At 41.1% G+C, this 72,089-nt stretch overlaps 1 protein-coding gene and 1 long non-coding RNA gene across 3 annotated transcripts; both read left to right on the plus strand.

Moving 5' to 3' along the window:
* The first annotated feature begins 12,964 nt into the window (after positions 1-12,964).
* Positions 12,965-40,123, plus strand: LOC124265099 (protocadherin-11 X-linked-like). Of its 2 annotated transcripts, none has more exons than XM_046699893.1 (4): positions 12,965-16,553; positions 34,387-34,551; positions 35,238-35,409; positions 38,122-40,123. In XM_046699893.1, exons 1-4 carry the CDS (start codon positions 13,851-13,853, stop codon positions 38,607-38,609), a joined length of 3,528 nt encoding a protein of 1,175 aa, XP_046555849.1. In that variant the 5' UTR covers positions 12,965-13,850; the 3' UTR covers positions 38,610-40,123. The 2 variants fall into 2 exon arrangements, with proteins under 2 accessions (XP_046555849.1, XP_046555855.1); XM_046699899.1 differs by having other exon boundaries at positions 35,238-35,382.
* A 12,263-nt stretch (positions 40,124-52,386) lies between these two features.
* On the plus strand, positions 52,387-53,400 carry LOC124265163. The gene is made up of 3 exons (XR_006895359.1): positions 52,387-52,422; positions 53,005-53,178; positions 53,368-53,400. It is a non-coding gene; the product is annotated as an uncharacterized LOC124265163 (long non-coding RNA).
* The last annotated feature ends 18,689 nt before the right edge of the window (positions 53,401-72,089 follow it).

The following is a 72,089-nucleotide window of genomic DNA, read 5'->3' on the forward strand; positions in this document are numbered from 1 at the left end:
CCACATTTGACGCGTTTGCAAGTGTTTATACTAGGTACTCAGAGCCTTTCAAATGAACAAATCATGTTCCTTGGAGCAATGTATAGTGTATAACACTGGTAACGGCTGCTGGGTTCCTGACTGCAATGATGAACATCAGGATGGCACAATCTCGTTTGATTTAACATACTAACTTGCCTTTGCAAGTGTTTTCACCTGCTGTCATCGCTGTTTGACAATGATTCATGGACACATGCTAACGACAGTTTGAATATCTTAGTACAATTTTTTTTATATTTTGTGAAACGGTTTTGCTGCTTTTATACACAAGATCTGACCTGGGTTTTCACATGTTTCCCTTGTTAGTTGGTCTGCGATATGGAAGTGAGGTTTAAATTTATTCACTCTGCTAAATCTCACACTGAGTCAATTACTGTTGAAGAGTGCTACTTAAAACATCTGCTTCAACACTGGAATTTAAAATTTGCGTTTTATTCCACCAACTTGAGACAAGAGTGAGTTAGTTTTTACACTCATTTGACCGGTTATACCATATCCTGTAGATCTGGTACGACAAGCGCTCACGGCCCTGATGCTAACAAACCCAGTATCATCATCGCAGCGAATCGTGATTCCACGACCTGCAGGTCTAGATGGAACGCAGTATTTTAAACGTAGTTCCTCTTATACTACCAAGGCAAAACAATTGTTTGATAGTAGATGTTTCAAGCTGGGGAGTGGGTGAGGAACTCACGTATCATGTGTGCTGACCACGCGTAAATGACCTGCTGAAACAGGAACCACTTTCACTGGAGTATTTTGGCCATACTCAACTGGGAAATGCCTTAGTATAACTGGGTCTTGTAACTAGCGCTATCGGGCATTTATACTTGTATGACCCCTTGCTTTCTGCTAACCCCAGTAAATCGTCAGTACCATTCCGAAACAGAACACATTTCCAGGGGCGGATACAGCTTTTGAGAAGGGGGTGGGGGTGGGGGTGGGTGTGCACACTATTGAGAAAAGGAGGGTGCACACCTTCATTTTCACCCTAGTTTCAATGGTCATTTAACAAACTTTCAGCACAAAGGGGTGGGGTGGGTGCACACCCCTGCACCCCCACCCCCTCTGGATCCGCCTTTGCATTTCCCATAATAAATATAATAAGTAGCTTGATTATCATTTCGGGCTTACAGTTTGGATCAACGAACTTTCACTTTTTATTTAAACAGCAATTCTTTCAAACATGGGCCCATAAAATAGAAATTAATCTTTATTAGTCTGGGAGCAAAACAAGGTATGGAAAGCTACAGTTTCATATATTTCTATCAGCTTCCCAGTATCGGAATATACAGATAATCCTCCATCTTTATAGGTTTGAGATCACTGAGATCATGCAAGTCTAAACCGTATAATGTTCCGTTCATCATAACAAAGGTATCATTTGCATGAGTGAAAAGTTCTGTATTGATGCCAGTCAATAAAACTGTTCATTTTTTCTATATTTTTCATTACTTTACAAATGACATGAAGACTAAATGCTGGGTGGATTCTGATTGGTTCTGATTAAAGTCATTTAGAAATTATATAATCCCGTTATATACACAAACGTATCATTGCTGATTTGATGCCAGTCAATAATAACCGTAATTTTACCATGCCACAGTATGTGAGTTTTTAATTAAATCTTTAGAGGTATAAACGCGGTTATACCTCTGGTAGAATGGAGATAAAAACTATAAACGCGGTCGGTTTTGGAGATAAACACTCAAATTTAGAGCTGAGCTTATATAATTTTGTCGTATACCTCTGATTTTCCAACACAGTATGTTTATCTCCCAATTAAAGAGGAGGTGATGTTAAAGAAAAAGAAGAAGAAGAAGACCTCCGTAGTGTCCTGACCAATGTTGAATAAAATGTCATGGTGTCAAGACAAAGGGAATTCAGGTTTATAACATCCTGTTAGAGAGAATTCAATTTTATGATGTCCCGAATGAGCGAATTCAATTTAATGATATCGGACAGAGCGAATTCATTTCAATTCTCAAAGTTATAAATAATGAATCTATGATTGTATCGCATTAAATGAGAACAGCTTATCTTTGGTTGAACTAGATTACAAAAACGTGTTCAATTACAATTCGCTCCGAAATGTCTCTGCATTAATATTTATATATTATAAAGGGCACTCTGTTATATCTTCTATGATTTCTTCCAAACGTGTTTCCGCGATACTATTTATAATGTAAATGTGTAGGTATCGTGACACTTCATTCTATACACATCACTGACTGATGCCCATATAACAGTTACACAGAGTGTCCCTAGTACGATTCGACTTGATCGTCAGCTGGTGTTCGCGAATCACTATCAAATAGTGATAATATGAGGTGTTTGCGAACTGGTAAGCGGATTCTGATAAACAAACGGGTTTAATTGCATTTAGACTTACAGCTTTAGAAGTCTTAGCAAAAAACAATATGTTTTGTCTTTGACGGTCCATGCAGAAATTCCGGTTCATATGCATAAGAAACAGACCAGCAACAAGAAGAGCCCACATTGGGCTGCCTACGTCCTGCCTGAAGGTCTTACACATTGGGCTGCCTACGTCCTGCCTGAAGGTCTTACACATTGGGCTGCCTACGTCCTGCCTGAAGGTCTTACACATTGGGCTGCCTACGTCCTGCCTGAAGGTCTTACACATTGGGCTGCCTACGTCCTGCCTGAAGGTCTTACACATTGGGCTGCCTACGTCCTGCCTGAAGGTCTTACACATTGGGCTGCCTACGTCCTGCCTGAAGGTCTTACACATTGGGCTGCCTACGTCCTGCCTGAAGGTCTTACACATTGGGCTGCCTACGTCCTGCCTGAAGGTCTTACACATTGGGCTGCCTACGTCCGCCTGCCAGGTCTTACACATTGGGCTGCCTACGTCCTGCCTGAAGGTCTTACACATTGGGCTGCCTACGTCCTGCCTGAAGGTCTTACACATTGGGCTGCCTACGTCCTGCCTGAAGGTCTTACACATTGGGCTGCCTACGTCCTGCCTGAAGGTCTTACACATTGGGCTGAAGGTCTTACACATTGGGCTGCCTACGTCCTGCCTGAAGGTCTTACACATTGGGCTGCCTACGTCCTGCCTGAAGGTCTTACACATTGGGCTGCCTACGTCCTGCCTGAAGGTCTTACACATTGGGCTGCCTACGTCCTGCCTGAAGGTCTTACACATTGGGCTGCCTACGTCCTGCCTGAAGGTCTTACACATTGGGCTGCCTACGTCCTGCTGCCTGAAGGTCTGCCTACGTCCTGCCTTGGGCTGCCTGCGTACGTCCTGCCTGAAGGTATTACACATTGGGCTGCCTACGTCCTGCCTGAAGGTCTTACACATTGGGCTGCCTACGTCCTGCCTGAAGGTCTTACACATTGGGCTGCCTACGTCCTGCCTGAAGGTCGTACACATTGGGCTGCCTACGTCCTGCCTGAAGGTCTTACACATTGGGCTGCCTACGTCCTGCCTGAAGGTCGTACCCTTAAGTGTTATAAAGGTCTAATCCATTAGGTTCAGTTCAGTTTTCTGTGAAAACAACATTGCTTTCATTGCTGACATTTGCTTTCGTTTTTAAGAAATTACCACGAACTCTGGAAGACAGTTATGAAACTGTGTCCACGGCCATTACATTTAGTAAGCAATTTCTCCTTTACGTGGGGGGTAGTAGTGTACAAAGGTTGAAAATAAGATGTGACAGAACTAAACTTCCTTCCTTTTCTGGAATTGCAAAATAAAATCAAGAACATCCTTGGTGTTTTGAAGAATCCACATGATATTAATTCCGCTTGTCACAAGTAGATTTCAGTGAATGTAAGAAATACTTCCTTGATTGTATGAAGGAACAGGATTAAGGGATGAAGAATGCCGTACTTGAAGCGTCTACATCCTTCTGTTGAAGCCATGTAGGTGATCAGCTGGCAGAGAATGTTTTTAATCGATTGCAGTTCATGACTTGTCCATTTCACTGTTATCAGTAAAATATCATCAAACCTCCAGGTAGTATTAACAATCTGATTCATGGTAGATAAAGGTTATTCTCGAACACATGGTTATATATTCATCCTTCAGTATAATTTTTCAGTTCAACATTTAGATTAGCAATTGATTACAAAGTATGATTTTTATCTTACTCCGTTGTCTATTAAGCCTGATCATAAAGGTCTTCTAAACTAACGAGCAAAAATGAGTACATACTTAAACATTGGTTTCGACCAAGATATTACAGCCTTATAGTAAACGTCACTACTACAAACCCAGTCGTCGAAACACGACAAACTGAAGGCAGGAAACACTTCTCACATAACCGCTTCTACTTTGTTTCCTGGTTATCATCATCAAACATGAGGGTATGCTTCCCGGCAACATATACATACTCTCCTGGTTATCCATCATCAAACATGAGGGTATGCTTCCCGGCAACATATACATACTCTCCTGGTTATCCATCATCAAACATGAGGGTATGCTTCCCGGCAACATATACATACTCTCCTGGTTATCCATCATCAAACATGAGGGTATGCTTCCCGGCAACATATACATACTCCTCATCTGTCAATCATACCGATCTTTCAAGCACCTACCTCTTGAATGAAGGGCTATTGTTGTTTTACGCCGCACTGACCAGCAGTACAGCTGTATGTCATAATGATCGAGTCTGACAAACACGACCAACGGTCACTAGAAGGTCACACCGTTCAACCATCCAATTCACATTTTTGATATTACCTGCATGTGGTATCTGGAGCGCATTTTCCACCTATCGTTGTCGCAGAAGTTGTGATGAAAGGATTGATAAATTATAAAAGAAAAAAGGATATGAAACTAACTAAATAAAAAGAAACGTCTGGTGTTTAGTTTAGGTTAAAACCTTCCCATGCTTCCATGTTTTGATGGACATGTGGACAGCTTATTGACATATGGACGTGCAATCTATGTGTTCACTGTGAAGTTGATCACTAATGACCCTTACGAGTGTACTGAATCCGAGTTTGTTGATCGTGATACAGGAGAACAGTTTCTAACAGATAAACAATGAAACAATGCAATAATACATACTGCCACTACCTTAAGAAAGCTTCTGCTAGTATGGAAGTTGCAACTTTGTACCAATCTATTTCATCATCGCATAATATGTTTGAATGTGACAAGCAATTAATCCAAGAATCACATTCAAATACACAGAAGGGTTTAATGCATTTGGACTACAAGTCAACACACAATTACCATAAAAAATATCCCCCAGTTCGTGATTTAGATTCAGTGACGCGAATGGACCTAAGTCTGTTAAAATGTCTAAGTAAAAGTATTCTCACAGCTAAAACGTGTAAATTTTAATCAATCTCCAACCCAAGACTACATAAATCGACTTTATTTAAGTACCGCCACATGTTTATCTCATGTCAGTGAATGAAATCTACATGTATATGCACTTGTATATGTCACTCAATCTTATGTTAATTTCAGTCCCCTCATTTGATGACCGACAAAGGCCCGAGCAAGAAGAATGTCAATTCATTGTAAGCCACAGTCGTTTCTGTGTGATTTACGATCTGATGAAGTCTAGTGGACCCCATAAAGCGGTGTATGACGGGCACACATCAATAGAAGCGATATAGACAACATTGACCATGGATAGGTCGGTAATTGAAATCGCTGACAACTGTTACCTGCGCACAAACAGGGGGTGGGAGGAATTCCAATCTCTGTCCCTGGCTACCTGCGGGCCTTATCACAACACTGTAGCTCATAAAATCCAGCGTCCATTTCAAATTGACACATCAAGCTTGAAATTGACAACTGTGGTTGTAAATTGCACCCGGGATTATGAAATACTTGTACCGCATGGTCCGACAATAACACAGTATTTTTTTGTACATTTCACTACGGGATATCCGAATATTAATTTTTGAGGTGGGATTTATTGATATTGGCTTGAAGACGGCGTCGTTGATCGAAAATAATGGCATTAGTTGTCGATTTCATATCCGAGTTTTGTTGTCGGGTTTGTAAGGTACACTCGGTGCATTGTCAGTGGGTCCGCTATGAAATATAATCTCGCTACAGACAGGCTTCATTTCATACACTGTGTTGATAGCAGACAAATTAGGCTAGGAAATCTAGATTAGAAATAATTTGTCGGATCAGATGTTCATTGTTGTGTCCAGTCTGTTGGCAATCATTCTCTATCAGTGTCATTTGCAGCTTGGTAGTCACAGCAGAATAGCATACAGGCCATAGTTTTATCAAAGGAAACACTTCTCTACCCCATTCAAACCAATCACAACAAACAATGTTCTTCCTCTTTTTTCTCACCCCCTTAAAATAAGCCTAAAACCTACCCCACCCACAGATATTTTATATCATTAAAGGGGCGGTGGGGTAGCCTAATGGTTAAAGCGTTGGCTCGTCACGCCGAAGACCCGGGTTCGAATCCCCACATGGGCACAATGTGTGAAGCCCATTTCTGGTGTCCCCCGACGTGATGTTGTTGGAATATTGCTAAAAGCGGAGTAAAACCAAACTCAGTCAGTTATATCATAAAATATTAAAATAGCACCGGCCTAAAACCGCGAGAGAAAAAACTACATACTTTGAACATACCGACAGAAGTATATAGTAGACACGACCACATAAATACCTTCTGCTGAACGTAACAACAAGCACCGCCATTCCACCCGCTTATCATGAAATAACACAAACCATTAAAAGACAAACATTAAATTTAATGAGAAATAAATCGAAAATGATCTCCCTCATGAACAGTGTCGGCTTTCTTTAATAATGCATTCAAGGTCGTTTTCTACTGCGTCCCTCTAAACATGAATTGTTTTACAGGCTATTTGCAAACAAACCGACTATGTTAACCGGCAGTTAATATTTAAGAAAAGGAATATAACAGCTACCATAGATATCACCAAAACTTAATTTGGTTATAATCCAAAAAAACATCTAAGGAAATGTATGTCATTATGTGACAGTGTTGACATGCCTCCCGATCAGCCCTGTGTAGCACTGCGTATCGCTAGACCTTGTCTAGCTTTAACCTCATCTCTAGACAACCTCTACGATCGCTTAGTGGAACAAGTCCTTGTCTTTGTGTAAACTGTATCAGTAAATGACATTTAAACCAAAACGTTCCCAGGTGAACAAACAGCGGTTGATACACACACAGGTACATTTCAGGAGCTATAAAACCCGTTTATCCATTTCAGAGAGCATGTCTATTTCCCGATTACTGACATCAACACCCCAACTTCGCTTCAGCAACTCCCCTACTGGACCATGTCCCATCCTTTACGCTGCGGCTGGACTTAAGGAGGAAATGACGAGGGGGTGTATGTAGCAATGTGTTAGTCATGTGTCATACCTGTCATTATATGGACTGAAATGTCCAACGGTCGTGCTGGTAATCAGAGGGGCTACATTGTGGAATGTCGACACTGATCTGGCGTGGCTGGTGAAATTGACATGTAACCGACATGACAAGTGTTGTTGTATTGTTGTTAGTGTAGGTAAACTGGCTGTTTTAGTAGAGTATAAAGTAAGTTTGTATACTTGTCAGTTTTCGCATTTGATTTATACATTCTTTAACAGACTTGAGTCCAGTATGTTGTTTTCATTCTTACATTCAGTATATATGCATCTCCTCCACTTCCTGCTTGACAGCGGTACAAGAACCTATATCGAAACGTGGCACTCACCAAATAAAGAAGTTGTTATCCGTAAGTTTGTTCTATATTGTACGTCTCAACTTCTAAAATGCCACTCAAACAAGTGACTTGAGTCTATACCATACTGCAAAAAAAATTCTTACACTGTAGCAAGGAGGAATTCATGTACACTTTAACAGACATTTGTCAATTTATTTATTTCAACTCAGGTCAAGATATAGTGAAGAAATAAATAGATAACCTTGATGGCTGGGATTAAAAAATGCATTTCTTTGTACCAGACAAGTATTTCGATGCCATTGTGCAGTGTCGAGGTGGGTTGAGGGGTGGGTGTGGGTGTAAGTGTGGGGGTAGGTGGGTGTGGAAGCTGTGGCAAGTATGCATGATCTCATTAACAATCATTCACACTTGTTTTCACACATACGGTTGTATCGTAGCCAACAACAGTACCAGTGTTCCATTTATCTGAAACTATGGATCAGATCTGAATTCCAACTGTCCAGAAGCCTCCAAGGAATGACTGCCATATCTGAACTGAGTGTATCTTCACGGTCTTCTCGATAGTCCTTGGACAAGGTTAACACTGTGCAGCATCTGTTGCATGTAAAATTGTTGCTTGCAGAAGAAACAATCACATCATCGCCGCAGCTAATTGGAAACATTTCTTTCAGAAAATACACTTGAACTCATTCGAGAGCTCTTTTATGTTTCAATCTAAAAGATGCACTTTAAAAAATTCCTTATGAACACGACTTAATTCTTACGAAATGAGCGCAAACACTTTAGCGCATTAAACATTGATATCAAAGCTTCATTCCCTACAAGTACAGAGGGGATAAATCACAAGTGGTTCAGGGTTCAAAGGTCTCCTTTGTATAAAAATCAATCGAAGATAAAAAGAATATTTGCGAATTCCTTTTGTTGCCGTAAAGACTAACTGTTTGTGTTTAACATTATCGATTTTTTCTGTCTCAATCAGTAAAATACACAACAAGATGTATCAAATATTCATAGAAACGTACAATGTCGTGCAGCATCCTCAGATGTTGGAGCTGGATGTTGTTGCCAGTACAACTTACGCATTGCTTCAGAGAAATCATTAATCATTATCGGAAAGAAGCCATAAATATTTGTCATTATACTGTTTGCTTCCAGTGACGGAAAAACGAAAGTAATTCAATCTGACCTCAGGCTTTCGTTTCTTAAGAATCCGAAGTGCCGAACTTGCCACCATTCTTTGATATAAGGAATTCTTATTTTCATACACATCGCACCGTCCCCATGGTAACGCTCGTGCGGTGCCACCGTCAGGTTCAAACGGTAGACATGGGTCAACTTGTAAACCAAACCTTCTGATATAGCTCTTGGGGAGTTACACGGTATGCTTGACCGCTAAGATGGACAATTTGTAATGTCTGTGTCTAACTCTAGAGATTTGAAATCACGTATTTGAATATTTAATGTGTGTTTCACGTGCAAAGGGCGAGATCAAACGGAACGGTTTGGGATGTTGAGTGTTTGGGTGAGACTTTATAGACGGCATATGGTCAGATCGATTTAAGGGTTCAAGTGAATTTGTTCTCAACACGTTATTCAGTAAATTTTACCGTGTAATACATGAATTTGATACCTCATGGTATAACACAACGAATTGAAACGTCAATAACAGAGAATCTCGAATATCAGAACCAGAAACTGACTCCATTCTCCATATCGGTCAAAACAATGATGTAACTGACATGAGTCAATCACGGGACATAATCGATAACATCAGGTGTGGAGTGCGCCTTATATCGGGGAAACTCGGCAGTCGTATAGAGTCCCAGATTAATCTAATGTTACGTTGTAACGAACATATGTCGGTGTGTTGAAACAAAAACTTGTACATAGAAGAATATGATATTCCTTCCAGCCAACAGCTGATCGCTGGGAGCTGGTGTTGTGTAAGGACGAAACCTGATCTAGATTGTCTACAAGAAATGACATATTAGTGTTTAGCCTCTAAAAGTGGAGATATTGTAAAGATTGGAAAAGCAAATATGTCATTATTCTGATTAGCCTACAAATATCACGTGACTAGCCCCCACCACCATCATCTGTCCCAGTACACCGGTACAAGAGAAATATTCGTGGTTAGAATGTGTCTGTAGACTCCCTACCCGCACAACTACTTCTTTAATTGATTTTGGAAAAAATGAATTAATTAGAAAGGTATGGCATGTTTGACCCGCACAAAGGTTTTGACACAAAAGCTCTGTTCAAATTTTAATGAATAGCCCTCATAAGTGATGCATTTTAGTATGGCTTCCAGACTGGACGAGAGCTCAGCAGCGCTACACAGTATTATTCCCTCCCCCCCTTCTTTAAATCAGTGTACTCCTGCTGGAACAACCAAAGCTGCATATGAGGCGCCAGGAGGTCACATGACCATATCATCCTACCGGGTACCCGTTCGTAGCTCGGTGAACAGAGGCACACTTCAAACGAAGTACGTGTTTTGAACAGGGCTGATGTTCTGGAAACTCTCCAACTGGGTCAAGGAACAATGGTCATCCTGCCACCTACCCTCCGCCACCAGTGTTACTTATCTGCGCCGGGTTTGTGACGTATATTGTACACTGGGCCACGTGCCACAATGGTGATGGGAATTCGGCCGAGCTTATATCCCAAGTATTCTTTCTTGAAAGATTCTTGAAAGAACTGCTTTCATGATCTGGTGGTCGGTATCTGTGACTTGTTCAACTTTATCGTACCCTGCAATGTGGTCACTATCGTTGTTCATGCTATCGGTCACTGGGGGGTCCGTGCACACTGAATTATTTGGTTGTGATGAGGCTGAAACATTACTGTCTATGGCGTCAACAAAACCTCACTCACCCACTTTCTCAATCGTTTGTCATTGGTAATGTGGACTGCGTGAATAGAGTAAGTGGGTGAGTTTAGTTTTACGCCGCTTTTAGCAATATTCCAGCAATATCACGTCGGGGGACACCAGAAATGGGCTTCACACATTGTACCTACATGGGGAATCAAACCCGGGTCTTCAGCGTGACAACCGAACGCATTAACCACTAGGCTACCCCACTGCCCACTGCGTGAATAGAGAATGGGTTGTACTAGAGCTTACTCTTATTCTGACGCCTCTCCACGTCAGACAGTAAGAACACAAGATATGACTATCGTGGACAATCCTGTATTCAGCGATGTCTCATGCATAGCTTGAATATTGTATGACATTAGTGATAATGACATTAGCCACATGAATATATGACATTCCTATGAAGTTGCAATGCCCATGGTTATAATTCCGAAACTATGTTCGTCTTTCTTTCCACGTGAAATTGTACTGAAGAGAGTGTTTTGTGTTGTTTAAAGGTTAGAAACAGTGTTCATCTCAGTATCAGTGTTAACACTACATAAACATGAGTGGAGGCATTATGTTGAAGGACAGTGATATTGGTAGGAGGCAGACATACGTGTCACCTTGCATCATACGTTATAAATACATAAGTTATAACCTTGCCCCTTTACTCTCACTGGTCAAAGGTGGGCCACTAAATGTTTATACTGAAAACATTGACAAAAGTCAAACTGGGAAACTGAGACGAGGGAAAATTGCGTGCGTTCTTACACACACACACGCGCGCGCGCACGCACACACACATTATGTCAATCGTGTCATGTCCTTGTGCTTGACTTTATTTTTTATTAGGCACTATGCTAGAGCCGACTTCAGTACATGTAACTGCAATAAAGTCTTTTTCTGTATCTTATGTTCAAATGCATATAACTCATGCATATATGTATTCATTGTTATGTGTCAAATGAAATAACAAAACTGTTTGGTATAGCCTTCCTAATTAGGTCCTTTTCTCAAAATAAACCGTTAGAAACGCTTAACACAAAGTATTATTTACTCAGCTAACCTACCAAACTCTGCCAGACTGGCACCAAACTCGTCAAATTCCAGCAGGGAGCCCCCTGTCCATATTCCTCAACAATACGTGATAATTTTCACAGGTAACATCAAAGGCGCTAATTACAGGTACATATTGTAGAGGTAGCTGATATACTGATATACTTTTAACTCGGATCGGTGACACAGCCCGGATTATCCTGGATTTACACAGCATCCCGGAGCGTGATCTGTCCCGACCCACGGGATACATTCCTTGAGGATTTCCCTACCCACTCAACCTAATCCCTCCCGAGCCGTCAATTAATGCATCCCGTGTAGCTAATGTAAACAGCCGTTCTGATGCTGGACAGCTAATAGAGTCGCCAGACTGACCATTGGCCGGCTGAAGCGAGAGGGGAGGGGCTGAGATGGGATTACATGATTACATAAATACATCGTAGACGAACGGGATAATCCCCCCAATTAATTCCCTGGAGTACCTTGACGTGGAGGTAAGTGTATTCGGAGAACTGGATGGGATGGAAATGTTGAAAAATAGCTCCACTACACACGAGTATTGAACATCTAATATTTATGCACTGGGATTTGGCGAAAGACAAACATCATTAAGTCAAGGGGAATGTCACGGGTGGAGCGTCCTTCATTAAGCAGAGTTAATCATTTCTGCAAACACTGACACAAACTTTGATCTTTTTCAGGCGAGGTGGAGAGGCTAACACGAGACTGAAAGTTTCCATGATATTCAACTGAAGCTGTTTGATCAGCAAAGCGAAGGGACCGACTGTAGCACTGTACGCGAGCCGCTCGCTGCTGTCGTCTCTCTATGAAGACGCAAGACAAGCGAGCAGACTTATCCCGACACAGAAACACGCTATCTGCAGATTTAAATGATTTGATCTGATTTGACTTTCTTTTGAAACACTCACCTCAAGGGAACGGAACACCATTAAATAATGACTCACGTGATGTAGGAACGTTATAAATTCGTCCATATATATTAGTCTTTCCAATTATTGAAAAGTAACGTGCATTTGGTGTGATATACTTGTTGGAGCAACTTACAGAACATCTGTATAGTGTGTCAGAGTCGAGAGTCGAGTGTCAAGTGGCTTTAACGTGACACGAAAACAAGCATGATTCTGTGAAGGTAAAAACAAATTCCGACAGATAACTAAATCTCGTTATGAAATGAAGACGGATTAAGTAACCACCGCGAAGCCTGCTACCAGCCTCTGACACGAGTCGTCAAGCGATTTCAGTGTCGATTGTCTTCTCGCTACAGTGCGTGGAGTTTGTGGAAGCTCCGCACCACGTCCCCGTATCGACCTCTACCCTGTGCGGAGACTGAGTCAACGCAATAAGCCGGGGAGGCGGGAGTTAGCTCGAGGGTTTGTCACAGCGCGATGTATCGCGTGGCTTGAGCACGTCTCGAGGAAGGGGCCAGTGCATGTTACGTTAAACTGTTAGACATATCACTCGGGAGTTGGAATTTCTTCACTTTTAAGAAACAAGTGGTTCAAGCACGGACAGTCCATTTATGCAAGAAGAGCCTGCACGAAGCAGTTTTCCAAACACTTGTGAAAATTGGATATCGGTGAAAGTTTGACAGTTATGGCTCTGCTTTCCGACTGTTTATACTAGTGGGATATTCTCACATGACAACACAGGACATCTTTTCCCCAGCCAGTGAAGAGCATACAGAACGATTTGTGCGTGTCGACTTTATGAATGTGCCTATGACCCGAGAGAGGATCTATGTGTAGTTAACGTGTGACGCCTCAATTGTCTGTATGTGTATGCGAGTTTTATGTGGAACAGATAATACATACATTCATGTAATATTGCCTTTGGTGAAAGGACCCGGTCTGTGAACGAGGAGAATCTGGTATTCACAGAAGTGAAAAAAGCCAGCTATTGATAGGGGTACATATTGAATTGAAATACACGCATTCAATATAACCAGATCGACTCTCAACTTGCCACAAAGCGAGGCAAATACGTTTATTCGTGGATTTGCATTACGACAAGGCGTTGACTTTGACAACGGGACATGCTCAGGGACGTAACACTACTCCCCCGTGATACGTCTTCATCGACCAGGACGTTTTTGTTTTAACATGTCTTCACTGAGGAAGTTGGAGTATTCACTCAGGACTTCAGCGCGGAGTTGACTGTCAATGGAACTTCGCGCGTCTTTGCTGTTAGTAGTTTAATAGCGTATATCAGAACGATGCTGTGTGTGACGGCGTTGTGTATCGTGGTCTGTGCGGTCGTGGGGGGTGAGGCACAGGGGGATGTGCTCAACTATACTGTGGAGGAAGAACAACCCCCGGGTACCTTCGTCGGAAACGTTGCAAAGGACTCCAACGTTTCTTCAGCCATTGCAGGAGAAGACCTTGCTTCTGTTCGCTATCGGATATTACGCCCAGGAGAGACCCCCAATTTTTATTTCTTGATCGACAACCGGTCGGGTGTGTTATCAACAGCATCAGTCCTCGACAGGGAAAATATTACAATTTGTGAATTCAAACGGATTTGTAAATTCAGCATATATATAGCACTACAATCGGGACCGTTTTTCAGGACAATTTTGGTTAATATACTCCTTGAGGATATCAACGACGAAATCCCGGAGTTTCCCCATCCGGCAATCAAGTTGGAGATACTGGAGTCAGTGTCTGTCGGATCGTCCTATACCATAGATTCCGCTGAGGACTCGGACGGAGGTGAGAACCATTCTGTTCAGGCGTATGCCATCTTCCCAAGTAATGGGACATTTGCTTTAAGTGTGACCAAAAACGTAGCTGGGAGGGACGTCCTACGAATAGTCGTCAATTCTCCCCTGGACAGTGAAACTCGGGACTTCTACCAGCTGAGGGTCCAGGCAAGAGATGGCGGCAGGCCACCTAATGTGGGGGAGCTGTTAGTTAACATCAGTATAAGTGACGAGAATGACAATCCACCAGTGTTTTCCCACGATGATTATCATGCTAACATTAGCGAGGCACTACCGAATACCTCCACCATCCTGACAGTCCATGCCACGGACCGAGACAGTGGTCATAATGGCAAGGTGTTTTACATGTTGAGTCCACAACAGTCGGCCATTAACAGAGAACTGTTCAAAATCAATCGATTAACAGGGGAGATAACTCCCAGAAAACCGTTATCCTCTCAGCAAGGTAAGACCGTACGTTTGGTAGTCCAGGCGTACGACGGTGGTTCAGATCCCTTTGTGACCCCGTCCATTGTGTTTATTAATGTTCTTGACACTGTGAACAATCCGCCATATATTCAGCTGAATATACTGAACGGCGTAACGTCTGCCGAGGTCATGGAACATTCGTCTTTAGGGTTCGCGGTTGCGCATATGGTGGTGTCCGATGAAGATTCCGGAACTAATGGTCAAGTGAATTGTTCTGTTATGAGTGACCGGTTCCAGTTACAGAGTCTGAAAGTCAACGAATACAAGGTTGTCGTGTCCGGAGTACTGGACAGGGAGACATCACCTCAGTACAATTTGACCATCTTGTGTCAAGACGGTGGTCGGCCAGCGTTAAGAACCACTGCTAGCTTTACGGTCGATCTGGTCGACATTAATGACTACCCACCAACATTCAAACAACAACACTACGTGGCAAACATAACTGAAAACAACGCCATTGGGAAGGTCATCACAAAGGTGAAAGCTGTGGACAGGGACGCCGGCGATAACAGCCGGATTACCTACGTCATTACCTCTGCTTATCCTCGTATTACCAACTTCATCAACATCAACTCTGACAGTGGTGTGGTCACGGCGGTGGACAAGCTGGACAGGGAGGTGTTCGACAGGCTGAACATTACAGTTATTGCGTTTGACCATGGCGACCCTCCAATGTCATCCAACGTTTCTTTGACTATTTTCATTCTGGACGAAAACGACAATGAACCTGAATTCCGAGAAGCCGTTTATTTGTTTAAAATTCTTGAAAATAAACCCATAGATACGCATGTAGGGCAGATACGCGCGTACGATACTGATTTAGATGGGGGAGGGTTTGTGACGTATTCTATAGTGGACATTGGTCAGTATGTGCCTTTCATCTTGACCAGCACGGGGATCTTGCTGTCCAATGACGTTTTCGACCGAGAGCAGAGGGATGAGTACAGTTTCGACGTGGAAGCGAGTGACCACGGGTACCCATCTTTAGCAAACAGGGTTAGGGTGATAGTAGAAATCACCGACGTTAACGATAATACGCCCGTCATTACTTTCCCCAACGAAGTCAACATGACATCTAAAATACCTTTCCAAGATCCACCGGGTACCCAGATAGCGGCTGTGAAGGGGGAGGACCGTGATTCGGGCTTAAACGCTCATCTCCAGTTCTCTATGAGACATGACTCTCCCCAGAAGTCCTTTCTGTTTTCTATTGACGGTTCGTCAGGGATTATCTTTGTGAACAAACATTTACGTGAGGAAAATGTGGGAACATATGTTGTGTTTGTTTCCGCGACGGACGAAGGCACCCCACCTCGGTCCTCGGGTGAGAGGATTTTAGAAATTACCGTGTTTGTCGGAAACAGCACGGCGTTGATGTCAGGCGTGTCCCCCGGTCAGAATGCGCTGATTGTCATCACCCTATTGTGTCTCACTGTCATAATCGCCGCCATTGTCTTAACTGTTCTGCTGAGGATACGGCGTAGGGATAGACAGAAGAAGTCGGATTCTGACGTAACGCTGGAAGACCTCCCCCGGACGTCGGGTCCGGACTACCCCACGGAGCGTGACGGGGGATTCAGTAGCTACAAGGCCGTCCAGGTGGAGGATGAGGACGTCACCAACAGCAGCAGCAACACTTTGCCCAAAGACATCAACAAGCACGAGCTTCTGTTGTTTAAGATGCAGCTGGCGGAACAATACAAACAACGTGAACAGGAAAACCTAGAGGTGAGAATTTTGCTTTATCTCAGGTGTGAGAGCCAGGTGTGTGTTTAGCCATGTATATGCCATCTAACTTTTCTGTGCTCTAAATACCATCACTGAAAACTTAACTAAATAGATTTGTTAAAAATAAATAAGCGTGATGTCTCGTGTGATTCTTGTAACCGAATTATAAACACAAATTAGGTGTTTCATTAGGTTTCAGTTGAAAACTTTAACAAATTAGCCTTTATTTCAAACACCATTCTTTCCCCCCATAGCTAAATCAATTTAATCTAATCAATAAAAGCCAGTTTCACCCAACCTTTAAAATTGAATTAAATCACGCCTCCTCCCAACACCCAGACGCTACCAGCAGGCTTATAAATACTAAAACAAATAGTTTCAGCTCAATTAAAATCTTATTAAGTTTTAAAATGTGTAATTTATCCGGGTCAGTCCTGCATTGCTAGTCGAGTACCGTGAAGGGCGTCAGTTGTACCTGGCCATACACCTGTTAATACTCGGCGTTACAGAAGCCACGCAGGTGTCAAGTGAGATCGATGACCCAATCACGTCCAGTGCTCGGGGATCGATTGAGTTCATCTCGTGACGACGCGCATCCAAGCTGTGTCACTTTTATCCCCATTACACGTGAAGCAGGGTAGATTAGAAATAGCATGACAAACGGTAATTCGCCCTGGAAGATAGATGCGGGTAGATCCATCCTCGAGTTACGTAGCTAATGTAAACTTCCCCGGCACGCGAATTGGTTTTTGGGGGCGATTTGAGATTTTCTGGAAAATCAATGATTGCTTTATTTGGTTATGAATGCCGATGTCGTTTGTTATACGGGATGCTATAAAAATGTTTGACCGTTTGATTGAATTGCGTCACTTAGTTAATTGCGGATCTTCCCGAAAGTGGTTTCATGTCTCTTCATTTACCATATATCGTGCAGTTATATATTTCTGCGATTTGAATTGCATTAGATTGTAATTTCCGGATCCTTTCAAGAGGGAGCTTGATGTCGTATGATTTACTGAATATACATCGTGCAATAATCTAGTTTTGATATTTGGATTGCATAAGACAATAGTTTGCGGATAGTTTTGAGAAACTCTTTGACATTTAACATTTATGACGATGACATTCAGTCTAACAGTACGTAGATAGTTTATATGTCAGTAGGAGTTAGAAAGTTGTATTCTGTGAGGAAAAGAAACGTGGGAGTAATATATATACTCATGCCAATAATGGTTGTCACCCCCTTCAATTTGTTTTATTGGAGAGGGTATGTGGGGTGTGGGTGTGTGGTGTGTGTTGGGTTGGGGTGGGGGGGGGTGACAACCATTATTGGCATGAGTATATTCACATACTATATATATGTAACCATGTTATCGACACCAGAGTTAACATTACAATATTCTCCTTGGAAAATTACATGTGTTAGGGTGTCCTTATTCACAGTGTCAGTAAACCAGGGTGTCCTTATTCACAGTGTCAGTAAACCAGGGTTCCCTTATTCACAGTGTCAGTAAACCAGGGTTCCCTTATTCACAGTGTCAGTAAACCAGGGTTCCCTTATTCATAGTGTCAGTAAACCAGGGTGTCCTTATTCATAGTGTCAGTAAACCAGGGTTCCTTATTCACAGTGTCAGTAAACCAGGGTTCCCTTATTCACAGTGTCAGTATACCAGGGTTCCCTTATTCATAGTGTCAGTAAACCAGGGTGTCCTTATTCATAGTGTCAGTAAACCAGGGTGTCCTTATTCACAGTGTCAGTAAACCAGGGTTCCCTTATTCACAGTGTCAGTAAACAAGGGTTCCCTTATTCACAGTGTCAGTATACCAGGGTTCCCTTATTCACAGTGTCAGTAAACAAGGGTGTCCTTATTCACAGTGTCAGTAAACCAGGGTTCCCTTATTCACAGTGTCAGTAAACCAGGGTCTCCTTATTCACAGTGCCAGTATACCAGGGTTCCCTTATTCACAGTGTCAGTATACCAGGGTTCCCTTATTCACAGTGTCAGTATACCAGGGTGTCCTTATTCACAGTGTCAGTAATCAAGGGTGTCCTTATTCACAGTGTCAGTATACCAGGGTTCCCTTATTCACAGTGTCAGTAAACCAGGGTCTCCTTATTCACAGTGTCAGTAAACCAAGGTGCCCTTATTCACAGTATCAGTAAACCAGGGTGTCCTTATTCACAGTGTCAGTAAACCAGGGTGTCCTTATTCACAGTATCAGTAAACCAGGGTGTCCTTATTCATAGTGTCAGTAAACCAGGGTGTCCTTATTCATAGTGTCAGTAAACCAGGGTGTCCTTATTCACAGTGTCAGTAAACCAGGGTGTCCTTATTCACAGTGTCAGTAAACCAGGGTGTCCTTATTCACAGTGTCAGTAAACCAGGGTGTCCTTATTCATAGTGTCAGTAAACCAGGGTGTCCTTATTCACAGTGTCAGTAAACCAGGGTTCCTTATTCACAGTGTCAGTAAACCAGGGTTCCCTTATTCACAGTGTCAGTATACAAGGGTTCCCTTATTCACAGTGTCAGTAAACCAGGGTCTCCTTATTCACAGTGCCAGTATACCAGGGTTCCCTTATTCACAGTGTCAGTATACCAGGGTTCCCTTATTCACAGTGTCAGTATACCAGGGTGTCCTTATTCACAGTGTCAGTAATCAAGGGTGTCCTTATTCACAGTGTCAGTATACCAGGGTTCCCTTATTCACAGTGTCAGTAAACCAGGGTGTCCTTATTCACAGTGTCAGTAAACCAGGGTGTCCTTATTCACAGTGTCAATAAACCAAGGTGCCCTTATTCACAGTATCAGTAAACCAGGGTGTCCTTATTCACAGTGTCAGTAAACAAGGGTGTCCTTATTCACAGTGTCAGTAAACCAGGGTGTCCTTATTCACAGTGTCAGTAAACCAGGGTGTCTTTATTCACAGTGTCAGTAAACCAGGGTTCCCATATTCACAGTTTCAGTATACCAGGGTTCCCTTATTCACAGTGTCAGTAAACCAGGGTGTCCTTATTCACAGTGCCAGTATACCAGGGTTCCCTTATTCACAGTGTCAGTAAACCAGGGTTCCCTGATTGTCAAATGATTGCTACAGACGCTGGAAACAGTATTCGTCAATTTAGCAGGTTTCCTCACTAAACGGGGTCGTATTATCGAGGTGTCATTTAGAACGACATATAAACGCATGAAGTGAAATAACAAAAGCACAATATGCACGGAACGTATCAACAACGATCAGAGCTACTGTGTCCATGTCAGCGAGACTGCGTGTAACTTACTGTGGCAGTGGGGAAAGTGTTATTTGCATTTCAACCAAAGATCAATAGTCAGCTGTTCCACAGAACGGATACATCAAGCCATAAACCTAAAAACTATATCAAACAGCAAAACCCCAATGGCCTTTCACTGCAGTAAGTTGTAACAATCTACACAAGTGACAGAATCCATAGGTGGATAAAAAGATACAGTCGTCGAAAAACCTATCAGCTGTCACATGGTTTGACGGCCACAGAATGCACACCACAAACACGAAAGGTGAATATCCACTACCGCCGTCTGAAGCAAAACAAGACATTTGATAGAAAGAGTTCATCCAGGTAGTCCAATCTCACACACGGAACCGGACCACGCGGAATGAGAATAGGCGGGTTACATTTCACAGCTATGAAATGAAGAAGTCCTACGGACAATTTGACTGATGGCATAAGTAATTCGATAAAGCGACACACGGTGATGTTGATTACAGCCCCTCACGCAATGTACATGACAGACACGGTGTACATTGCATCGTGTCGTCAGTGGAAGTATCACTGGAAGGCTGCTGTACCGAGAGGATCAGCGTTGTACATTACACCATGTGACATTGACATTGCTCTTCCACGTGTGTGGCAACTGTGGCAGTTTTTCGGAAGACTTAATGTTTTGCGCACGAAAGTTAATTTGGTGTATTTTTTCCAATGAAACAAAACCTTTCCTTGTGGTGTAGATACTTTTGAAACTAATTGGTTCCAATTTCTATTGTTTCGTTAAGACTATAGAAGCACACTGAGTATTTTGTTATAACGACCGACTTTAGCGTCGTCCATGTACGAATATAGTTTAACCTTTTTAACTCGAATTTCTCCTCTCGATGTAACTTGACCGTTCAGGCAGAACCTATATCACTATGGTGTCATTTGAGTAGCACAGTGTTTAAAGTGTTTGCTCGTGACGTCGAAAGTCCGGAGTCGAATCCTGACATGGGTACAGTGTGTGAAGTAAAATTGCTGGAAGTGAACTGACGTTACTGGAAGGGTGCTTATAGCGGCGAATAAACATCTGACGGCTCGAATTCAATCCTTGTTTCGAAGGACTTCGTTGTTTTAGGCATACGAAGTATGTCGAAATGCTACCATTAATCGAACTCGTGTTACTCGAATAATACGCTCGGCGCCGAGTTCATTCAATGTTTAGAACGGATATAGTGTTAGAAAATAAATGACCACAACTCCCAATTCACTTCTAAAATGACATCGTGGTGCCTACTTATCTAAATAGGAATATAGTGTGGTACTGAAAGTATCATGGTTTATTGATGAAGATCTCAAAAATCGATGAACATACACAGAAACCGTATTACTCACATTATAGCGAAGAATAATTTGATCTGTGGCGAGTAGAAGTTCTTTTCGAACCTATTGCTGTCTTGTTAGAAGCGCATAGAATTGCTCGTCATCTGGGGGATATGAAATACGTTTTCGTCACAAAGCCTTTCGTATTTAGCCTATCGTATCTGTCACGATAAGGTTGCGAATGAAATCAAACGGAGCTAAGACCTCTGAGAACAGTAAACCGAACCACGGCCATTGTTCAAGGTTTTGCTATCACCAAAACATGCGTACTCGACGTTGCAATTTTTCAGTTGACATTTTGATACATAAACAAATCCCTTGGCTCTTTTCACTTGTAAACATGACTACAAATCAATGATTATTTGCATAGCGAGTCTCGAGGCGAAACCGTGCATATTGTATATCTCCCTAGATACTGTAAGCGCGCAGGCGTATCCAAGAAAAGATACGTCAATTGATTAAGCTTGTACTCCGGCTGGCTATTGCTCAACGTTCCGAACGCTGTCGTCATAGGGCTATATATAGACTGGCTGGGTGTGGGTGATGGGGGGTCGGGACAGAGACGTGTTAGACGTGGTAACAGATGGGGCGAGTTCAAACCGATAATTACAGACAATTACTTAAAGTTACTTTTTCTTTCGTCTTGGTCATCAATGTTTAAACTATATTCACCAACTCTCTTTGTGAAAGTGAAAACGAATCTAGTCCAGACGCATGTGTGGTCGATAGTCTGAGCAGATCGATGACAGCATGCTACATCCTAACTGGTCGTCTACTAGTTGTCACGCAAGTCCACGTATAGTACAGTAACGCACTTAAAAGCAAGTTCACATGCTAACGCAAGTTCACACACAGTACCGTTAGTTCACGTACACTAACGTAGATTCACGGAAGTACCGCAAGTTCACGTACACTAACGTAGATTCACGGAAGTACCGCAAGTTCACGTACACTAACGTAGATTCACGGACAGTACCGCAAGTTCACGTACACTAACGTAGATTCACGGAAGTACCGCAAGTTCACGTACACTAACGTAGATTCCCGGAAGTACCGCAAGTTCACGTACACTAACGTAGATTCATGGACAGTACCGCCAGTTCACGTACACTAACGTAGATTCACGGAAGTACCGCAAGTTCACGTACACTAACGTAGATTCACGGACAGTACCGCAAGTTCACGTACACTACCGCACGTAGATTCACGGACAGTACCGCAGTTCACGTACACTAACGTAGATTCACGGAAGTATCGCAAGTTCACGTACACTAACGTAGATTCACGGACAGTACCGCAAGTTCACGTACACTAACGTAGATTCACGTACAGTACCGCAAGTTCACGTACACTAACGTAGCTTCATGGACAGTACCGCCAATTCACGTACACTAACGTAGATTCACGGAAGTACCGCAAGTTCACGTACACTAACGTAGATTCACGGACAGTACCGCAAGTTCACGTACACTAACGTAGATTCATGGACAGTACCGCCAGTTCACGTACACTAACGTAGATTCACGGACAGTACCGCAAGTTCACGTACACTAACGGAGTTCTACTGACAGTACCGCAAGTTCACGTACACTAACGTAGATTCACGTACAGTACCGCCAGTTCACGTACACTAACGTAGATTCACGGAAGTACCGCAAGTTCACGTGCACTAACGTAGATTTACGAGGATGAACTCAAATTCATGTCCGGCATCGCGAGTTCAGGTACATTAGCGTATAATAGGTCTTGTGGTCGTACACAAGTAACATAGCGACGAAAACAAGTTGTATCCACGCGGTCCCAACTTCCGGGTGGGTAAACTACACCAGCTGCTGGTCAGTGGACCTTGCTGAAGATACTATGGAGTTTTATACACAACAATATAGGCCTCCCTCGTGTGGTTACGCGTGACTTGCAATCTGCTGCCTACACCTGTGCAATCAATTACACCTGTGTATTGATTGAAAGGATTGTAGGCCACCATGAGCCAGGATCAACGTTCATCTTCGTCACATGTGACCTGACGCACACTGTATTTGATTCTAGGATTCAAACTTTTGATTTTCTCAAGGACGTTCTATAATACATCCATCTAGTGTGGCCGATTAATACAGAATCATCCAGCGAGGTACACGCTTCACCTTAACCTTTATGTGTATTTATGGAAATGTTTTATTTTTCTTTTATGTCTTCAGTGAGACTACATGTATTTCATTTCTTTGATACAGATGTGAGGCATCGGTTGCCATGACGACTTGTGTAGCTGCCCGTTAATGTAGTTCGTAGAGCCCTTGTTAGTGATGATTATAACAAAGCATATATTAATGATAACAATAGAAATGATAATAACTATGACAACAGTGTTGGCGGTGATGACTGCAACAATACTGCAGATAACGACATTGGAATTGTTTGATGATTGCTGTAGTGATGATTAGCGAGTGAAACAGGCCTAGGTTTACATCGAATTGAACCGTATTGACTATTCCGGACTATCACGAAAGGGCAGCTTGATGTAGGAGTGAGTGAGTAAGTTTAGTTTCACGCCGCACACAGCAATATTCCAGCTATATGGCGGCGGTCTGTAAATAATCGAGTCTGGACCAGACAATCCAGTGGTCAACAGCATGATCATCGATCTACGCAATTGGGATACAATGACATGTGTCAACCAAGTCAGCGAGCCTGACCACCCGATCCCTTACGACAAGCATGGGTTACATGATGTATCAGGAAGGTCCAGTGGTGCGGGGGTTATACGTTTACCCCTTTGGTGAGATGATTATGGTGATGATGCTGATGTCGACACTGCTCTACCACGATAAAACGAGGTTGCATCTTGATGGCGTGATACTGTTGAACAATGACAATGACGACGGTGATGATTATGATCTTGATGGTGATGATACTGTTGAACAATGACGACGGTGATGATGGTGATCTTGATGGTGATGATACTGTTGAACAATGACAATGACGACGGCGATGATTATGATCTTGATGGTGATGATACTGTTGAACAATGACACTGACAATCACGATCCCGTTGATGATGACTATGAGGATGAGGATGTGACGGTGAAGACGATGAAGTTGATGATGACGTAGCTAAGCTGTCAGTGTTTTTGGAAACAAATGACCTTTCCACAATGTCTAACAGTGGACATTGATTGAACTGTCTATTACGAGGCAATGTTAACTGCGAACCCCTGTACGTCCACAATACAGCTAAAATACTTACTGTCTGTTGACCTCGAGATAATCACTTGAACAACGAAACTCTATCATCAATAAAAACAAGATTAATCATGGTGTCTAGCCTATCCCAAACACAGACATCCTTACCTTTTCGACTTTACTTTCGACAGCGATGGCCTTTTTCCATAACGCTGAAAGGATTGATTCACTTTTAAACACTATTCACACAAACTCCAGTACGACAGAATATGCTTAAGTTTATGATATTTGAACCCATTGGCATTCTTAACAAGGGATAAGTTCTATCGCAATTTCTCATGTAGGTTTTATATTCCATGGCAGTAAACGTTGTCTCCAGCAGCGGCAGTTCTACAATATATAAGGATAAAGGCAGTGTTTATGACGCGAGAGGGAGACCGCCATGGCTCAAGTCGGTCTAAAGGTCGACTCCGAGGCTGGTAGTTGGAGAGACTACGTTACACAAGTAACGTTAGACGACGGGATTTAATATACACAATGGTTCGAACGTACTGATCTACTCTATCGGAGATGTATTACAGCGTATCGAAGACATTAAGTCTGGAGGAAGTAGTTGGGTCTCGAGTGCATGTAATTCCTTTTGAGAAACACCAGACCGTGTATTGTACAGCTAGGGTCCGCCTGTGAGATGATAGGGTCTGTTCACAACTTGGATTTAAATAAAAAACAAAAAACAAACAGCTGCTGCAGTGGGATATTACTTTAGAGGATGAATTAGTAGAAATGGATGCTTCCGTTTTCGATGATGAAATATATCCGTCACGGGCAGGGTGGGTACACTGAGGCCCTGTTTATCCGAACTGTGCTAATACAATACAAATTTGTCCGGATTAACAAATTTACGGAATAACGAAACAGTGTAGATTGTACGTGATGATATACATGGCTCTATATGTGTATACATACATCCGCCAACCGCCCGACCCAGGGACGTGTTGGGGATATGCTTCCCAGTAGCTGAGAATGGACAGCCGGGTAATTTGGAAAAATCAAATAAATACATAAATAGGACAGATTAAGTAAACTATAAATTAAATAAATAAATATATAAATAAAACAGTTACGTTTTTGGTATAATCAATTACATAATTACAGTGTAACAGATTTTCTTCTACGTAAAGCATGTAGCAATGCAAGGAATAGAGGTAGTAACAAGATTTAACATTTAAATGGAAACATGACCCCAAAAGCGTACAGGAAGTACAAATTGGCTTCTTCATTCATTAAACCGACAATTTACACAAACTTGGACAATATAAATATTTGCTGTATCTCAACATCAAAAATCCGATCAGCGGATTTGTTAAGCAGGCTCGCAGACAACTTGCAGGACCAGCTTCGTTTGGTTTGCATTCAATTAAAACTCTTTACAGGTCATGACCACGGTGGATCGCAGTTACATTCACGCCTATAGTTTAAATAGAGGCATCGGTTGGAATTAATCGCCTTTACGTGTGCGGTGTCCGGAGTTTGCAAATTCGTTTTGTTTGTGATAAATAGAGCGGGTATTTTTTATGCTTTTAGTCACGTTTAAAGCAGTAATTAATGGGGATTGATGTGGTGGTTTCAATTGTACAGCAAATATTTTACCTTGGCGTTTCGATGTCTTAATGTGTTGGATAGTATTTGTGTAAGCTTTCTGGTATATCACTCGCTTTGTGTGACGTCACGTCATATTGACACCGACACGAACATAACAAACCTGGTCATCAATAATGGCGCGAGGAAGTTGATTTTCTCAAAGATAACATTTTTTTGTTTAGATATAAATATTGTGATTAGGAGCATATTCTTGTGAGCTTACAGTTTACACGTGTGAATATGTTGAGAGTCTGATCGCGCAAGGACACATGCACTTAACCTTCGTAGAGACAACACGTCATGCTGAATTCAAATGATGACGTCATACTATTGTTGTAGATGTGTATTCAGGGCCCGGATTGGTCATTCCGAGCATGTTAGTAAATCAAACGGATGAAATTCTAGCTCTTTGATATGTTTTATGTCAACTATAACGTGCTTTAATTCGGATAAACAACTGGAGTTGTGGGATCCCGGAAGTACAATCAACTTGCCCCTTGAATTCTACTTCCGTGTCCCCTGGACAGGTAAAAGGTAAAAGTTATAATTATACACATGCTCATGCATGCACCTGCACCGATCTGCATCAATATCGAAAACGTGCGCAGACAAATCAATATTCCTTGGTGAAACAGTTCCACATTCCCATCAATAATCATCAATCTTTAACAAAACACAGTTTTCCGATATTATAACTGAAAAGTACATGGGGAATAATCCAAAAATAGTCATTTTTAGGTTTATGTTTTTGGAAATAATAAGTACAGTTTTAGGCTACCTTCAGCATTGTGACAGCCCTGGCAGTAGACACCAATCGGCTTGACATCCCATACGATTTGGGAAATCAAACTCGGGTCTTTGCTAGGACGAGCGAAATTGTAGGCTGCAATCCCACAGATACGGACAGGGACAACATTTTATATATTGACAGGATATTTTAATATTGAACAAACCAGCCGATGTTTGAGGTAGTAAGTTTGACTGCGTACGGCGACTCCTACTGTCCTTAAATAGTCGCTCTGTCCGCTCTGCACTAACCGTACCGGATTATATTACAACATACTGAATGCACGCAAACAACCAATACTTATCTATATCACCTAGACATATCACTTGGCGCTACCAATGCATCGCGTATTTAGAAATTTACCTAAATCAGATCACTGAACAAGTTCGCTCAGGAGATGTGATGGCCAAGTCGATAGCCCGATGCTTGTGTTTAATCGAGAGTGGTGTCACGGGATACGTTTGAACTAGACTCGACTTGTCGAAAAGATTAAATCTCTTAAAGCGTTTACGAAGTTTTCTATCGCGTATTGATATAAGTCACAGATCCGTTAATGTATGTGATTAACGGTAAACAGTTTCACAACTCCTACATCCGAATATACCAGGGGATCAGAGGCCATCTTTGTAATCCGATTAGTCACGAGCACGGTCGAAAATAACCGATTGTATTCGGCGGATTAGCTTGAACGACATCTTTACTGTATTATAGTGTAAACGAAGTCGACCGCTGTGTCGAGGCGTGTAAATAAATAGCAAAATACGATCGGGGCTGATCATTGCTCTGTGTGATTGAGGTTTTGATTATTGGGTTCTGTGAACCGTGTTATTGTACATGGGTGTCGACAAAGGAATGGTTGAAATACGAACTAGCCGAGGTGTTAGGGACAAATTATGGCTCTATTTAAACAAGCAAAAGAGTGATTTCCAAGTGATCTGTGGGTTAACCCGCGGGCTGATCATCGTCACTTACATGCCACTGAATGTGTTTATACTTTAGTTTTATAAACGACCACTTTAGGGGAGCAATTTAGTGGTCAGCGAGATCTGGGTTAGTCAAACTAGACCCCCTGTTCGTAAAATTATAACGTTTGGGTATAGATTATTTGGTTGTTCGCTTAAATTGGTAACAATGTCGAAAATAATAGAAAAACGGTATTGTAAAGGTTGAATACCTCGTACGCTCATGTTGATGGAAGAAGTGGAAATTGATGAACCCTCTTCAGACTTTCCTGTTTGACATCCATCTGCTCTTCAAGTAAGTGCAACAACATAAACAACAAAAACAACCACAGCTGCAACAACAACTGCGTCTCTTGGAACCAATAAACCTCAAGCAAATAAACGGGGATGGAATCTGGTGTTAGTGGGTGAATTACTGACTGAGTTTGGTTTTACGCCGCTTTTAGCAATATTCCAGCAATATCACGGCGGGGGACACCAGAAATGGGCTTCACTCATTGTACCCATGTGGGGATTCGAACCCGGGTCTTCGGCGTGACGAGCCAACGCTTTAACCACTAGACTACCCCACCGCCCCAGTGAGTGAATTAGTGAATTAGATTAATGTCGCTTCTAGCACTATTCCAGCAATGTCAGAATACTAAAAATGTGCTTCATACTTTGTTCCCATGTCGGGAATCGATCCCGGGTTGTCGACGTGATGGTGAACACTTTAACCAATGAGCTATCCCACCACCCCTGCAGGTATTGCGCATGTTGAGGTGTCCCTGTTTCAGCTCGTCCCATCCACTCCACACCGCCACATGCATATTCCATTGCGTCAACCGTTCACAGACAATCAATTTTCATTGTGTCCTTAATATAATTTCATAATCCCTAGTGGGGTTTCGGGAGTAGTGCAGGGCCTCTGTGTCTCGTACTTATCGTAAAACATAGCCACCATGGGATCCACTTCGGGCTTGGGCTGTCAGAACTTGTGAACGCTACCTGGGCAGTCAAGTGTCCATGGAGCCGGTCCACCACGTGCCTCTGTCGCATGGTAGCCAGATATCAGGATGCCGGGCGTGTTATTCACTGTAGTCCCCAGTGAAGTATGTTAATAATTCATGTAAATGTTTGAGGCGTTTACACATTAAGATGCATATATGTCAAAATGATTGATTAAAATATCATAACACTTGTAGAACTATTTTCAAATTGCGTATTTATCCATATTTAAGGCTGTTTTGTGGTTCCAAGTGAGATATCAAATCTGGTGTGTAGCACGTGACGTGGGCACCTCGATATGTAGAATTACGGTCTAATTCTTTTCCTGGCTGGTGTTCGTGGACATTATTTCCATAAATATCATAAATATGTAAATCAGTCACTAAATGAAACTGAAAAACTCCAGTTTGTACCGACTGCTCCGGTTTCAGTAAATACACATAAAACTTTTGCAACCACGAAAATAGTCCTGTCACGTGATATGCAAATTACATTGTGAAAGTGGTGCTGCTTCAAGTGGCGTGTTGGTCAGGGGTTATCGCGTGTAGCCGACCACCCTCGACTTATCTGTGAGTGAGTGAGTGTTGTCTTTGTCACTGTACGCATTAGACTTCACATCGTGTACAGACTACAGCCTAGCCCAGACAGACTTGTGATTAGCACAGTCAGCGATCCATGGTATCTAGTGCACACAATGAGTCAAGTCACGCACTGAATCCAACACTTCTTCATCTTAGTCGACTGCGGCATCAGGGACTTTATCCTCCGTCACCGTGCATTACATCTCCTTTTCATTACGATAGTGAGTGGGTATGATTTTATGCCGCTTTTTGCAGTATTCGAGTAGTATGACGGGCACCAGAAATCAGCTTCATATGTAGCCATGTGGGGAATCGAACCCGGGCTTTCGGCGTGAAGAATGTTTTAACCTCAAGGCTATGTTAAATTTCCCTGGAACAATTTGCTATAATAGCTTCATTCCTTAAGTGACATGGACCGCCTCCGTGGTGTAGTGGTTAGAGCGTCCGCCCGGAGAGCGGAAGGTCGCGGATTCGATCCCCGACCGCGTCATACCAAAAGACATTAAAATATGGTACTTGTTGGTCCCTGCCTGGAGCTCGGCATTAATGGGTACAACAAGGACTGGTCGGCTCAGAGTCAGTATAATGTGTCTGAGTGGGGTATTCATGCTTCACTGCGGCATGGTATCTCAGTGGGCTAGCACTATAAAACCAGCTTCAGTCTGGGCTAGTACAAGAGCCGCACATACACATACACACGCATGCACGTCGTCATATGAGCGAAATATTCTCAAGCACGACGTAAAACTCAATTACACCTCACCTCACCTTAAGTGACATCACCATCTCAATTCCTCCAATCAGTGATAACCCAGAGAACTTCTCTCGCAAACAAACGCTGTGTGATTGGACAGCAATATTTCAGCACTATTTCGCCGGCCTGTAGTTAGCCTAGTCGGCAGACCAGATAAACCCGTGACTGACATAATGAGCAGCCTCCGATGCCGTAACATGCGATGACACAAAATCCCCCAAGTCACCGTGCCTCCAATCCCGCGCCATCACATCGCCTCATACGGCACACACAGGTTGCTGGGGACCTATTGTATCTGATACCCCGGGGACACACTGTTACATCTGGTTACCAGGGAGGAGTCACTCACTTACATTCTTGTCAACACTGCTGTATTCCGTTTGAAAGCTTTATCTGTCTTCATTGCTGAAATGCCTAACGGCTCTAGAATGGTATGCATAAGTCAGTAGACTGGATGCCGTGTGAGTTCAGCTGGAACCTGCCGTGGTATGCCGGTTTAACTTGTGGTCAAACACATGCCCGGGGTGGCACAGACCACGCCCTTGGATGTCTGGGGTAGTAATTGACTTCACGATTTCCAGTTTTAGGGGTTTGGGTGTGGATGGGGTCGGGAAAAGGGTCTCATCCTTGGCTTGAGTCGGAAGATGTTTTTAGGGTTAAATAATTATTGTGTCACGGGGAGATGATATCAGTTTAAGATCAGTTGATTTTTGTGCATGAAATGGGCCGAGTTCTATATCATGAAAATGTTAAAGAGTAAGACCATGATGGCTGGTCAGCTTAAGTAGGAAGACCTTTAGTTCCATTTCTCCATAAATGTCCATAAATGTCTGGACCGTATAAAAACGTCTTGATCAGTTTTATCCTTAAAAGTTTCAGAAAAACCCAAGTAATTAGTTTTAACATCATTTTAAGTGGCCATTCGTTACGATGAGGCAAATTTCTAAATTCTAAATGTCTTCCAGTATCTTGCTATTTATTAAAGTAAAAATAATATATCCTTTAGCTCTTTTGTTCGGTTTTTGTTTAGCCGCCGTGAATGCGGATTACAGAGATTCCATAAGGATTTATGTTTATAAAAATACAATTAAGGTGAAACACGTAAAATAACATTCAACCCTCTGACAAACAACTTTCATTGCAACAAAACCAACACAGTCTTGAGGGATCGATCCAAAGTTGGAACCTCCGTCAAAGACTCTGTATTTCTCTCATTAATCATTAAGTTAGTGAAATATTTACAAGAACTCGTTCTAACCTGCTTAAAAATCGACACTCGCGCTTGAACAGACATGAAACAGCCCGCCTTGAAATAATGTATCTATTCTCTTCGGAATAATAGTTTTGTCAAGTGTTCTTTCTTCTTGTTAATTGATTCCCAACTGTTGGGGGATGTATATTTCATGAGTAGATAAAGCTGTTGATCTTACGATGTTTACTTACACGATTTCATCAGCAATTATAGTTATGTTTAGCATGTTATTTGTACAATATTCACTTGACTGGTACCGCTTGATTAGCTGTGTATTGAGTTGATGGCAACTAAGCTGTACACTACAGAACATCTTGATCGCTGCATAGTTCGCTTCACTTAAAAACGTCGATAATAGTTAACTATTTCCCATGATGAACTTTAAAATTACAAAGTTTTACCATCAATCTCCCCCATCAAACGAAATCACTCTGAATCGGATTTGAAGATGCGGAAACTAATCTCGCGATATGAAAAACGTAGCTCTTTACCGATGAAATTAATATGGCGTATTGTTCATTTCAAACAAAGGAATTAGCGACCATTTCTTGAAGCTGGGCTATTTATTTCCTCCAAACCCGCTTCACAATGGACTGTAATTACGGTGTAAAATTACATTATAACATTTGTTACACAATCCTCTATGTTTTTTTTGTCAGCAATTTCATCTCTGGTTGAAAGTCGTAAATCAGTTTTATGTTTTGTTGTGTTTCATTACTTGTTTCTGGGCATTAGTCAGTTTGATTTGGAAATGATAACCGAAACAAACACTATTAACATCTGAGACACTACCGATCCGTTGTCTTCACAACGACCTCACGATGACGTCATTTTGATGCGGAATAACAGACCGAGAATCTTAATTGATCCTCGAGTATGTTCCGATCTCTTCAACATGTATCTCGAGTAAACTCGGATGTTTACGTAAGGATCACGTCGCTTGTGACCGGTAGTTGAGATAACGCGGTACTTGGAAGGTGGCCGACCGTGTTGCACCCACTCAGGAGTATATCCCCATGTCGGGTTATTTACATGGAGTTTATGTACTATCAAGGTAGATATCAGGGTTTGTAATGTACACACGTCAATCAAACAGATCGCCTTGTTACATGCTGGAGAGGGAGTTTACATGGATTCCCCCGGAGCTTGCCTGGCGTGGGAGGTGGTATTAGGATTGTTTGAGTGTTTCAGATTGTACAGGAAGATGGTACTTGTATGTAAACATTATATCATAGGACCGTCATTTGTGACGCGGTAGGATGAGGGTGGGTGGATTGTTTCACATGGTTTCAAATGATCATAGTCCTTTTCAAAGATAAAATCTACCAAAGTTTTTTAGGCATTTGGTGAGAATGTAAGTGAGTGAGAAAGAGAACAAGCTTGTTTGTATTACTTCTTTGAGAGGCATGTTAGAAGTTGTATAGATGAAGGAAAACCAAGTCCTATGGATAGTCAACTTCTTTATTGCAATGAATGCGACGTTTCGGTGTAGGTACTTGCTTGATAACGGTGTTAGTACCTACACCGAAACGTCGCACTCGTTGCAATAAAGAAGTTGACTATCCATAGAACTTGGTTTTCCTTTAAGCTTGTGTTAGTACAAGTACATGTACACATTATTCCAGCAGTATGGCAACAGGGCACCGAGTACAAGGTTCACATATTGTATCCAGCTATATAGAGAATTGAACCTGTGACTTCAGTCTGACTAGTGAACACTTTCACCCACCAACCATTTAACAGAGACAACAAGAGCTACGCCAAACCAGGACGTCTTTAAATGGCATTGAGAGTGATACCCATAAACGGGGGAATTAATAGCTGCAACTTCTGTAATACGAGGAACACCACGATCCGGAGTATATTCTTACTCGTTCATCAGGTGCATGAAGGTGTCAGAATATAATTCAACTGATGAAGGAAAAATGATATACTCAGAGACGTCGTCTTCGACAGAAGTTGATAAACATGAAGTTTCCTCTATATCCTGAACTTCACAGTAGTGTTCAGAAACACTTTTGATCGTGACACCCGATTCGGTGGAAAATATCCAACATACTACGGTACACGTTTTTAAAACACAAAATATAAAACCAAGTCGTTAATTGTTTGGACGGTTTTAAATGGAAACCATTATCATCTTGATAAAAATCTAAACTTATAAAAAAACATAACCGTTTCCGTTAAATATCATACAGCGACACATTAACGTCGTTAGAAACGCAACAATAGTTTCACAGTGTTAAAAAACACCACGATATCAGCAATATTTGTTGAAATTATCATCGAAGTTGTGGATAATATAATATGCATGGATTGATGTGTGGATATTATTTGATAATGAGTAATTATTCAGTTGTAATCTGTGATCTAATACCCACGGGTATCCCCTCATTCCGCCTCATCCGCCGACCGGATCGCTCGTGACATGATTAATGGGTAGAATATCGATTTCCCGTCATTGACGAAGTTGATAATATCAATTAAAGATACTGTTACTCCACGTCTAGTCTGATATTCAACATCAGTGCTATTATGTGGAGAAATAACCGGCGCCCGGGATGGAATAATCAACTATCGATATTCCAGGAGGGTATAATATACTTACAGCTTGTTTCCTAAACTTTGACATTTTTGAAAGTTTGAGGGATAATTACGAGAACGATATTGATGAAAGGCAAGTCATGTGTGTTGGTTTCGCGTTCTGAAGTTACAGACATGTATTGTTCAGTGCAGACAGTTCAGTTATGTGGCTTATTGTCGGCCGGCCCATGTGTAAAGTGTGGGTTTGAAGTCAGAGCTGGGCCGCCATATAACTTCAAGTGGGAATAACGCTTTCTCAGAGGGGGTGGTGGGGTAGCCTAGTGGTTAAACTGTTCGCTCGTCGCGCCGAAGACCCGGGTTCAATTCTCTACATAGGTACAATATGTGAAACCCATTTCTGGTGTCCCCCGACGTGATATTGCTGGAATATTGCTAGAGGCGGCGTAAAACTAAATTCACTCACTAACTTTCCTACAGAATCTGTTTCAGAAACATTTATTTTGAATAAATTTTAATTGATTTTGCTTTCTTTCAGGAAGTAGAATCCTCATCCAAATTAGATCAGCATCCTGTTCAAGAATCACACGTTATCTCGGAGAAGTATGACGTCACAGACCAACAGATGACGCGATTAGCTGCACTTAAATATCAACAGGCGCTAATCAGAGGCTCCAAGAAAGGGCTGAGTCAGCACCATTCGGTAAGTCAAGATGGACACAATGTCGAATTATCTATTATTTAGTGAATGTTCTATACCGCCGCAGGCTGGTTCCAACTGCATCCTGGTGGCTGGTCCTGCGCCTTGTCTATGGAATGTATGTTTTTTAAAACCATTTTTTATTGGAAGCCGAGGCAAGTGCAGAACTAAACCAAGGGCGCTTTCTTTGATTCCACAAAAACAGAGGTAAAAGGTTCTTTGGAAATAAGCCCAAGCAATTATTTCATACAGTCGCGTAGCAAGCCATTTTTTTCGTGTAAGCCCGATAGGTTGCAGAGCTATATATTTAGATAGTATTGAGGGCTTGCCCAAGTTACATAGCAAAAATTGTGTAAGCACGGGCTATTCTATAAATTTTAATGGTAGCTACGCCCCTGTTGAAGAAACGTTTTTCTACACCGCTGCCAGTATATACGAGGACTTGATGGGTTCTGGCATAGATTCCTTGTGTGGTCATCTGATGGCATGTGTTTAGTGAGAAGGTGGGATGGGGTTGGATTGGATGGGATTGGTGTTGCAAACTAGTGGCTGATATTGTGAGCATCATCCGCTCTGGTACAGATGACACACAATCAACAAAGTCACGGTACTTTATATGTACCGCAATGCTGATTTCATCCGACTCCAGTCTTCCATAACTGTAGTAACCAAGGACGGTTTCCTTTCAGCCTCGTTACGGTCCGAAAGGGGAGACAATTACAGACGACATTCTGAGTAACTCATCAGGGGAGACAACTGGCACTGACAGTGGCCGGGGCTACAGTGAGGAGGACAGTCACAGTCAGGGCAGGAGTTCTCTCCCTTCAGAAACAGGTGAAATCCGGATGTGCTGGCATATAGGTTAACACCCTTCTGCTTTTTATCAACGCATATTAGGGCAAACGGAATCACAAATTGAATGTACATTACGTCGGTATAACGAACAACCGACATGACGAACATAGCCTATAATCCAACAGCGTAACCTGCAGTATTGTCTACAATCACGCATAAGATCATATCAGATCTCTCGAAATAGCGGTCGATCTTTACCAATGGCCCAGCATCAACAAGTAATGTCTAGTTGCAGTTTCACCGTTTGTTCTAGAAAGCGATCAATACTTTTTCTGTTGCAGTTTATAATATAACTACAAGTGTAAAGAAAATGCCTATTTGTCACACAGAGAAATGAATAATAATGTAACAGAATATTTTGGTATTAGCTTGTGATAACCGCCAATTGTAGAATGTAATATATTTGTGCAAAACAGACTTCGGTTATTGACGTGACCAAAAGAACCGTTATTTCGGGACGGAGTCAGTTGAAAGAAAACTAATATAGACAAAACCGCAAATTAGTCTCTATATACGACCTCGGTATTCTGTTCGACATATTTTTTACATATCTGGGCGGCACGTTTTATTGATTATCGGATGCAGTTATTACATTACATCCTGTTGCTGTATTTCATTACATTGCACAAAGTGATTCCGTTCGTCCCGAAATGCCCAACAACGCGCATCTCTATTCAAATTACCTATGATGAATACGACAATCATTGATCATATGGTAATTTGTGGTAGACATAGTTATATTGCTGTGCTTGTTTTTCCATCGGCCCACAAAAAATGATTGCGCTGATGTAATTTAGTAGTTTTCTTGCACGTAACCTTTTAAGTGGCTTTGCAAGGTCGATTTTTGTTAACGTTTCCGTACTTTTTAGTAGTTTCTATTGCATTATGCTGCATGTGTGGTGTGATGTCTCGATTTTGACCGGAATTTTCTAAATCTGTCCAGATTACACTTACCTCCCACAACAAGTGAGGGCACAAAGTAAGTTAACACAAGGTCTCTATGCCACTTTTTACATCCTAGAAATGGATTTCTTGCTTTTCTAAGATGTGTTCAAAAGAAGTTTTTAGCTGGAATGCCTTTTCCGAGTGTACGTATTTTTACTTAAATGAAAAATATATTAAATTCCTTGGAAGATGGAATGACACAACACATTTGCGAAAAAATGCAGCATGGACGTTTTTTTCTTCAGAGTGGCAGTCTGGCAAATGTATTTCATAAGTCAGGCATTTTTTAAAAGAAACATATCGACCATAACCTTATACATCCAAGAACTGTCGACGTTTCCTTGCCCTTTAGGAAGGTAATTGAAACACACACAAAAAATCACACACATTTTCAACGATTTTATGTAACATGTATTCCTTCGTGGGGCTTGTTCAGAAACATGTGTTACAACAGTACAGTTGACAATGGGTTGTTGAAGAACCGCGTTACTCCGTGCAGAGTTATGTCCCTTAGGTACCAGGATCCGGTGATCATAGATTGAAATCCGATTAACATTATCTCTGTGTAATGTATAACTGATCCTGAGGTTTCAAGCTTAATAAACGTCAACTACCTTTTCATGTTGGTACTCCATTGAACCGACACGTCCGATACAACTGAAACACTATAACGTCAGCCTCTCCCATACAGGATTTTCCTGTAGGCAAAGACATGGATAGTTATACGATACAACAGACCGAACTGACACTATTATCTGTTGGTTCAACACAAATGAGTTAATGAAAGTCAATAGGAAGCAGCCATGAAGCGCGCACGACCTCAGTGTTGGCGTCGGACAGACAGCGCTGTGGTCGTAACCAAGGCGTCAATGTTAACTTTATGTGCGACTAGTTGTGATGTGACAGTATATCATTGTTGACTGTGTTAGCGTCAATACTGGGAACAAACTACTTCATTACAACTAATTTTAGACATTCCAGTATTTCACCTCGTCACGGATGTGAGACGTTTTATCTGTTCGTTGTTTAATATGAGTTCTTCGGAAACTGTCTCTACTGGGGTTTGCTGCAGGATTGCTGACACTTCCATTTTCCCTACTAACAATACCTCCTGGAATGTTTGTTTGGGCGGTGGGGTAGCCTAATGGTTAAAGCGTCCGCTCGTAACGCCGAAGACACGGGTTCGATTCCCCACATAGGTACAATGTGTGAACCCATTTCTGGTGTCTCCCGCTATGATATCGCTGTAATATTGCTAGAAGCGGCGTAAAACCATACTCACTCACTCCTGGACTGTTTCTAATATATATTAATATATATCTTTATCGCATACCTTCAAATTTCTTTTGACATTATTTTTGACTTTGGAATAGCAATCGATAACAAATGCATGTTTGAGATTTGAAAAACAAGATGGCGCCCAAACGAGTGAAGTGTGTGTACGGTGCGGAAGGACTACTTCATCACTGCATGAAGAGTCAAACTAGTGTTTTAGACTTTATGTCTTTCATCTTAAAAGTACAAGCATTTGACTGTCACTCTTTAAAACAGTGTGAAAGATGTAAGATGTGAGTTGGGTTTAACGCCGTTTGTTGATAAACTCAGGAACATAATCAGCGAGTTTGGGATTCGAACCCACGATCTTAGGTTACCCACGTGTAAGTCGTGACACCCTAGATGACCTGGCCAACCTACTGTTCATGATCCGTATATTACATGGGCTTGATGCACTTGTTTCAGACTGTCCACTAACCTGTAGATCTCTATTTTCAGATGACTCTGGATTTCCAATTGTGAGATTCGACTGCATTCGGGATCAGAAGAAAACAAGTATTATTCCACAAAATAGACAACGGAATAGTATTCCTTTGGTCCGGCAAGGCGATGTGTCCATGTTGCCACCGGCGTTAAAGTCTGACCACAGACAGAGAACTCTAGACTCAGTGACCTTGAAAAACAATAGTTCCAGAAAGAAGCCCTATTCAGTTCACTTCGATCAGGACTCTCAAAGTGATTTCCAAACACACGTACCTCGCTATCTTGGAACATTTGCACCGCAACCACGTCCAAGGTCGAGGAATTCCGACGCTAATCTTACCTTTAAGAAAGGACTTACTGGTTATTCCTTGGATAATCTAAACGACAGCGTGGATGATGATAACACTACCACGACTTCCGGGAGCTACACGATAGACCATGATGACCCGCCAGACGAAATGATAACATTTTCTGGGTTTGGACTTAAGGATGTGTACGTGTAGCCTGGTCCACGTGGTGTGGCAAGGGACGCAACTCTTGTGACCTTGTAGACTGGTACTCAGCCGTCGTTGCGACTGCTCGACTGGACTCTATTCTACTGATGTGTGAATGGATTTGGGGACAATCTCATGAAGTGATTCTGTGTGTTGTGGGAATGTAATTTATGGATGAATATGTATGCGTTTTAGTCACAGAATTCCAACCAGCTTTCATGCCCGTTCATTTAACTGAGCATCATTTCATCTAGTCCAAGCATAGTAAGCATTTCTCGGATGAGATTTCATCCATCGGATTCCATCATGTCAAATCTTCATTCGTCATCACTCGTGTCTTTCCGTGACAAATGGGATTGTCTCGGAATGACACGAGTAGCCGTGAATGGTGAATATAATTTCATGACGAACATCAATTGGTGCATATATAAACGGTTGAAATTAATGATGTGTTCATTGGATTTAGTCCACATTTGACTAATGTCTTGACACTGTATTGTATTAAGATGTAATTGTTTACAGGAATTTGAATATTACCCTCTCAGTGTATAAAATACATTGAACATTGTACGGTGTTTTGTTTCCAAAGATAAGTTATAACCTGAAACAGTACAAATGCAGCAACGTCTTCGTATCTACGCATCTTTTCAAGGCCAAACCTGTGCTTCTTGAATATTGCCCTGATTTAATTTTGTTTTGTAAATGTTGTCTAATTTAAGATATGTTTTCAGCCTCATTTTGTTTAAGAATGTTTTTGGGAAATAAGTTTCAAGTCACCATATTACAAATTGGCAAATTATTATAATTATTCTTTTTGAATGGGTATATTGACCAATTTAAGCCCAAATATTAAATACATATATTGATCTTGCCTGTGGATGGAAGTAATTGTTAGCTTAGTGAACTCAAATTTATAATTCATTTCTTTCAATAATAATTAAGTGGTTCAATGTGGCTGCTTCAAATGTTGATTAGCTTGTAGGGGACGTTTTGATACCACAAGTAACGCCAAACTGTAAGTAGTGTCTCCTTTAATTCACTTGTCAAATACCGACCGTAAATCTTCCTTACTGGGTGCTGAAATTTGCCTGTCGTAATGGTACCATGTCATAAGTGATAATTATACAAAACATTTATTTGTTGTTTAATGCCGGAGCTATATGACGGCGGATTGACATCATGGATCGGTCTACGCATTGTGTGATTAGCACTGATTACTGGTGAGAATTTTGTCCACCAATGTCACCAGTTACGTCGTCGTCCCACAACCCCGTTGGACGTCGCTGACCACTGCAATCACTGTTTTATGTATATACCAGAATCTATCACTCGTAGATATCTACCTACGGTTGAAACGACTAACGCTCGTTCACCTTTTCCAATGGCATGCTGGTTAGCCCTACGACTGTCGCAGATCCATGTTAAAGTGTAGGAGTTACTTAGCGCTACGATCGCTTTGCGGACGACCCTCGCTCTTAGCGCAAGGACTGTCGGATCGATGTTAAAGCTTGGGAGGTACGATCGTCGTACATGCACAAAGCGATCTTAGCTCTGGGACTGTCGTAGATCTGTGTTAAATGTGGATTATGATCATCGTAGTGCTAAAATCGCCTTGTGCAAGGGGCCCCTCGCCTGTAATAAACTATGTTTAAACCAGGCGGCTGTGTAGGCTAGATGTCAGGCTGGTGAAAGGATAAGGTAGCTTTGTTAGCGTTGTTCATGATATCACTCACTGGTCTGTCCGGTCACAGCGGGGGTACAACCCCCTTCCCCCAAACAATATAAGAAACTAACAAGCCAAACGCCCTCCAGTGTTCGATCGTGTGTATGTGGAATTTCTGTAGTGTGAGATATATCAGTTATTCGATGGCTAGGACTTCATGAAATATACCACCTAGTGTCGGGGTGTAACCTCGACTGTCAGTTGGGTTTATCATTACGATGGTCTTCTTTGAACGATTGCAGAACTATTTCAGTGCGCAGCAACCATTCTGGCGTCATAATACCATACGACGTGATGTCATTCCGCCTTTGATAATAATCTTTCTTGGCTATAAATATTGTTTCCTAAATTCTCTATAAACAAAGACAGAGTTGATGGTTCTTGTACAACAAGAATATTTAGTAAATATTTTTGAAGACTAATTTCTATATATGTTTACGACATATATACACTTTTGTGCTCATAGTATTTGATACGGTCTTATCTTAACAATATAATACAATGCTCTGGGTATCCTCCCGTGACTTTATTTCAAAAACCATCGCCTCCGCCTACCATCAGTTTCGGTTTAAAACCCGTCTTACTCCATTATTTGCGGTAATGAAAAGTATTATATTTTCATGTATCGTCATGTTTATGACTTATTTATGAACCATTGTTTTCCATTGTTTGCGATGATTGTGTTATTGTTTATCAATAAAGAAAATAAACAATACAATAATGTGATCGTTTCTGTTTTACAGTTAGTTCGTGTTACCTGAATAGACATACAAGTCAAAACATTGATTACACAACAGTCTCGTTTCCATCTGACTGGGTTCCGTCCTATTGCGCAACTTAGTACAATAACCAGTCCAGAATTTTGTGACCAACTCATTCAACTGGATATATAAATATTAATCAATATTATTTGATACATCTAATCACTTGTATATTGCAACACTACGCTCCTTCTAATCATTACAAACACGCCGTGCAGCGTGCCCTGTCGTACACGGAACCTTTTACCATGTCTGCCTTTTTCGGTGCGTTTGGTCGATATGCTTTTAAATCAGAAAACACACTGATGATGGTAATTTTGTACGACCTCTTCAACTGTTAATCTGGATTGAAAACATGTTAACAAAACGGTACAATCATAAAAAAATCCACCACCTTACACAAAATTTTGCATTTGGTTTTGAAAGCGACGTTTCTTTTTGTGGTTCAGTATCCCAAGTGTGTAACGATCTGTGAATCTTACTCAACACTATAAAGAGACAAATATACTGAACCACAAAAGAAATGTCCGATAGCGGTTTCCTTAAAGCACACACTTTAATTCACTCGTATTAACAATCAAAACGGTGGACTGACAATTATGGTTAATACATTCACACAAACAAAATCACCACCAATGGTACCATTAAGATACCTCAAAGTCAGTATCGTGTGTGGCATCGATGAAAGCATTGCATCGTCTGTACATGCAATGAATTAGCAAGTTGATGAAAGCCATAGGCACTTGGGTCCATACTCTGCGAAATGCCTGATCGGGTCCAGGCGCAGTTGTCGGCCTAGGTTTGAGGCCATACAGTCTTCTTTGAATCTCGTCCCAAAGGTGTTCTATTGGACTTAAATCCGGACTGAGTGCGGTCTATTGTAGGATTTGGATGCCATGTTGTCTTAGGAAGTCCAATGTTGCTCTGGCAGTGTGGGCACGACCGTTGTCTTGCTGGAAGATGTGATTTCTGTAACGTCCAAAATGTGGTACAAAGTGGGGTCTTATGACTTAATCAATATAGCGAGCAGCTGTGACGTCATTTCCGCATCCTGGAGAAAGATTCTGGAACACCACGGTGTCAACTAACTGGTTCAGACTGACTGCACCCCTCACCATGATGCTTGGACCACCCCACGAGTCTCTGTGAAGAATACACTAATTGGAAAACATTTCCCACGCTTTGCCTTACTCTCACTCTGCCATCGACTGTCGAAACACAATATCAGCTTTCATGAGATAAAAGCACAGTTCTCCATTGTCGGTAACGCCAATATCGATGCTAAGTTGACCATTGCAGTCGGTTTTGGCGGTGATGAGCGGCGAGGACAGGACTACGATAGGGTCTGTGACAGCAGAGGTTTCTTCCGTGCAAACGTCGACGCAGTGTATCGGCACTGATGGGTCTGTTGTTAGTCCTAGTAGCATGGCGTGCTGTTTCCGTCGCTCTGGGGAACATGGGGAAGCGATCCTGCAGATGGTGGCGCACTATCTGTCGGTCTTGACGTTGCGATGTTACTGAAGATCGCTCACTGCGTGGACGGTCTTGGATGCTGATAGTGACCTGATACCACTGCTGCAGTCGGTAGATTGTCCTAACATGAACATTAAAATGATTGGCTACCCTCCGTGCAGTCTGGACAACTTGCAATCGTCCCAAGACTTGGTTCTTCTGATCTCTCGTAAGTCGTGGCATGGTGATTGTGTCAAAACAAAAATGATTTCAGGCAAGTTTGGGACTCGCTTTCATTGGTACGGTTGTCACTACATGCACGTGCATATTCATTTTCACGAATGTCATACGGAACCTTTTACCATGTCTGCCTTTTTCGGTGCGTTTTGTCGATATGCTTTTAAATCAGAAAACACACTGATGTTGGTAATAACTGTCAATTTGGATTGAAAAACATGTTAACAAAACGGTACAATCATAAAAAAATCACCACCTTACAAAATTTTGCATTTGGTTTTGAAAAGCGACGTTTCTTTTGTGGTTCAGTAAAGTGTGTAACGAAATCATACACTACTTACACTTTGGTATCTTTAATTCTGAACAATAACGCTGATAAATATCAGGTCTGTTGCTTTATACTTATATCATTTCAGAAATATTTCAATTCACAGAAATTACGTAAATGATCTTGCGCAAGAAACTTAATCATAGTGTATGTATTCTGGGCCGGAGGCCTGTTACTGAAATACACCTGTCTGTCTGGTTCGCCATACGTTATATCACAGAGCATCAGGCTTGAGTCGTCATCGTCGAACATGTATGTCTCGGGGCACACTGTATAGTTAGTCACACACAGACCCCGAAACAAATATATCCAAGAAAGCCCACGCAAGTCTAGAATATGTGGTAAGTCTAGATTTCCACACTTTCAAGACATTTCTGAAAATGAAGAAAGTCTCTGATCTCCTTTTCATTATATTTTATGATTTTTTATGAACATTTTTTTTCTGTAAATATGTTCATTTCAGGGACTAGATGTTAGTCTAACTGTATAGTGTGAAAAAAGAAAAAAATACTATTTACCTTACACCGCATGACAAAATGAATGACGGAATTACTAAGGATGCAGAATGTGAGTTTATGGCCAATGATGCATTGTTGCATCTTTGTACACAGGAAAACATGCAGAACGTAATGTTTATATCACATGTATAAATACAGGAGAAATTAGCTCAGATGAGATGTTTTGTAATCATTTTTGAACCCACAGATCGCTTAGCAACCCTACACATGACAGCACAGTCCGCCGTCAACGTTGCTACATAACTAGCATCATCACACCCGGGTTGACAAACATCGTTAAACTGCAGTAGGACAACAACATAATCATTCTGAAATAGATTTACAAAAGAAGCATCGAGAATGGTGTCTTGTTTCTAACATTCCTATCTGATATCTGATTACATCGTGCGAGGTGTAAGAAGGTGGAATTCATTTTCTGCATCTCCATAGTAACGCTAGTGTCACGTGCTTTCCTTGAGAGATGTGGCCGACAAATATCGACCTGACTCAACCTCCTGTGATGGTTTTCACACTTTTTATATTTTGAAAACTGACAATTATATTATATTTATGGTATACACAGGCTTCGTCTCTGTGTTCCAGTAACGGAGTGCAGAGTTATGCCCCTTGTAATCACCCCGTGCATACCGCCAATATATCATGGCGACTTGTAAAGAACCGAGTCTGGAAAACACAAAGCAGTGGTCTGTAATATATAACGCCGTCGGGAAATGACAACACACCAACGCCGTCACCGTTCCTGAACACTCCAGCATGGACAGGTTTCGTGTTTTAATTGATAATGCGTCAGTCTTGATCTTCTCGGATCAATGCTGTCTGGTGAGTGAGTGAGTGTGTTGGAGGGTGGGTGAGTGAGTGGGTGGGTGTTTGGGTGAAGGAAGTGAGGGAGTGAGTGAGTGAGTGGATGGGTGAGTCAGTGAATTTAGTATAACGCCACTTAGAACAGTATGTAAGTTTTATCAAGGCACAACAAATTCATTAATATACATATTCATAATTTCCTTCTCTTTGAAACTTATGAAACTTGATCCGACATTGCATCGACTGTGGGGGCTGTGCTGTAGCCTAGTGGTTAAAGCGTTCGCTCGTCACGCCGTAGACCCGGGTTGATTCCTCACATGGGTACAATGTGTGAAGTCCATTTCTGGTGTCCCCCGCCGTGATATTGCTGGAATATTGCTAAAAGCGGCGTAAAACCATACTCACTCACTCACATTGACCTTGGTTTAAAACACTTTATTGCTATCGTCCTTAGTAAGTCCCCTATGTTGGGTTACTTCCATTGAGCACATACTGTGTTCTATATATACAGATGAAACAGTGTGTGTGCGTGTGCGTTTGCGTGTGCGTGTGCGTGTGCGTGTGCTTGAGATAGATAGATGGGACATGAGGATGGGTTGTATGTTTCAGATCGGTACGGTTGATGTCATATATGTGTACATATTGTACTAGAGGACCGCCACGTCAAGAAGGCAGTGAGCAGGTCGTGTTTACACCACAACGTTTAAGTAGGGAATCAAACTCGGGATTCAGACTTGAAGAAGGAAAGCTATAACCACTAGGCTACCCCATGCCTTAAATCATGCCTTCGTAAACCCAACAGTTTGAAGCTAATGTGTCAGCTAGCACATACGTGAACGGTTTTTATCTGAACTCACTGTGTGGGCTGAAACGGGTTTAATGCTGTCTTCAAGATTACTACAGCGTCGTCGTGCATGCACGTGTGTGTGGCTGCTTATGTCAGTCGGGGCTTATGCCCATTTCTTATGTGTGAGCCCACCGTGATACCTAACGCTCCTTAACACTATATACACTATTTACAATGTATTCACAGGTTGCAGATACTACAAGAATCTATAGTCCTTGCAATTAATAGAATCGGAGAAGTGAGTCTCTATCTAATATTTGAACGGACAAACACTGATGACCATTTGGTAGAATTCTCCCTTTTTCATTGCAAACACATCGCATAGCTAACTGACCCCATACGTCATGCAGGGCAAACTGGTTATTTTACGAGCGCTTCTCTAAGCGGCGTGACACCAAACCAAACTGTGGTAAAAAGAAACGCTCACATTGTTTCTTTGTTTCTCAACAACAAATCCTAGTGAGCCTGAATCAACACGAAACATACGCCAATTCGTCAGCCATAAAGACAAGCACAAAAAAGTTGTACTTTAAGGTACTTCATGTCGGGATCTTAATCGTAACCTCAACGGAGGTTGTCTCCCTTGATACATAACGTACGCTAGAGATGCACTCATAAACTGTCTCTCAACGTGTGATCTCTTTGAAAGAGTTGCTATATATATATTGATTAGGTACTAAATTTCGAAATTACGACATATTCCTGACCACAACTCAAATCATTATGCAGTGCATCCAACACGCGGCAGTAGCCATGACTAACATATGGTTTCACGTCAGTGTTAAGACAATTACCCTGCCCGTCGGGCCACCTAGCAAGTCAGATCGTAGAAAGCCTCGGTTCCCTCTTATGTAGATACAGAAATCGTTCAATCAACTATTACCTTGGGAATTCAAAGCATTTCGTCCACGTGTCAGTATAAACAATTGGATAACCCTCAGGCACTCTGGTTGTCGAGTGCAGTTAAATAGCATCTTGACGGAACAGTTCTTTACATTTTACAAGTGCTTCAATCCCTAATCGAGTCCCCGCGCTGGGATAGTGTGTCACGTCACGTCACGGAATGATATCTTGAATCAACCTTATTCAGTGTTTGAAATAAAGGCAATGCCAGGCTGCCATCAGAACACACAAACTTGGCCCTGGCACTAGACTCTTCAAGCCTCATATGAAAAACTGCAGCTTATTCTGACAAGTAAATGGACACGTTGTTATGAGGCAGTGCCATAGATCGATCAATGTTTCAACTATAAACATATAGATGGATAGTTAATGAGGGTCATTGGTGTGACTACATACAGTTGAATCAACTGAAATGTGCTACAAGCTGTCATTCCGGAATCATCTGCCTGAGAGAGTTTGCTGGTGTCACACCTGGTTCTTTCACGGACTGGTTCCCGGCAGACGTTTTAGTTTCAGCTTTGGAATCAACAGAAATTGGGAGCTCGTCAGGGAGTGAAACTTGAAACAAAAATAATTTTCAGTAAAACCTTTTGGGATGAAATCTTATTGTTCACTATTGTGTCATCATTAACATAACATAACAGTCCATTTCTAAAGCGCTAGTTCCATGCTCAATGCATGCTCAAAGCGCACAGTTGAGATAAGATTCAGGGAAGAAATGCTTGTCTGAAAAGATGGGTTTTAAGGCTTGTTTTGAAAGTTGATAGAGTTCCTGAGAGACGGATCATCTAAGGAAGGGAGTTCCAACATGACCATAAGTTGTTGTTCTGACTTTAGGCACACAGAGGAGTTGCTTTGATTCAGAGCGCAGAGAACGGCTGGGGACATAGTGGTTGAGTAAGTCCGAGAGATAGGAAGGAGCGTGATTGTTGGGGCACTTGTAGGTTAGACAAACGACCTTAAATGTGATTCTGGAATAGACTGGAAGCCAGTGCATATAACACCCTTAGAATAGGTGTTATATAGGGTGCATATAACACCCTTAGAATGGGTGTTATATAGGGTGCACATAACACCCTTAGAATAGGTGTTATATGGTCTAGTTTCAGACTTTTTGAGATGGTTCTGGAGCTTGTCTGTAAGGGACAGAGGAGCACCAAAGAGGACACTATCACAATAGTCCAGTCTCGTGATGACGAGGGAAAGAACCAATCTTTTGTTGGCGTCTACTGTCAGATATTTCTGACGCTCCCAATGTTCTGGAGCTGAAAGGATGACGTTTTGACAAGATGGTTGACGTGCCCTTCAAGCCGAAGCTCTGGATCGATGATGACCCCAAGACCTCTGACGGATTCTGATAAGGGAATCGTGAGAGAGTTCAAGTTCGTATGTTTCAGTTTTGCTTTGGGTCCAATCAGCAAACATTCAGTTTTAGAGTCGTTCAATTTCAACTTGTTGGACATCCAGTCCTTGACGTCATCAAAGCACTCCGAAAGGCTATCTGCAGTAGAGGTGACACTCAAGGTATCAGGCTGGAACATCTTCATCAGTTCATAATGGAATTTAATGCAGAGAAGTCTGTTTGTCTGCTTTCCATGGAACACGTCTCTATGCTCAAAATGTCTGGACGGGTCGAACTGGCCAAATATTACAAACCCTAACACCACTGTGTGTGTTGTCATTTTGATGTGATTAGAAAGTGTCATGACACTGTACCTACTCGGTGTGCTGCCACTGGTGATCCTGTAGATAATGTATCAGACTGAGATACTGATGGGAATGTCGGATTGAACATTTCTAGAGCTTATTGAGATTCAGGATGTTATGCAACAGACTTAACATGAGTTATGCCTAACTGCATAGCCTGACATACACTTGACATGAACTTGGAGTCTTGGTCTGACTGAATAGTCTTAGGCAAACCATACGTAGCTTTGATAATGCCCTGAGCCATACTTCCCCGTAAAGTAATAGTCCCTGGAAACTTTCTGGAAACGCACATGAAAGTACGCATGTACTGATTATCTGACCTATCTTTCACAAATTTTGTTCAGACCCAAATGATATGCCAAAGGAGTTTTATGTTCCAAACTCAAAAAATGTTTTTGATAGGAATTGGAAGAGCAATTGGATGAAAACCCCTCCATTCATTATCAGCAAGTATATCAGGCAGCCTCCATTTCCTCATCAAAACTCGCCTTGAAGTAATAGCAAACTGGAACAGTGTCCGGTATTTGTAAAGAACGTGCCCTAATGGCAAGAGCTTTGAGTTCTTGATCTCTCCCTTCTACACCCAATACAGACACCAAGTCTTCAAATTCACAAAATGGAGAGGCGCTCTGGTAAAACTACATAAAGCATCTAGCAAAATTTCAAAGTAGGCTGATGACTCCTCAGAAAGTGGCAAAATACCACACAAAATCATAAATTGAAGAGAACCAGTATCCCTAAAAATGGTAATGGGCATGACAGTGGGACTGCCACCTTTGACCTGACACACAATCTTTACAAACGTAAGGTCGGTACTCCACTCCCACAACAACAATCTTTTCTGACTGGTCTACAGAAGCTAATTCCCATTAGCCGAAACACAACAAGGCTGCGAATGATATGCCCTGGTTTACGGCAATATCTACAAGAAGGCCCTGACAGAAATTCCAAAAGTTTCTTTAGAGCCAGCTGGAGTAGCATGTTTGTCTATAAACTAAGAACCAGACTTTAAATTGCTTGAATGAGCAATGCTATCAACTAGTTTTAATTTATATTTGTGATAGTCTAGTTATTATACTGTCCATCGATGTCAGGTTTCTTAATCTTACTGACCCGTGAAGGTCCGGGTTAGATTGAATCTTCAGTAACCTATGCTTGTCGTAAGAGGCGACTGACGGGATCGGGTGGTCAGGCTCGCTAACTTGGTTGACACATGTCGTCGGTTCCCAGTTCCGCAGATCGATGCTTATGCTGTTATCACTGGATTGTCTGGTCCCGCAGACTCGATTATTTACAGACCACTGGAATATTGCTGAGTGCGGCGTAAAACTAAACTCACTCACTCTTATTCTTACTATATTTAGTATTTATATTCAATTTCTCGTCACGAAATGGCTCAAATATTGCCCTTGTGACGTAAGATTTGAGCTCACCCAATTTAACCCACTCAACTATAACCCTGTGAAGTCCTACCTGAAAACCCCTGCTGTAACACTGTGAAATCCTACCTGAAAACTCCTAGCTGTAACCCTGTGAAGTCCTACCTGAAAACCCCTGCTGTAACCCTGTGAAGTCCTACCTGAAAACTCCTAGCTGTAACCTTGTGAAGTCCTACATGAAAACCCCTGCTGTAACCCTGTGAAGTCCTACCTGAAACCCTAGCTGTAACCCTGTGAAGTCCTACCTGAAAACCTCTAGCTGTAACCCTGTGAAGTCCTACCTGAAAACCCTAGCTGTAACCCCGTGAAGTCCTACCTGAAAACCCCTGCTGTAACCCTGTGAAGCCCCTACCTGAAAACTCCCTAGCTGTAACCCTGTGAGAGTCCTGCCTGAAAACCCCTGCTGTAACCCTGTGAAGTCCTACCTGAAAAACTCTAGCTGTAACCCTGTGAAGTCCTACCTGAAAACCCTAGCTGTAACCCCGTGAAGTCCTACCTGAAAACCCCTGCTGTAACCCTGTGAAGTCCTACCTGAAAACTCCTAGCTGTAACCCCGTGAAGTCCTACCTGAAAACCCCTGCTGTAACCCTGTGAAGTCCTACCTGAAAACTCCTTGAAAACTCCTAGCTGTAACCCTGTGAAGTCCTACCTGAAAACTCCTAGCTGTCACCATGCGAATAGTCATCAGCCAAAGTAGCAGCCTGGTGGAAAGATGAACTTTCTGCGTGTCTCCTGAGACACGTTGCTTAAATTCGTCAAGCAAATCCGACAAATCAAACTTTCCACCACCTTTCAAACAAAGTTCCCCTCTCCCAAGCAAACTCAACAAAGTACTACCATCCCTGTTCTCAGCAGACATTATGTTTTGCTTGTAAGGTTTAGGAACCAATTCACAAGTCTTCAAAACTGCAGCCATAACAATCTGATCATCAGGACTCCTATCAATAGATAAGGCAGAATAAACTTCCTGAGCCTTTCCCCTAAATACAACAACATGGTCCATTGATTCTCACGCCATTTCAAATAACTAGCCACCTTTTCGAAATGCATGAAAAAGTCCCAGCAACATGTTCAGAGAAAGGCGGAGCAAGTCTAATCTGTCGCCTGATGAGGTACTTTGAGAGATGACTTGTACTTCCAGTTGTTTCATTCGTCCTCGTCATTCGTCACGACTCGCCCCTTTCCGTAATCTCCAAGAAGACTCGTCCCCGTCTCGATGCTTGTTATGTGCGCAAATACGACAAACCAATCAGAATGAGCGTAATGATTGCCGTGCTTTGATAAAAATAATACCCAGTACTAAGATCGGTTATGGCATCATGTGTTTATTTTAAAAAATCATGAAAAATATATATCGTCATAGTGAAAGCATAAAGAACATAGCTAACAGAACTCTGTTGCCTCACGTAGATTATAGTAAGGATAATGCCATGGACGGTGAGAGATTAAAATACACGCACGTGCGTTTGCTGACATAACGGCTCTCATGGGTCCAATGGAGTGTATTTCTGACGATTTTGCGGACTTGGTTTGGAGATTGTACGTGCGCTTCCAACATTTTTAGGAAATGCTTTATATATCGCTACGAGTTTCAAAACAATAATATTATATCTGTATGTATCTGTATCAACTTTAATCTTTAACATTGGGCTTATATTTCACATCTCTGGGCACATTTTAGTCTGACCTTTTTTTGGTCATTCATATTTTTTCAACGACTTCATTTATTGAGTTGAGTTGAGTTGGGTTTTGCGTCACATCGGCATTATTCCAGCCATATAGTGACGAGAACAAGTTTGCATTAATAAACACTGTAAGAACATACTCGGAATGAGTTTTATTTAAAAAACATATCACATTTAAAGGCAGGCAATTTGTTAGTCACATTTCACAGTTACAATTTATGATAGTTACATTTCACGGTTACAATTTATGGTACAGATCAACTTCCCTCAGGTAGTTCACTATCAGATGAGCGCTCACGCGGGAGAACAGATCTTTTAGGTTTGTTGCATCATAATGTGAGTCCCTTGCAGACGATAAGTCCACGCATTCAAGCAGAATATGCTTGATGGTGAAAACCTCATCGCAAGAGACACACATGGGGGGTCCATCCCCATCCGTTTTCAGCAGATAGTCATGAGTAAATCGACTGTGGCCAATACGACATCGTCGTAAAATTACCTCATCACGTCTTGACTGACAACCCAAGTAGGTATAACCAATTGTTGGTTTCAACTCATACAGTTTATTTCTTCCTACTTGAGTGTCCCATCGTTTTTGCATGAGGTCCCGAGTATAGCTTTTGATAGTGGGTTTGAAATCGCTGTACGGGATCAGCAGTGGAGATAAGGGCTTGTCAAGAGCTGCTTTTGCTGCAGCATCGGCTTTTGTGTTACCTGCTATGCCGACGTGACCCGGCAACCAGCAGAGGACGATGTCACATTGGCCAGTAGAGAGGTCGTTGTAAAGTTCCAAAATGTCCAGAATGATTGGGTGACTTGAAGTAACATTTTGAAGTGCTTGAAGGCAAGATAATGAATCTGTGAAAACGATGAAGTTTTTGGAATGATTCTGCTGTTTAATATAGGTCAAAGCTGAAAAGATAGCTTGACTTCATTTATAATTCCACCAGGGGTATGACAGCAAGGTTACACGAGTATTCAGTTTAGAAATATTTTATAAAGTCATTCTTGAATATCTGCTTTGGGATTTAATGTAACTACATTTTTAAAAACTTTATTTGCATATTCAATAAACAATTGCCGTTTGTGATTATCAAACCCTATTCAGAAATATAATTGGAACAATAAGTTGAACAGCTGATAATAATTACATAGAATTTGTCTTTACCAAATAAGTTTTCTCCTTCTTTTAGTTGTATCAAAGAGGTTTAATTCTTTAAAATAAATATTAAGTAAAAATAGAAACAGCGATACATTGTACGAGTGCTTCGGTGATATTAAGAAACATTGGAATCAAACTGGGATAGAGTTATCGCTCTTCTTTAAAGTAGTTCTGATGTTCATGCATCCTGGTTCCCGGGTCTCTCAGTTATATAGAGGCCCTGGTATTACTGGAGCGATCTAAGATGGCGGACGAGGTAAGTTTACTATGGAACTGACCGATTTCTAATACTTTTAGCTGCGACATTCACACGACACTCGGCTCAATAAAGTAGAATGAAATTAGTACGTGAATCTCGGCAGCAAATAATTTATAGAACAAAGAAGTTTGTCCCAATAACCATGTTTTCCCGAAGCGTAAGCCCCGCCCACTCGCAAATGTAAACACAACTTTCACGTTTTAGGGCCTCACATTACATGTGTAAAAAAAAAACGATGACGGGATGAATATCAAAATATTTATCAATAATCCATATATACCTCATTTCACCTTTTGGCATTGTTGAGTCGCGTTTTCAACTGCAGAAAATAGAAACAACCGTCTCTAATCTTTGCCAAACGTGCGCTGTCCCTACCTGATACCCCAGTAGTAGCACTAGGTATAATTTTTGTTCAAAGTTATTTCAGTTCAAAACCTGGAATTTTCTTACCTTGTTATACTGTTTATTTCAACATATGTGCGTAGATAATAAATTTTGTAATGTTGTCATTTCAGAACTGGAAGTTTTAATTAATTAATTAATTTATTTAACTTTCATTTATGAAGACCGTTTTTTCAGAAAAGTCTCAGCCTTCATAGCTACGCCAAAGATGCTGACAGGAAGCACCAAGAAAATGAAAACAGAATGCCATCATTTCATCTTTGGCATAGCTATGCTGTTTCTATTTACAAAAAGAGAATTCGGTCATTGCCAACAGGGCGTACACCTAATTCAAATGAAAAGAGACTGGCTGTAAGTAAAAATGTAGTATACTAATCCATTCCCAAGGGTATACAGATTGTATACATATGTATTTAACTTACACTATTTTGTTATATAGTTCTCACTAACATTTTTGTATATTCATAATTTGAAAATTGTTTTCTCAACACTGTGTATTTCATATTGGGCCCTTTTTTGATAACGTCCCTATTTTTCTAGCTGGGATCACTGACACAGCAAACAGTAACTGATCAACCTGAAAAACACAAGAAGAAAATGGACAGAAGAGGAAAATACCTTTATCAGAGAACAAGCAGCTAGCTCTTGGTGCACAGCAACATGTCTTGGAATCACTGCCAAAACACTCAGAGAAAAAACTGTCAACTTCACGTTCAGGCAAGTTAGTATACTATAATATTCAGTCTAATGTAAAATATCAGTAACCAGTGAAAGGTTATTTAATGACCCGTGAAAACGGGCGGAAATGAAGTGTGCACCCTCCCTTTCTCAAGAGTGTGCACCCCTTCCCCACCCCCCTTTCTCCAAAGCTGTATCCGCCCCTGAAATACAAATATATAATATATTACAGGAGAATCTTGCAGACTTCGGTACAAAAGGATTCGATCGAGAACTGGTCATTATTTAGCCAAATGCTTCCACTTAAAAGATGTATGCTATGTACCATGTGAACAGTCTGATAGTTAATAAGTAATTTAGTTACATGCATTTTGGAGTGAGTTAATCTTGTAAGAGGAAGCATTTGGCTAAGTAACTGGCACACCAATTTAGGAAAAGGAGTGGACTGCAGATGTAAATACAAAACCTTGTAAGCAAACATTTATCTACTGGCAAATGTATATATGACACAAATTGTCACAGATTTATCACCTGAATGACCAGTTCTCGATCGAATCCTTTTGGCACAGTCTAAAATTATTTGCTGCCGGGATTCTGATACTAATTTCATTCATCATTATTGAGCCGAGTGTCGTGTGAATGTCGCAGCTAGAAGTATTAGAAATCGGTCAGTTCCATAGCAAACTTACCTCGTCCGCCATCTTGGATCTCTCCAGTGAGCGCCGCCATTACGTGGCCAATACTAGGGCCTCTACATAACTAATGAGAGGCCCGGGAACCAGGATGATGTTCATGCACCAATATGAAATCCTTCGAGAGGGGCACGAATCGCTATTCGGCTTGTCCCGGAATAACACGGGTTGGTCACGAATGGTTTTATTTGAATCCGAAATTTTCTCTCTTCTCTTTTCTTTTTTTCAGCTTCCAGTCTCATTTTATTTAGCAAAAGCTTCTGATCTCCTATTTTCTTTCTCGGCTTCAATTTCCAATTGTCACATCTGAATGTATTGTTCCATATCCAATGTTTCTCTTTCTAATTCTAATTTATTTGGAGCCAAAACGTCAGCCATTTTCCTTCAATGAGGGCCAAAACCTCATCGTCCAATATATCTTCTTGAACCAGGAATGTGATCAAACTTTTGTTGACATTGCCCTAAATTATAATCAGATTTCATTATAAAAGAGCCTCATTTTTCTTCCACTAACAATTTATGAGATATATTGATGCTAAATAGTAATGCATAACAACGCACATGTCCCTGTCATCTTGGTTTCCACCCGTGAAGATCCGGGTTAGAATTGCTCTTCAGTAACCCATGCTTGTCGTAAGAGGTCGTAACGGGGTCGGGTGGTCAGGTTCGCTGACTTGGTTGACACATGTCATCGGTTCCCAATTGCGCAGATCGATGCTCATGCTGTTGATCACTGGATTGTCTGGTCCAGACTCGATTGTTTACAGACCGCCTCCATATAGCTGAGTGCGGCGTAAAACTAAGCTCACTCACTCATCTTGGTTTCTGTGCAACTCTTTATCCTAACTGTTCATTTTCTGACGTCATGACTCAGTCTATTCTATATTATCGTTTGCAAGTCGAGTTATGCACATACTCCAATGATATATGCACCGTATCAATACGCTAATAGTTTCATTACACCTCGTGCACATAACAGTATTTTGATGAAAAATTATGTTATGTGGAATCGAAACAACACAAAATATTTCACCATCACATATTTCGCCTGCTACTGTTGCTACTGTATGTGTATGTGTGAACATCGGGGCGTGTCTCGCTTAGAAACAGCGTTAGAAAGACATAGGTATATAGACCCTACCCTATTACTATGTAAAAGGAAAGGGATGTAACGACGAAACCACCCCTCAATCAAAGTAGATTTCATCAGGTAAAATACAACCGCCTCCATGGTGTAGTGGTTAGAGCGTCCGCCCGGAGAGCGGAAGGTCGCGGGTTCGATCCCCGTCCGCGTCATACCAAAAGACGTTAAAATATGGTACTTGTTGGTCCCTGCCTGGCGCTCGGCATTAATTGGTACAAGGACTGGTCGGCTCGGAGTCAGTATAATGTGTCTGAGTGGGGTATTCATGCTTCACTGCGGCGTGGTATCTCAGTGGGCAAGCACTATAAAACCAGCTTAAGTCTGGGCTAGTACAAGCAGCCGCACATACACATACACACGCATGCTCAGGGTCGTGTCACGCTTAGAAACACCTTTAGGAAGACATATAGGTATACAGACCCTACCCTAGTACTATATAAAAGGAAAGGGATGTAACGACGGAACCACCCCCTCCTCAATCTAAGTTAGATTTCCCCACGTAAACTATTTTTAAGGCCCCGTCGAGGCCTACGGATCAAAAGCGAGATGATTTCCCTACAAAATGAGCTATAAATGGTCACAATCGGATCATTATTTCAAAAGTTATACGCCACGACTCACCGAAAACAGCAACCTCAGCAATTCCAAGCCAAAATTATGGATCACCCAAAGACAGCGAAAACTCACCTTTTAAATTCGTTTATTAATTCCAGCCACGTTGACAGCACCTATGTAGGGCTAGATGCGATCGGCAGCGCCATTCCACGGGTCTAAAAAAATATTGCAACATCTACAAATCATTTCCTCGACAGTAAGCAGACATTATATCCAAAACCATCGGCAATCATACTCACTTGTCGGCCATAGATGGCTTTGACTTTCAATTTCACATCCACCTCACCTCAGGTAAAATACTTGTGTAAAAATACGCTCCTATGTGTGGGTACAACTCAGAAGTGGGCGGCATGACCAGTGATATTTGGCGAACATTAACATGCATATCTTAGTACTGCAGTGGGTGAACGTTGTGTTTCTGATGATCGTGGTGGTTGGTTTGTGGTCTCGTTACGAGTAAACTGGTACACAATGTTAAGGAACACTTTCTTCCAGTAAGGGCATCATTTGTTTATGTGTTTCACGTAGCCACAAATTCTGAACAACATTATGCCAATAATGTTCTTGATTCTCATTTATTGTAATTTCTCTCGTTCTTTGGACTTGTGGCAGCGACTGATTAAATCATTTTGGGATAGATAAACATTTTATATGACCAGGCGGTACGTTTTTAGGTTCGAGTCGGCGGTGTTGGAATTACCAAAACAGTTGTGTGTGTGTGGGGGAAGGGGAAGGAAATACAATTAGAAGCGCCGGTCGGGCGATGAGAAATACGAAAGAATATAAATGCTGCCCTAACAGGACAGGTGATGAACTTCAAATCACGAGGTTGTGAGCATTCTTTACCCCAACTCAACCCCAATGAAATCACTGAAGCGCTCGTAAAAATACCTCCAGCCTCATCACTGTGGCACTTTGGCAATACAATGGGGCCTTCGGGTCAACTCATCTGTCAGCACTTCCGGTCGAGGGAAACGTGGGATGGGGCATGCCTTGTGACAATGGTTTGACAAAGAAGTTGTGCATTTCTGTACAGTAACAACTTAGCGATACTGGTGAAATACGTGTTGTTGGCTACTTGTTAAGCAGACGTAAGGTAATACATTCTCGGTGAAGCTAATACAGCACTGTATTTATAAATCTGGGTGAAGATGTATTACTGCCTACCATTGCAGCTACCTGCACATACTACGCTAACACAGGGCATGGGAGAAGCCTTTGTTTTAAAAACCTGTCTTCTCTCATTTAATTCGCGGCCTTTTCCAAAGGTTGAACATATTTATTTTTGTGAAGAAAGTGAACACATAACAAATTATAATTTGAAACTTTCTTGATTTATGAACTATAACTATCAATCACAATAAAACCACGAGTAAGGTTAGAAAACTGATGTTTACTTCGTCCAAGGACCCAGCTGATGAAGGGCAGCCGACGTAACTACCATAACTTATGACTTTCCTACAATGTATGACTAACTCTTTGTAACTAGCTGTAGGACGGGCGGACAAGACAAACTGACGTAATACAGTAAACGAGTTATAACAGTTTCTGAGTTACATTACTGAGTGTTGGCGGAGGAACAGTGAGGTGCGCCAGTGGTTAAAGCGTTCACTCATCACGCAGAAGATTCTTATTCAATTCCACACAGGTTCAGTGTGGGAACCCCATTTCTGGTGTTGTCCAACGTTACATTGCTAGAATATTGCAATAGTTAAGTAAAACAACACTATTATTCAATAAGTAAATTGAGTAGGTTATGCTGGTTAACGGGTTTTACTGAACGTGTTTTCAGTCCTCGTGATACAAGCATCTTTGTCTGGCAGTATTTTAACAAATACGAACCATCTCCACCCTAGTCTGTCTCACAGTCCCTGAACCACGTTATATTCCCCACTGCCTAGCCCTCTCTGCAGTGCTAAAGCCCTAAATGAAGCAAGTCTAGATTTCCTTAGGTTCTGAATCTCTGGTCTCCCCGGGGCTCCTTTTCAATTTAAATGGGTTTATTTGTTACTATCAAAGTTATATATACGAGGGTCGGTAAAAGGTAGTCGGCCTAACTATATTATCGATGTCCAATGTTTGAAAAGCTTCCATTTTAGTTTGTACGAATCATTAGCAAAGCCGTATAAAAAAATTCACATATTTGGGTAATGTGATTAACGAGATATTAGTCATCACAACACATTGGGGTATAATATTTCTAGAAAAAATGCAGAAAATGAAAAACGATCCGTCATTTAGTACCTCTTGGATAATGGTATGCCCTCAGATAATGTCATATAAAATATGTTAGTATAGTATTGGATGACTTCCCGTCATAATCAAGAGTCAAAGCTTTGGATTGCTTGATTCATATTTAGTCGGGGGCTGTTTCTTTTAAGGACGCCCCCATTTTAGTCTTTCAAAACCATTGTGTCCAGATATTCAAGCTGGCCCTGTTTACAATATACTGAGTGTTGACACTTGTGTGACCATTCAGTATTTACTTTGAACCTTTAGCATCATGTGTGAAAAAGTGAATACATTAGAATAAGTTATGTCCTTATGATTTCGTAGTCTGAAAGGGGGTGGGTAGTGTCTCCAAAACAAGCTGTTTCAGCAAACATGAAGGGGGGAATCACTTTAACAAGCGATTGTAGTTTCAAATTGCTTTTTTATGCACTTTAATATCTAAGTTTGATTCTAGCGGACGTCTACCTATCTCAAACACACAATTTGTTACTTGCATATTTTGTTACTTGAAGTTTGTGGTGCATTTATTGCAGTTTTGGGCTTTTGGGGGGTACCAAGATAACATTTCAAATAAAATGGGGATCGTAAGGCTGGAACGTAGCAAAACCAATTTGCTTGAGGTTGACAGATAATATGTAGAAAAATAAAACATAAAAACAGCTGCATTTGTATCATTTACTAGGTCAGGACGACTACTTGTTGACTGTCCCTCGTATTCAGAGACTAAGCGTTAGTCTATCTCCGCTCTTACCACTCACACCTATTCATTGCACTTCAGCATCATCACCACGCAAAAAAGACTAACACCTTTGAAAGCTCTCTAATCTTCAACAACCTGCTTTAAGTAAACCGCTTATCAAAAGCTGAAATGACAATGAGATGATCCGTGACTATTTTTCAATGGCCTTATTTGACCGCTACTCTTTTTGATGACCTTTGTGGCGACCATCTCGTCCTCATACACCGTCCCTTTCATAAAGCTCTCGCGAAAATACCACGCCAGCATATTGTATTAAAACTTAATAATTGGGCCCACCGGGGAATCAGCTCTCTCGTGATGGCGCCTGGAGGGAAGATGACAAACCCGTCAAGTGAAAACAGTATACTCTTTCTGGTTATTTGACTTGAAAATTACTTGATATAGAACTGTGGCTCCCCGGGACAATGGCGTCCTGATTGGACAATCTGCGTACCACGCGCAGGGCCACGTCAAATCTTAACACGGAAAAGTCAAGTATGTATTATAGCACGACTCTGTTAGAATTCAATATACTTATATAGAAGTAAGTATGTACGTATTGCATCTGAAAATGATTTGTTATTATAAAGACACCTCATCCACCGCCTTCTTACTCCAGCCTGTATGGTAAACGGAGTCTGTATATTGGAATGGAAATACCACAACATGTGTATGACTATTTCTGAAAGAAATAACCGCAATATGATTCCAGAGTTGCCTCCCCTGACCATGCCAGTATCCTATAACAGTGAATTTAAGAAATATGACATCATAAGATGTTGCAAGTTGTTGACGTTTTCCAGTTTAGTGGTGCTGGAAAAGAGAATGTCTGCCTGTAAAATCAGAAGCCAAGGTGAAGTTCAAATTGTGTATGGGGACCGGGGTCAATTGTAACACTTTTACTTAACTTCTTGTAATTCGATACTAGTCGACCGCTCGCAAAGTTAATCGGTACTAACTAGTACATTGGCATCTTGGTTTTAAACCTCAGTGTCATTTAAAGTTCACTATCATGTCGTTACAAAGTTATTACGTATCAAATGCAATGACTGCAAGTGTTACAATTGACCCCTAGCACGGGGCATTTGTAACAGGTGGATGGGGCAATTGTAGCAAAGAAGATTCAAATGTAACAATCTGTTTATTTTCCAAATAAAATCAAAATAGAATGTGGAAGGATATTATCTTGATCAGTTGAGGTGGAAATGGACTAACATTAAACCTTTGTCACCGTCGACATTTAAAAATGTTTTTGGTTTAAAATTCTCGTTTTCGTATGCCCAAAATATAATACAAAGACTAACACCAAAAACTTTCACCCGAGGGCTAGTACTATTAACATAACACTGAAAATGTTCTACTATGATAAAAGTAGTAAAGAACTAACATAAAACCTTCGCCATCATTTGCTTCATTATCATAACACAAGAACACAACACGGGGACAATTGTAACACAGTGTTACAATTGTCCCCGATGGTAGTAGCCATGTTTCATGCCACTTTGGGCTTCTCAAATATTTATGCTTCAAAAAATGTCGTAATACCTCAATTTTAACACTTGAAAAGTTAATTTCATACCAAGAAACATTTACTGCATTTTATTACGTTTTGTGACAAATTTACTTACCCATGTGAAAAACGATTTTTCGTCAACTGAAAAACGCCTGGGTGTGTACCGCAGGAAAGCAAAGGGAAATAACTCTACTCACTTACACCATGCTTGAGCGAAAACTTTTAGAGTAATCGCCCTTATAATTGACCCCGGTCTCCCCTACATTTTTTTCATTCCGTAAAAGTTGCCCCTTTTCAAGCGTCTTCTACAGATAAAGAATACTAGTACATGGTGAATAAGAAATATATGTGTCCATGAGCGTAGATACACTCTACTAAAGGAGCGAGCGTTTGGCTGCAACATTTCATGTTCACTACGGTGTGTCTATGTAATGCACCTCGATTGGTACGTCGGTTATTAGATTTAACCAGATCAAGGACAGTCACTAAACTACCCCGCAAAATTACGATCACATTTAAACACTGCATTTGACTAAAGCATTACATTATCAAAACATAACTCTTGGTTCGCCAAAACACAACTGAAGGTCGAAAACACAGCCGTGATAGCCGTATCACTATCAAGTACATATTTCTTGTATTTGTTTTCGTAGCTACCATACAAAATAGAATGGATATGTACGTTCTTTACCAGCAGTTTATATGGGTGAATATGGGGTTTAAACCCCCAAACAGCGGATCCTGGCAAATTAATACATTGATTACACAACAGTCTCGTTTCCTGCTGACTGGGTTCCGTCCTATTGCGAAACAAAGTACATTAACCAGTCCAGAATGTTGAGACCAACTCATTCAACTGGATATATAAGTATTAATCAGTATTATTTTATACATCTAATCACTAGTATATTGCAACACTACGCTTCCTTCTAACCCCTGCAGACACGTCGTGCAGCGTGCTCTGTCGTACAGCGGGCTCTGACAAACGAAAATATGGAAATCGTGGAAATCTCATCAAAACGAGGCTCGACCGCTGGAAAAGTTTGGCGGTCTGGTACGGACTTGATATTATATCAATCACATTGTACATAACAAAAATACACTTAATTAGCGCAAAGAACACATAACAAGGTGTAACCATTGAGCCAGATGAATTGTGAATCATTGTACGACCTCTTCAAACGGGCAGTCTGTGACGTCTTAGATAACGACATAAAATATAGAAATACGATTTTTTTTTAACTTTAAAATTAAAATTAATTTGTGAATATCATTTTCTTATGAAACAAGGAATTGGAATTTAGTGTAACCATAGTTGTTTGTTGTGTCTGTTTTTACTTTCACACGAGAAAATTCGGATCTGCTGAAAAGTAGGTCATTGTCTGAATGGGTTAATGAGACTCACGTTTCGGTTTGGGTAAGGGACACAACTCCTCTTGCCTGACGCAGGGCTTTATGGTTACTCGATAAAACACATTGATTGAGAAGTTTATGTAAGTCTCCAACTGTTCTTACACAGACAATGTCACAAAAGTCGTACTTATAGATCCATACAAGACACAGTTGACACATTGACACGTAATGACATTCGAATCGACATAACTGCATCAATAACGTCCGCATTATAGTAAATAAGTAATAAATGTAATAAATGTTCCTCTCTAAATGCTCAATTGCTATCTGACAATAGCATAATATAATTAAAGTATAAACATCAGAAGGATTATATTTCATTTTTAATTCTGCTTTTTCGTCTTTTATAAAGCGTATGATGGATCAGTTTTCTGACAAAGTAAAATGTTCCTTTCTTAAAGTGATATGCTCAAGCAACAAACATCGATTGCCTTATGTCAGGTAGCCTGGTTGTAAATCCAGTGGTAATAATGTTTGACAACCCTTTCAATTTCTTCATATACTTAGTGAGTGAATATGTTTTTTCGCCGCTTTTAGCAATATTCCAGCAATATCACGGCGGGGGACACCAGAATGGGCTTCACACATTGTACCCATGTCGGGAATCAAACTCAAATCAAACGCTGAAGGTCAAACGATCCCCGTCCGCGTCATACCAAAAGACGTTAAAATATGGTACTTGTTGGTCCCTGCCTGGCGCTCGGCATTAATTGGTACAAGGACTGGTCGGCTCGGAGTCAGTATAATGTGTCTGAGTGGGGTATTCATGCTTCACTGCGGCGTGGTATCTCAGTGGGCAAGCACTATAAAACCAGCTTAAGTCTGGGCTAGTACAAGCAGCCGCACATACACATACACACGCATGCTCAGGGTCGTGTCACGCTTAGAAACACCTTTAGGAAGACATATAGGTATACAGACCCTACCCTAGTACTATATAAAAGGAAAGGGATGTAACGACGGAACCACCCCCTCCTCAATCTAAGTTAGATTTCCCTACGTAAACTATTTTTAAGGCCCCGTCGAGGCCTACGGATCAAAAGCGAGATGATTTCCCTACAAAATGAGCTATAAATGGTCACAATCGGATCATTATTTCAAAAGTTATACGCCACGACTCACCGAAAACAGCAACCTCAGCAATTCCAAGCCAAAATTATGGATCACCCAAAGACAGCGAAAACTCACCTTTTAAATTCGTTTATTAATTCCAGCCACGTTGACAGCACCTATGTAGGGCTAGATGCGATCGGCAGCGCCATTCCACGGGTCTAAAAAAATATTGCAACATCTACAAATCATTTCCTCGACAGTAAGCAGACATTATATCCAAAACCATCGGCAATCATACTCACTTGTCGGCCATAGATGGCTTTGACTTTCAATTTCACATCACCTCACCTCAGGTAAAATACTTGTGTAAAATACGCTCCTATGTGTGTGGGTACAACTCAGAAGTGGGCGGCATGACCAGTGATATTTGGCGAACATTAACATGCATATCTTAGTACTGCAGTGGGTGAACGTTGTGTTTCTGATGATCGTGGTGGTTGGTTTGTGGTCTCGTTACGAGTAAACTGGTACACAATGTTAAGGAACACTTTCTTCCAGTAAGGGCATCATTTGTTTATGTGTTTCACGTAGCCACCAAATTCTGAACAACATTATGCCAATAATGTTCTTGATTCTCATTTATTGTAATTTCTCTCGTTCTTTGGACTTGTGGCAGCGACTGATTAAATCATTTTGGGATAGATAAACATTTTATATGACCAGGCGGTACGTTTTTAGGTTCGAGTCGGCGGTGTTGGAATTACCAAACAGTTGTGTGTGTGCGGGGTGGGGTCGGGAAGGAAATACAATTAGAAGCGCCGGTCGGGCGATGAGAAATACGAAAGAATATAAATGCTGCCCTAACAGGACAGGTGATGAACTTCAAATCACGAGGTTGTGAGCATTCTTTACCCCCCAACTCAACCCCAATGAAATCACTGAAGCGCTCGTAAAATACCTCCAGCCTCATCACTGTGGCACTTTGGCAATACAATGGGGCCTTCGGGTCAACTCATCTGTCAGCACTTCCGGTCGAGGGGAAACGTGGGATGGGGGCATGCCTTGTGTGACAATGGTTTGACAAAGAAGTTGTGCATTTCTGTACAGTAACAACTTAGCGATACTGGTGAAATACGTGTTGTTGGCTACTTGTTAAGCAGACGTAAGGTAATACATTCTCGGTGAAGCTAATACAGCACTGTATTTATAAATCTGGGTGAAGATGTATTACTGCCTACCATTGCAGCTACCTGCACATACTACGCTAACACAGGGCATGGGAGAAGCCTTTGTTTTAAAAACCTGTCTTCTCTCATTTAATTCGCGGCCTTTTCCAAAGGTTGAACATATTTATTTTTGTGAAGAAAGTGAACACATAAATTTATAATTTGAAACTTTCTTGATTTATGAACTATAACTATCAATGACAATAAAACCACGAGTAAGGTTAGAAAACGTGAGATGTTTACTTCGTCCAAGACCCAGCTGCAGCTGATGAAGGGCAGCCACCGTAACTACCATAACTTATGACTTTCCTACAATGTATGACTAACTCTTTGTAACTAGCTGTAGGACGGGCGGACATGACAAACTGACGTAATACAGAAAACGAGTTATAACAGTTTCTGAGTTACATTACTGAGCGTTGGCGGAGGAACAGTGAGGTGCGCCAGTGGTTAAAGCGTTATTCAATTTCACACAGGTTCAATATGGGAACCCCATTTCTGGTGTTGTCCAACGTAACATTGCTAGAATATTGCAAAAGTTAAGTAAAACAACACTATTATTCAATAAGTAAATTGAGTAGGTTATGCTGGTTAACGGGTTTCGCTGAACGTGTTTTCAGTCCTTGTCGTGATACAAGCATCTTTGTCCGGCAGTATTTAAATAAAATACGAAACATCTCCGCCCTAGTCTGTCTCACAGTCCCTGAACCACGTTATTTTCCCTACGGCCTGGCCCTCTCTGCAGTGCTAAAGCCCTAAATGAAGCAAGTCTAGATTTCCTTAGGTTCTGAATCTCTGGTCTCCCCGGGGCTCCTTTTCAATTTAAATGGGTTTATTTGTTACTATCAAAGTTATATATACGAGGGTCGGTAAAAGGTAGTCGGCCTAACTATATTATCGATGTCCAATGTTTGAAAAGCTTCCATTTTAGTTTGTACGAATCATTAGCAAAGCCGTATAAAAATTTCACATATTTGGGTAATGTGATTAACGAGATATTAGTCATCACAACACATTGGGGTATAATATTTCTAGAAAAAATGCAGAAAATGAAAAACGATCCGTCATTTAGTACCTCTTGGATAATGGTATGCCCTCAGATAATGTCATATAAAATATGTTAGTATAGTATTGGATGACTTCCCGTCATAATCAAGAGTCAAAGCTTTGGATTGCTTGATTCATATTTAGTCGGGGGCTGTTTCTTTTAAGGACGCCCCCATTTTAGTCTTTCAAAACCATTGTGTCCAGATATTCAAGCTGGCCCTGTTTACAATATACTGAGTGTTGACACTTGTGTGACCATTCAGTATTTACTTTGAACCTTTAGCATCATGTGTGAAAAAGTGAATACATTAGAATAAGTTATGTCCTTATGATTTCGTCGTCTGAAAGGGGGTGGGTAGTGTCTCCAAAACAAGCTGTTTCAGCAAACATGAAGGGGGGAATCACTTTAACAAGCGATTGTAGTTTCAAATTGCTTTTTTATGCACTTTAATATCTAAGTTTGATTCTAGCGGACGTCAACCTATCTCAAACACACAAAATGTTTCTTGCATATTTTGTAACTTGAAGTTTGTGGTGCATTTATTGCAGTTTTGCGCTTTTGGGGGGGGTACCAAGATAACATTTCAAATAAAATGGGGATCGTAAGGCTGGAACGTAGCAAACCAATTTGCTTGAGGTTGACAGATAATATGTAGAAAAATAAAACATAAAAACAGCTGCATTTGTATCATTTACTAGGTCAGGACGACTACTTTTTGACTGTCCCTCGTATTCAGAGACTAAGCGTTAGTCTATCTCCGCTCTTACCACTCACACCTATTCATTGCACTTCAGCATCATTACCACGCAAAAAAGACTAACACCTTTGAAAGCTCTCTAATCTTCAACAACCTGCTTTAAGTAAACCGCTTATCAAAAGCTGAAATGACAATGAGATGATCCGTGACTATTTTTCAATGGCCTTATTTGACCGCTACTCTTTTTGATGACCTTTGTCGCGACCATCTCGTCCTCATACACCGTCCCTTTCATAAAGCTCTCGCGAAAATACCACGCCAGCATATTGTATTAAAACTTAATAATTGGGCCCACCGGGGGAATCAGCTCTCTCGTGATGGCGCCTGGAGGGAAGATGACAAACCCGTCAAGTGAAAACAGTATACTCTTTCTGGTTATTTGACTTGAAAATTACTTGATATAGAACTGTGGCTCCCCGGGACAATGGCGTCCTGATTGGACAATCTGCGTACCACGCGCAGGGCCACGTCAAATCTTAACACGGAAAAGTCAAGTATGTATTATAGCACGACTCTGTTAGAATTCAATATACTTATATAGAAGTAAGTGTGTACGTATTGCATCTGAAAATGATTTGTTATTATAAAGAATTTCTAGATGCCGAGTATATTGTGTGACACCTCATCCACCGCCATCTACCTCCAGCCAGTGTATGGTAAACGGAGTCTGTATATTGGAATGAAAATACCACAACATGTGTATGACTATTTCTTAAAGAAATAACCGCAATATGATTCCAGAGTTGCCTCCCCTGACCATGCCAGTATCCTATAACAGTGAATTTAAGAAATATGACATCATAAGGTGTTGGAAGTTGTTGACGTTTTCCAGTTTAGTGGTGCTCGAAAACAGAATATCTGTCAGTAAAATCAGAAGCCATGGTGAAGTTCAAATTATGTATGGGAGACCGGGGTCAATTGTAACACTTTTTACTTAACTTCTTGTAATTCGATACTAGTCGACCGCTCGCAAAGTTAATCGGTACTAACTAGTACATTGGCATCTTGGTTTTAAACCTCAGTGTCATTTAAAGTTCACTATCATGTCGTTACAAAGTTATTACGTATCAAATGCAATGACTGCAAGTGTTACAATTGACCCCTAGCACGGGGCATTTGTAACAGGTGGATGGGGCAATTGTAGCAAAGAAGATTCAAATGTAACAATCTGTTTATTTTCCAAATAAAATCAAAATAGAATGTGGAAGGATATTATCTTGATCAGTTGAGGTGGAAATGGACTAACATTAAACCTTTGTCACCGTCGACATTTAAAATGTTTTTGGTTTAAAATTCTCGTTTTCGTATGCCCAAAATATAATACAAAGACTAACACCAAAAACTTTCACCCGAGGGCTAGTACTATTAACATAACACTGAAAATGTTCTACTATGATAAAAGTAGTAAAGAACTAACATAAAACCTTCGCCATCATTTGCTTCATTATCATAACACAAGAACACAACACGGGGGCAATTGTAACACAGTGTTACAATTGTCCCCGATGGTAGTAGCCATGTTTCATGTCACTTTGGGCTTCTCAAATATTTATGCTTCAAAATATGTCGTAATACCTCAATTTTAACACTTGAAAAGTTAATTTCATACCAAGAAACATTTACTGCATGAAGAACGTTTTATTGCGTTTTGTGACAAATTTACTTACCCATGTGAAAAACGATTTTTCGTCAACTGAAAAACGCCTGGATGTGTACCGCAAGAAAGCATATAGAAATAACTCTACTCACTTACACCATGCTTGAGCGAAAACTTTTAGAGTAATCGCCCTTATAATTGACCCCGGTCTCCAATTGATACATTCTTTTCATTCCGTAAAAGTTGCCCTTTCAAAGCGTCTTCTACAGATAAAGAATACTAGTACATGGTGAATAAGAAATATATGTGTCCATGAGCGTAGATACACTCTACTAAAGGAGCGAGCGTTTGGCTGCAACATTTCATGTTCACTACGGTGTGTCTATGTAATGCACCTCGATTGGTACGTCGGTTATTAGATTTAACCAGATCAAGGACAGTCACTAAACTACCCCGCAAAATTACGATCACATTTAAACACTGCATTTGACTAAAGCATTACATTATCAAAACATAACTCTTGGTTCGCCAAAACACAACTGAAGGTCGAAAACACAGCCGTGATAGCCGTATCACTATCAAGTACATATTTCTTGTATTTGTTTCCGTAGCTACCATACAAAATAGAATGGATATGTACGTTCTTTACCAGCAGTTTATATGGGTGAATATGGGGTTTAAACCCCAAACAGCGGATCCTGGCAAGTTAAAACATTGATTACACAACAGTCTCGTTTCCTGCTGACTGAGTTCCGTCCTATTGCAAAACATAGTACATTAACCAGTCCAGAATATTGAGACCAACTCATTCAACTGGATATATAAGTATTAATCAGTATTATTTTATACATCTAATCACTTGTATATTGCAACACTACGCTTCCTTCTAACCCTTGCAGACACGTCGTACAGCGTGCTCTGACAAACGGAAATATGGAAATCGTGGATATCTCAAAACGAGGCTCGACCGCTAAAAATGTTTGGCGGTCTGGTACGGACTTGATATTATATCAATCACATTGTACATAACAAAAATACACTTAATTAGCGCAAAGAACACATAACAAGGTGTAACCATTGAGCCAGATGAATTGTGAATCATTGTACGACCTCTTCAAACGGGCAGTCTGTGACGTCTTAGATAACGACATAAAATATAGAAATACGATTTGTTTTTAACTTTAAAATTAAAATAAATTGTGATTACCATTTTCTTATGAGACAAGGAATTGGAATTTAGTGTAACCGTAGTTGTTTGTTGTGTCTGTTTTTACTTTCACATGAGAAAATTCGGATCGGCTGAAAAGTAGGTCATTGTCTGAATGGGTTAATGAGACTCACGTTTCGGTTTGGGTAAGGGACACAACTCCTCTTGCCGGACGCAGGGCCTTATGGTTACTCGATAAAACACATTGATTGAGAAGTTTATGTAAGTCTCCAACTGTTCTTACACAGATAATGTCACAAAAGTCGTACTTATAGATCCATACAAGACACAGTTGACACATTGACACGTAATGACATTCGAATCGACATAACTGCATCAATAACGTCCGCATTATAGTAAATAAGTAATAAATGTAATAAATGTTCCTCTCTGATTACTCAATTGCTATCTGACAATAGCATAATATAATTAAAGTATAAACATCAGAAGGATTATATTTCATTTTTAATTCTGCTTTTTCGTCTTTTATAAACCGTCTGATGGATCAATTTTCTGACAAAGTAAACTGTTCCTTTCTTAAAGCGATATGCTCAAGAAACAACAATCGATTGTCTTATGTCAGGTAGCCTGGTTGTAAATCCAGTAGTAATAATATTTGACAACCCTTTCAATTTCTTCATATACTTAGTGAGTGAATATGTTTTTTCGCCGCTTTTAGCAATATTCCAGCAATATCACGGCGGGGGACACCAGAATGGGCTTCACACATTGTACCCATGTCGGGAATCAAACTCAAATCAAACGCTTTGACCACTAGGCTACCCCACCGCCCCTCATAAACTGAACAGCATGGTTAGGGGTCTAGATATTTGTGGGGGATATTTTATGTAGTGAGTGCGTATATTTGTATGCCGCATTAAAGAGTATTCCAGTTTTATCCTGGCTTGTCAGCTTACTGTTAGAGGAAGTCTGAAGTATGTGATTCTCGGAAGTGTGGCATTCCGTGTGCCATTTCGGTGCAATACATGTTGTGAATACTGAACAAACAATGTTATCTGCAATGTCTTCAAAAATATTCATGATCCATATTTTTGTCTTCAGCCTACCTGTAACTGAGGACTTGTGACAATCTTGGGATGAACAGATTGGTCTTGAAATGCCAGCAGGGCTATCATACACATTTGTCGAAATGAGTGAGTGAATAGTTCACAACGCCGTTCTAAACAGTATTTCTGTAATATCACGATATATAATAAAATTAGAATAGTGACAATAGATATATTTCCAAAAGACACAAGGACGCTATTTAATTAATTCTGTTCATGTGTATACAACTAAAACAAGTGGAAGAAGACAAAGACAGCTCTGCTGCATTTGAAACAAACTTAAAAGCACGTGTGTTTCCCGACGAGTTTCCGGCGTTCGGAACACACCATAGACATAGAATCTCTGTTCACTCAAACAATGTTGATTTCAAACGTCATACTCAAGTGATGAAATTTACAACTGTTGTCATTCGAAATAAACAATGAGAGGAGACGATATAAATATGAAATGATTCCGCCTCTTTGAAAATGCAGGAAGCTTAACCTTACTTTAAACGAAGGTGTCAAATTACAGCCATGTGCTCTTTGAACGCAAATATCACAGCTCTGTGTTTGTAATTAACACGAATCAATCCCAGAGTCTGGAGTCTGGGTTGGGAGGCTTAGAGAAGAGCCGATGAGAGTCGCATGGCAATTTAGTAATTATTTTCCATCTCCTATTTCACATGCATATCCTGTGAGGTGTGGACGGACGCTGGCTGGACGCTGGCCGGACGCTGGTCACCTCCCACCTGCTGATTCACTGATCATCACCTGTGTCACCTGAGAATAGAGCTGACCGCTCGCCACTTGCCACTGACGCCTCGCTGACCACTGAAATTAAAAGATAACTGCAAATTACATGCTTGGCGAGTATTCTCTGCCACAGGAGAAAGCTCGAGCAGCCTTGGATTAAATCATACGGGTGATTAATCACATTCTTGGACGAATTAAGGGCTGTGATTGTAAGATACGTTTAATTATTTTCAATATTTTTGTGTTTAATTGTCGTACGGTTTGCGTTTGGATCTGAAATGAATATTTGTTACCTTTGGCAATAAATTAGGGAAAGATTTCATACCTTGTAGAACGTATTGTCAGGTGACATTCGTGTATACATGGACGAGTTCAGATGTCAATATCTGCTAGATTTTGACAGTGATTGATGTGAAATTGACATATCTGAGGTTGGAGTGCACGCTTTGAAGTAACGGTTTGCCATATGCTGTAAACAACTGGCTGCCGCATTGGTTTTATCACGGAAACTACATAAAGAGACTTTTGATACTTCCTGGTTTATACAAGTCGCCTGACAGATCATATAGTGTGGTCAGTCATTCTGTCTTCTATCATAAAGGCGAGAATTTATAATAATCTCTCACCTTTATGTATATCACTACTAACTGCCGTTCAAACACTTTATTCTGTCATAATCGGATTTCGGCATTTTGGTGAGACCCGCAGAAAATATGTAATTTACCGTCGGCCAAGGTTAGCGACAGCTACGGAAGGTATCCACTCTTTGATACTGAAGATAGGGTAGACATCTTTGTTCTAGAAAACATCACAGTATATATCCGATCCAGCAACATTTTGTGTAGAAATAGTTATGCTTAGAATATAAATGACAATAATGCGATACTACAGTTCGTGTGTTATGCTATAACATCCACGGCACGATTAAATAATAAAAGACGAATACAGATAGTTTTATTTACATCATCACTTACAGTGTTTTGCTGTAAAAACAGTTTCCAGTAGGAAATCCGAAAAACATCATTTACACGCCCCTGTTGTGTTATAGGTGCATTGAAAACCCGTTGAAATAAGTTTAAAATACGGTTTTTGTAATCTTACCATGTAAAAAGTGGCTACTAAAACAGTTATAAGTATCAAAGATAAGATCCCATGTTGATCTCCTACCATCTGAATCAACCCCCACCCAACCCTTTCTTCGTCACATCTCCGTTTGTAAAGATAACTGCGCATATCGCTGGAACACAATGACATCATTCTCCAGACAATTGCCCCTTTCAGACAGTATCGCATTATCACCTATCACTACCTGCTGGCTTGAACACAGGGAGTGCAAAATACAGGTCGGCATACAGTTTTCGCTCACATTTTTATCGCGAAGGGTATCATAAAATATGACCGATTTGATCATAAATACAAGCCTCAGAACAAACTCCCCTTGCCACCCTAAAGGCATGCCAGAATAAACCTTGAGGATTCCTTTCAAAATTTGACTTGCTGAAAATTACTATCATTTTCCTGCAAAACTGCCATTCAGTTCTCGACT

This window comes from Haliotis rubra, unplaced genomic scaffold, assembly GCF_003918875.1.
Source record: "Haliotis rubra isolate DU_JTF1 unplaced genomic scaffold, ASM391887v1 Scf121, whole genome shotgun sequence".
NCBI lineage: Eukaryota > Metazoa > Mollusca > Gastropoda > Lepetellida > Haliotidae > Haliotis > Haliotis rubra.

Coding starts and splice junctions, on each gene's coding strand:
- LOC124265099 (XM_046699893.1), top strand. CDS start 13,851: ATGCTGTGTGTGACGGCGTTGTGTATCGTGGTCTGTGCGGTCGTGGGG. Junction 34,552..35,237: donor GGCTGAGTCAGCACCATTCG/GTAAGTCAAGAT, acceptor GTTTCCTTTCAG/CCTCGTTACGGTCCGAAAGG. Junction 35,410..38,121: donor CCGGATGTGCTGGCATATAG/GTTAACACCCTT, acceptor CTCTATTTTCAG/ATGACTCTGGATTTCCAATT.